The sequence below is a fragment of the Eucalyptus grandis genome, chromosome 1 (assembly GCF_016545825.1).
Source record: "Eucalyptus grandis isolate ANBG69807.140 chromosome 1, ASM1654582v1, whole genome shotgun sequence".
Lineage (NCBI taxonomy): Eukaryota > Viridiplantae > Streptophyta > Magnoliopsida > Myrtales > Myrtaceae > Eucalyptus > Eucalyptus grandis.
Genome location: NC_052612.1, coordinates 19,065,668 through 19,137,756, shown reverse-complemented (window position 1 = coordinate 19,137,756; position 72,089 = coordinate 19,065,668). Strand labels below are relative to the sequence as shown.

Sequence of the window (72,089 nt, the reverse complement as noted above, 5' to 3'; positions counted from 1 at the left end):
GCATTTGTCTCAACAGTTGACAAGTGCCAGATGTGCTCTTCCTGTCGATTCTACAAACGGCTAGATTAGCATCAGAATAACCAAGAAGAGTAAAGTCTCCTTCTTTTGGATACCATAGACTCAGCTTTGGAAAAGTTGCAACATATTTAATGATGCGTTTTACAACACTTAGATGAGATTCCCTTGGATCAGATTGAAATCTTGCACAGATGCACACACTGAATAAGATATCAGGTCTTGAGACAATGAGATAAAGAAGAGAGCCGATCATGCTTCTGTATAGTTCCTGGTCTACTTTCTTTCCTCCTTCATCATTGTCCAGTTTTGATGAACTTGACATAAGAGTTTTTATCCTTTTGCAATTCTCCAATCCAAACTTCTTGATGAGATCTTTGGCATATTTCTCCTAGTGAATGAATATACCTTCCTTTGATTGTCTTACTTGTAATCCCAAAAAGAAGGTTAATTCACTCATCATGCTCATCTTGAATTCATCCTGCATAGATCTTGAAAATTTCTTGCAGAGATTTTCGTTAGGAGAACCAAATATAATATCATCTACATAAATTTGTACTAGCATAATATTTTCCTTCTCTCTTTATAAACAATGTAGTATCAACCTTTCCCTTTTCAAAACCATTATGAGTTAAAAACTTACTCAACATTTCATACTAAGCTCGAGGTGCCTGCTTCAGTCCATATAAGGTTTTTTTCAGTCTGTAGACTGAGTCTGGTTTTCTTGGATCTTCAAATCCTTGTGGTTGTTCCACATAGACTTCTTCTTAAATGAATCCATTGAGGAATGCACTTTTGACATCCATATGGAATAACCTAAAATTTTGGAAACATGCAAAAGTAAGTAATAATCTAATTGTTTCAAACATTGCTACTAGTGCGTAAGTCTCGTTATAGTCTATCCCTTCTTCCTATGTGTATCATTTCGCCACAAGTCCTGCTTTATTTCTAACAAATTTTCCTTTCTCATCCATCTTGTTTCTGAAAACCCACTTCGTTCCAATAACATATTTGCCTTTGGGTTTTGGAATCAGCTCTCATACATCGTTGATACTAAATTGTCTGAGTTCTTCCTGCATAGCTTCTATCCAACTTTCACCAGACAAGGCTTCATCTATTCCTTTTGGTTCAATCTCATAAACAAGTGCTAGAGCATTGGAATCTTCTCTTGCTTTGGATCTGGTGCGAACTCCTTCATCAATGTTGCCAATGATGAGTTCTTTGGAATGACTTGACTTGTGCTTCTACTTGCTATTTGGTCTGAGAGTTTGTTGATCCTCTATTACGTTTGAATCTTCTAGTTTTACTTGATGCTATACTCCAAAAGTTTGAGCTTTGTGGGGAGACAGATTTTGTTAAGTCTAGAACTGGTTCGGACTCTTCAAGTTGAAATTGCTGGTTGAATCGCCCAAAGAAAAATTGTAGTTCAATTTTTCCACCATGAAAACATTGTTGATAGTCGGGCTTCCAATCTTCACGGTTCCACATCCTACAATTTTTCCTTTGCTATTTCCTCCAAAAGAAATTTTTCTTCCATTCAGTCTAACAAGCTTTATGAAACAGCTTGAGTCTCCTGTCATATGCCTAAAACCGCCGCTATCCAAATACCATTTGATCTTTCTTTTAATAGTGACATATGATCAAAAGAAAAACTCAAACTTTCTTTGATACCTAGATTTTCTTAGGTCCAAAAGAGTTAGTATTAAAGACGGTCTTTGCCCAATCCTTCTTTACTGGTCTCCAAACCTTGGGACATTCTTTCTCGAAATGTTCTGAGCTATTACACTTCGAACATTTGAGTGCACTTCGACCAACAGGTTTTACAAAAACCTTTTGAAAGTGATTTTTTATAAAATCCCGTTGTAGGTCATTGTTTAATTCTCTCTTTTACTTTGGGAAAATCAATTAATGGAACAATTTCTAAAATCATATCCAAACAAGATTTGTTAAAATAGGGTATTTGGGCTGAAAGGATTTTCTCCAGCTTTTCGGATCCTTTTGAAAATCTTTTTGTAATATTTGAAATATCTCTTTTCAAAATAGCATTTTCCTTTGTAAGAGAGTCGGAATTTTCTTTCAAATTATCAAAATTTGTATTCAAACTTTTTCTTTCCAAGAAACTTCCTGTTACCTGAGCTTAGAATTCTCCCTTTTTAGTTAGGAAATCCTTTTAAGAGAGGATTTAAGACTGAAGCAAAGTTAATTTATATACTTAAGGACTTTAATAGGAATTTCTTAGTTACTAACCTCAATTTCTTTATCAAAGTTTGAATTAGTGTCTATTTCTGATTCTGAGTCTGATTTTGAGTAAGCCATCAAACATATGTTGGCATATTCTTCTTCACTTTCTTCACATTCGGTGTCACTCCAAGTTTAAGCTTGAGAGTCTTTTTGTACTTCTTAGATTTTCCTTTCTTCTTCTTCAATAGATGATAGTTTGGTTTGATATGCCCATTTTTCTTGCATTCAAAGCATATAACATCCTTGTTGGTTTCATTGTCCTCTGTCGGTTTCTTCTGAAAAATTTGCATGTTCTGCTTCTTCCAATTGAATGTTTTTCCTTTCCTATTCAGCTTTCTGAATTTTTTAATCATAAGCATTAGCTCCTCATCGTCCATATCATCATATGAATTTGTATCATTAGAATCAATGTTAGACTTTAATGCAATTGACTTCTTACCTTTAGGATCTTCTTCATCATTTATCTGTTCCACTTCATATGACTGAAACTAATAGAGGCATGATCCTCTGAGTTTCTCTAATTTAAGTCTTCACATGATTCTGGTCTTTTGAAAGCCCACACAGCAGTCTATTGACTTTCATGGATCCAGAAATTGGCTGACCTTGATAAGCCAGGTCATTTACAATCTCTGTAAAGCGACTAAACATATCAGTAGATTCTCTAGGCTTCATACTATCCAAGCATAATGTTTATTTTAGTTTCCTTCACACAGTCAATCCCTTCATAGGTAACATGTAATCTATCACAAACTTCTTTTGTTATTTCATAATAAAAAAATTCAGTTATACTCAGCGGGATATAAGGTAGAGCATAAAGAATAGATTGTTTTTGCGTCAAGACCCTATCTCTTGGTAATTTTGGCTTGTATTGTTTCGTCAGCATCAATAACTTCTTTCCTTCTGTCAGAAGCTGATGTTGCTTTAGGGTTATCCCTTTTTCAACAACATCTCACTCCAGAGGATCTCTGAATCTGATAAATGCCTTCATCTTGTTCTTCCACACATTGTACTCATTTCCATCGAATAAAGGGGTCTAGTGTTGCTCTGACCTTCAACCAAACCTGGAGCCAAAATACTAGCCATAGAGGATCTTTAGCTAAGAAGTAAAAACACTTCAATAAGTAAGCACACGAGCTTTGATACTAATTGAAAGGGCTAGTAAGAATATCTAGAGGGGAGAGAATAAGTGTGAAAACAGATTTTGCGAAATGCAATGAGAAACTTTACTTTTAACTTGAGTCTAGTTGACTACAGACTTTGCAGAAGGAATCAGACTTAACAGCTATTTTAAAACGTAGAAGTATATCTAACTGGATTCCACTATGAATCAAAAGAGAATTTACAATCTTGTGATCTCGATTTCTCAGTGAAAAGTCTCTACTTCTCTCACGAAGTCACAGTATAAGTCTCACTCTCTTTTGAGTACAAATTTGAGCATAATGTAAGGAATAACAAGTAAATAGAAAACTTTAGACTTTGGAATTCTTCTTTCACACATTCTATCGAACAACTAGAGAGGCCTCCTTAAATACTCTTTCATGTCTTCTCGACCATTGGCACTTTCTAAAGGAATTCTTCCAATCAACCCGTTGGACAGTAATCAATCAATGAGATCTCAAGCCATTTGAAGATTGTGATGAAAACTCATTAATCCTGTTCGCCCATACAATCAGGATCTTAGTTTCCATAAGTAAATTATTTTCAAAATAACTTGCCTTCCAAAATGATTTGATGTATCTAAATTGATTCCAATAAAGATAACCAATCTCGTAGGTGACATTTCCAACCAGTAGACCATAATATATATCCTGTACGAACCGAACCTTTGAAGAAAGAAATAAAATCCTGAGTCTTGTTAAGTCTTTATTCTTCACTTGCGTTCAGTCTGGAATTTGCCAGAGTGGGCAGACTTCTATTGTAAGATAGACTTTGACATAGAAGTTTAGCATTCTTCATAAGAGAACGTAGATAAGTTCTGTCAGCTTCAAAACATTAATGAGTATTTTCACGTTGATTGACTTCTTGGGCAATAGATTGGACGGTCCAATACCAGACACACTTGGGAATCTCCATGCACTTCTTTTTTTCAATTTGTCACGCCTCGAACCCCGAGTACGCAACAATCCCTTCCCTTGATTGATAGAAAGCAACGTCCCAGGACTCGTTGACGGCCATTCATTTTAATCTTTCATTATGCGCATGCGGAAAGCAAACAATCCCCCAATCAAACAGACAATCAAGCAATCAAATTAGGATAGAGGAATGAACAGCAAGAACAATAGCAACCACTCGTATATACACATTTTTCATTGGATTAACCAACGGAGAATCGTTTCCAATTTACAAGCCCACCAGAGGGGCCGATCCATCCTCTAAGCTAGACCAAAAAGAAACTAGGCTAAGCTAATCCAACTACACAAAATGAACCCTCGACTTCGGCACCCCTATCACTCGGACCCATCGGACTCAAGCTTTGTCAGGTCATAGTCGGAGGCATTCGGGTCAATCACTGGTGAAGCGGTGGCATGTCACAACGGTCTCCCAGTCCTTAGGGATCCCGAATCGCACCGCTAGGTTCGCTATACTAAGGACTTGAAAATGGTTATACTAAGATAAAATCTCGGCGAGTTCTCCCCCTAAACTCCAGTTAGTACACCAACTCAACTCAAGGTATCTCTCCAAAACCACCCCACAAACAACCAACAACCAACAACCAACAAATAACAACAGCCAAGGTCAACCAACAATTAAATAGTTGGTTCGCATGCAACCTTACCTAGTATGCTATACTATGCACATTATATCTCAGCACAATACACGTAATGCACATGGCCGTTAAATGATACAATGCATCAAACACATACGAGTCGCGTCACAAACGATCTCACCTGGCCATTGCCACACCCTGCATGTTATCGATTCATGCGTGTTTGCCATAAACAATGTGATTAGCTCATACATAATCGGAACTAATGATGCCATGTTTCTCATACACTCTTACATCCACACGTGTTCTGATTATTATTACTTCTCAAGGCTACAACCGAACCTCTATCGGTGTCTCCAATAAATTGGACTATCATCCCTCGGACTCCTACCGAGGTGGCGAGTAAATCAACTATCACCCCCCGAACTCCTGTCGGGGGACAGGTATTTCAACTATCACCCTCCAAACTCCTGTCGCGGCAACAAGTTCAACTTAGTGATCATGCAAGCATACCACCATAATCCACTTTTTTATCTTTGAGCATTAGCCAATGCACACATGCTTGCATATACAACCTCAAATCATTTTCTCATAAAAGTGGTCCATTTTGGTGTCCCTCGAACAAACCATTTTTCCGTTTTTTGTGGAAACCTTACAATTCAGGCGGATATCCATGCAATGACGCATCCCATTCACCTCATAAGATCAACACACATGAAACAATGCAATTTTTCGCTTCTAGATGAACAGTGCACATAAAAAGTATCTCGTGAACAATGCAATATGAACGGTGTAATTTCTTAATTCAATAATTAATAAATTAAACTCAGAAATTAAGCAAAACCTTAATTAAAATAAAATTCAATTAATTAACGCAAAGCATGCTTAATTAAACACAAACCACAATTAATTAACAAAAAGCAAGATTAGCCTAAACTAATCTTACCCATCTATATAACCACCTATCTTAGGGATAATAGAACTTAATTAAACCCCTTAAACTAGAATTAGCCCTAACTAAATTAATCCTAAGTAAGTTTAGTCACTAAACGAATGATTAGGGGCTAAACTCACCCGTTAAGTGGGCCGGAGACATGGACGCAGCGGTGGCAATGAAGGCGACGCACGGGGACCTCAACCATGACAATCCAAGGTGGTCCCAAGGCTGAAACCGTAGCAACAACCTCTGCCTCTCACTGAAACTCTGGAAAATTGGACTACAAATGTGGAAAATGAGCTGGACGACTGGCCGAAGCTCCGGCAAGCGGTTGGCCGGCGACTAGCAGCACCTGGGGGTCAAAGGGGACTTGCTGGTGGCTAGGTTAGGTGGAGGTAAGGTCGAAACAGAAGGAAAAAAACAGAAAAGGCGAAACAATGCAGGCTAGGCGGGATGGCGGCGGTGGCTTCGGCCAACCGACAAGTCGGCCCGACCGCTCCGGCCGGCAAGCGGCCGCCATGATCCGTACGGTCTGGATGTCCCGAGCATAATGGTGGGTGGCATGGGCTATGATTTGCATGAGAAGACAACAAACAACTAAGCTTTTTGGAGAAAAGTCAGAAGGAGAAAAAGAAGGAAGGAAGGGAAACAAGGGAGAGAGAGGTGCGGTCGAATTGGGGTTGAAGGAGAGAAGAGAGAGTAATGGGAGAGCTGGTTTCAAGGCCTCATTAAGGCCATTCAATGCATAATTCAAGTCCCCATGCAAGTGACATCATCTTCTCTCTCGACTTTTTGACTTTCCTCACAACAACTAGGGACAAAATGGTCATTTCCACCTTGCACATTTTCTAATCTGCCCTTAGGCTGAAAATGAAGGGCGGGCCTAAGAAATAGGCTTGGAAATGAATAGGAACAAGCTCAGGAATTGGTTGGGCTTGAAATGGCTCAAGGTTAGATAATGGGCTCGAAAGGGTAAAATGGTCGGTTGTCTCCAAAGGGCTTGCTTGCTTGCTTCGGGCCTACCATGGTGGTTGTCCCACCTTTGGCCTAAGGCCCACACTGGCCTTACCCGGCCCATGTCCTCATAGGCTTGTTTCTTCAGTCCGTAAGTCCCTTTTTCCAAACACTCGATTTAACCAACACTGTCGATTGTCGAAGTAGCATCTTTCAAAAGTCCATCTTGGACGTTCTCAAAAATTCAAAGTCCAATCTTGGATTCTCATGCCATGACAATTTCGCCCGTATGCCATTTTGGTACAACTCAGACTAACAAGTGGCTTCGAGGATTCACGCGTAACCGACTTATGCCAAATTACATTCAAGACATCTCGACACATGGACGTACTTGACTACATGAGATTGCAGAGGATAGATTCTTATTCCAAAGTACACAATTATCGAGAATCGACATAGGGCGTTCGTGGGCTCAATAACAGTAAATGGAATCACCCTTAGTCCCATTATGTTCTTCCGCGAATCGACTTCTAGTCGTCCCTGAAATCGGCTACCTATCTACAGGATCGTCCTCACGCAAGTCTCATGGTCAAGTCGTTTTCTCAGGTTAAGTTCTTTAGTTGCACGAGTTATGTCCTCATTAGCCTTTCCCCTCAAGGTCAGTATCTCAGGAGCTATCAATTCCAAGTGAGATCAATCAACAATGCATTGACGAAATTAACATTCATTCATCCCTCAAAAGGGCTCGAATTTCAAGACGTCACACAATCTATCACATGATTACATCTTGGGTTCAATTCCTCCTATTTTGGGGAATCTACATCAGCTCAAGTCATTGGACCTATCACAAAACTACCTCAATAGAACCAAACCAACTCAGCTTGCAAATCTTCATTTCCTTTTGTTCCTAAACCTCTCAAACGATCAACTTGTGGGAAGCATCCAACTAGCAGATAGTTTCTCACATTTTCCGAAAGTTCTTTCGAAGGAAATCTTGGACTATGTGGGCTTCAGCTCAACAAAAGTTGCTCAATTACCACGAACAGGACAAAAGAAGCTGGTGATGATGGCGACAATGATGATAGTGAGAAGAAGTGGTTTTACGTAGGCATAACGCTTGGATTCATTATTGGCTTTTGGGTAGTTTGTGGTCTGTTAATGTTTATTTGATCATGGAGGTTTGCTTACTATCAGCTTTGGGATGAAGTGTTGTTCAAACACTCATGTTCATGAAGATTTCCACTGGGATTTAGTTATTAAACTTGAAAAGGAGTATTTGTGTTCTTTCTACTGAAATTCTTTAGTGAAGATTGTTAAGTAATTTTCATTATATATTCGGACATCATATTTTGTAACACGACTTTTAGAAAAATAAGGGTGTTTGTAGTCTTTTCTTCCTATATATCAGTCCTTTGCTCCTTTCTCAACTTTCTACACTCAAAAATTTTGTTTTTTTTCCTATTTTTGGCTGGTCATTTTAATCTTTTTAACATTTTGTAATTGCTTGGTGAACAACTCACACATACCATGGGCCTACTAGATAAGTTTACTATTTTCTTTTTTGGCATAAGTGCACTAGAAGTTCTAAAACTTGTAAAATTAGTACAATTAAATCATAAAAATGTAAAAAGGTATAATTGGATCCTAAAATTTATGCAAAAAAAGTGTTACGAAGTACTTCCATTAATTAGGTTGAGATTGACCTATTTTATAGTTCAAACATTGGTTATATTTTTGCTATAAGATTTAGGACTTGCAATACACTTAGTCCTCAATATTACCTTGTTTTCTAATATGGCGGATAAAGGACTTGTAATACACTTAGTCCTCAATATTACCTAGTTTTCTAACATGGCGGATAAATAATGTTGCAAAGTAATAATTTTCAATCCAAACTGAGGAGTCTTCAACTAGTTTCAAATTTCATTTTGGCTTTAGGTTTAGACCTTACCTATTCAAGCATTCTTGGTTTAAAACAATCTTCACTGAAGAATCTTCTTCATTGCAAATTTTTCATTCCAAAACTCGAGAAAATGGCCATATAGTTCTTTCATATTTTGATTTCTACGGTAGATTCAAATCTACTTTTTCTCCCGATTGGTAAGCAAGAGTTCTAGTGATCAGACACAACTACCTCAGGCCAAAGAGATATCAAGAAACTAGGAAAGCATAACAATGGAAAAAGTGGCGCGACTTACTTTAGATAACTCATCTTCTTCCTGTCTTGCGTAGGAATCCATTGTCTTTTGCAGGCCACAAACCTAGACAATTGTATCATAAAACCCATACACCAGTGAAAAGGTATCCCTTCCATCATGACCATGTGACCGAAGTTCGACGAGCGACAAAAATGAAATTTAGTTCATAAGGATCATCTACCTTAGGACTATTGACAGGAGAACTAGCTGTATCCTCTAGAGCATCATCAATCGGTCCTTTTTTCCTTTTCTTAAAGCTCAATCTCTTACAGCTTCCAGCCTGATTGATCTCAATGGACTTCTTCACGACCGATGTAGTAGCGTCGGAGACTACTGAAGAACTATCATCATGACCCGTAGAAGAGTCGTTTTTTTCTTGGCTATTCATCAAGAAATCCACAAATTATGGTGTCCAACTACTCTCTAGACCAGAGTCGCTGCTCGACCTCTCATTGCACGAAAAGTTCTCACTCTGATACTCGGCACTTGACTGCACATTCAATAAGAAAAAAGTGAAGCCTAAAAAATCTCTTTGAAACCTCTTTTAGCATACCAAATCTCACAATGAAAACCAAGAAAAAAAAGGAGGAAGAAAGCCTTTGAAAATATCAACGTGCAATACTAAAAAAACTCGGGATGACTATTAGGATTTGCCATGCGTCATACATCGATTGCTCCTTCAGTCAACTAACACACATTTATGTTATAATTATATAGTAAAAATGCATAAAGGAATAGAAAGTATGGTAATAGCCCAATGGAGGGGGGTAATGGTACTTTTCAAGTGTGCACGATAGATCAGTTCCATGCGCTTACGGTTCACTATTTCCTTTTTTTCTTTTAGTTTTAAATCTTTTCGGTTTTTCCCCCTTTTTTTATATTCCTTTATACTACTCTGAGTAAATGGACCTAAGCAAGTTCATAAAAGGCTTCATCTTGATCCTTATCCAAAATTTGGGATTTCCAGAATGTAAAACTTATTTGTTTTCAATACATAAAGATTATATTATAATGTGGGAACTATACCAATATATTTTTTCTATTCTCATTATCAATTATTTAAGCACTTTTACTATAGTTGAATTTTTGCGTGGCCCAGCAAACAGGTGTTCCCTTGCTAGTAGAAAAATAATTTTAAAAAATTACACTTTCAGTCCCCCAATCTATGATCTTGTGCAATTGGATCTTTTGGAATCTATCCCATTCTCGATCAGGTCCTTCTTGAATAACTCTTAGTATATCGTTGCGGTATGCTAAGATGATTTTTCTTCTTCTTTTGGCATAATTAAGAAAAGGTAAAAGCCAATAATGTCGAAATTGGAAGAAACTAATTTTTTTTCTAGAAAGCAAGGAAAGTAAAATGCATAAGAGAAGGGTATGAGAGCAAGAGAGGCGAGAATGGGCGGAGGACTGCGTGGCGATAGTGGTGATGGTTGAAACAATTATGCGCTTTACCAGCATTTTCTCACATGCTTCTTCAAAATCAGGTTTTAGTTGCTTCTTCACGTACCAACGAGTCAAGCTACTCAAGCACGCCTAAATTATTTACGTGTTGAAGCGCAAGACTGAGTCAAGTTCGAGCCTCATTGATTCGGATTTTACAACGGTCAACTTTGAGCTCGGGACTGAATTGAGCTTCGGCAAGAACTCATTTATGATAATCAAGTAAGATAAATCGACATTTTCAGCTTGTAAAAACATTTCACATGTCGAACTTGATTTGGAAAATTTTAGCATAATCGAGATCAAGTGTAAATTGAGTATCCAGTCTGGAATTTTCGAGTCTAGTCCCATTAAAACATTAGACTTTATCAATTTGACTAGACTGAATTACATCTCTCTTTTGAGTACTTGCTGACAAATATTCCAAACACCACTTGGAAATCAGTCTTTTTCATCATTAAACATTCATTTAAAGAGGGCAATCTAGCGCATGGTCGTGACTTTCTGCAAGATGACGCTACTTAATGGGGAAAAGAAAGAAAATTCGAATGATGGTTAATTACCTTACATCTACCTTGGAAGTCAGCCCAGCAGTTACATCCCCATTACAGACGCACGATACAATTAAAAAACCATTCACTTGAATTTCTTAACAACAATCATGTCACACTAGTCAAGATTACTAAAATGACAAGAACACCTAAGTAGACCCCAGTATCCATAAGAAGAGAATTAACATCATCAACAGAAAAAATTTCAATTTCAATCAATTATCAAGCTTTAACAAGTGATCAAAACGCACTTTATTTTGGCAGAGATCAGGTGATATTTTCAGCGACCTTTTCATCCATCCATAGAATTCATCTCCAATCTAATATAAAACGAGTTCATTCACGTGAAAATCGAATCCATCTCAAATTCAATCTTGGCTCGGGTGGGTTGTGACGAGTCAAGTATAGACCAAACATAAAACCTGATCGCTTCTTAAAGCACAATATCTCCATCTTTCTAACCCATAACCAGTACCACCCCCCTTGAATTTGGGCACTTATTAACTATCTCTAATTTTGTCATTGACTAGCTTACATTCCAATTCCCGGAGCTAGTCATATCCCCGCCCAGTCGAAGTTTTGATTTTTACTGATTTGGCCAGCGTCTGAAACTAAGACAAATCCGGCACCAAGAGACCGGCAAACGAATATAGAAAAGCCGACAAACACAAGACGCGCTTTTGCTCCTATTCCCTACACGAGTCCACAAAGAAAGTAGCATCATCAGTCCTCCGACGAATGTATACATTTGACAAAATCGTCCTCGTCAGTTCGGATTTTAAGAAAGTCGAATTTGAGCTCACACCTGAATTAAGCTCCCACGAAGCTCATTTATAATGAACAAGTCGAATCAAATCAAGTCATTTCAAACTTATAAAATAATTAAATTAGCCACACTCCATCCAGAAAAGTTGAGCTTCGTTGAGACTGAATTTAAATCTAGTATCCAGTCTTGCATTTTGAATTCAAGTTTGGTTCAAACATTAGACCATATCAACTCGACTAGACTCGATTACACCTCTCCTTGTAAATACCCTCTGAAAAATATTCCAAACACTCCAGTAGAAATCAGTCTTGGTCATTCTTGTTCATTCTTCAAAGAGAATCTTGCACACACCTGACTTTGTACAAGATGACACTACTTAGTGGGTACAAAGAAAGAAAATTGTTGTGCCAAAAATCAACAAATTATCCTAAATCTATTGTACATATGTCAATCAATTTCTAAACTTTTTCAATTTTGTCAATTTAATCCTAAAACTTCATGCGAAATTCTAATGTATTCTTTCAGGCCAATTTTCACCTGCAATCATTGATGCGGCACTCCAGTCATTACCAATGATTCTACAAAACATATCGCCAAGTTAGCAATTTTCAAAAAAAGGATTGCATTGGAATTTCATGCAAAGATTTAGAATTAAATTGACAAAACTGGAATGATTAAGACTTAATTGTCATAATCATAATAAATTCACGATTGATTAGACTATTTCCTATAATATTGATTGATGCGAGTTAATGCACTAGCACGGTCTATGAAATTCTTTTCCATGCTAATGACGAATAGAGTGAATGATTAGTCACCACATCTCGATAATTTGGCATTCTATAGTCAAGTCAACCGGAAACTATTCGCAAACTTGGTGGTCAAGCTCGATTGGAGTAAATTCAATGATTTAATTAAGAATTTCTAGATTTGTTCTGTCTATTGTGGGAAAGCGACTCAATCTGGAACATTCTTCGATTTTGGATAAAATGAACATTCTTCAAGCGTATGATTATCTCTGCCCCCTATGGTAGAAGATGTACCTTGAATTCTGGTTTTTGATTTGTTTTGGACATCTACGGGCTTGCCTTGTTATGGTGACCTCAAAGATTCCCATGAATCTTTTCATGCATCATTTTGGTAATGAATGGAAATTTCGTTTTGTCACGACCTACCCTCGGGGGAGGGAATAGGTTTAGGAGTATTGCCTAAAGGACGAGCTTAAGGCTAGACGCGGGTTCTCCCAAGCCCATACTCACCTAACATTGGGGTATTTTAAGAATTTTGCAAAAAGAAGTCGCCACTCAGCCTATTGAGGTCAACTAGAAACCAAGTAAGACACGAGAGTATGCCACACTTCCTACACAACCAAAGAATCTAGGGTCGGGACCTGATTACACTAATTGATTAATTAGTGCCATTTCGGTACCTAATCTTGTTCATCTTAAAAGAAATAATTTTTGTCAAGCAGTTTTGATTGATTTCATACCTATCCACTAACATATGAGATAATCAAAGATGTGCACAATCATTAAAATAACAATCATAGCTATCAAGATTCTAATTTCAATAAAATTAAACACGTGCAATTAAACATAATTATATATACAAATTAAACATGTGATATAATCAACGCATGAGCAAATAAATGCCTAATTACACTAAGAATACAAAATATTGCAATTCCTAACCAAACCCCATCATTTTTTTTTATTTTCGAATTTTTTAAAAAAAAAATTAAAAATATATATATTCTTTATATTTTTTGAAAAAATAAAATAAAATAAAATAAAAATTAATATTTTTTGGTGAACCGGGTCCGGTCTGGTCCAACCCGACCCGGCTTCGGCCCGGTCAGCGCGGATCAGGTTCGATCCGGTTGGGGACGGATGGGCCCGAATCGTGGGCCCAGCCCAAGAGGTCCCTCCTCTCTTTTAAAAACAAACTAGGCCCAAAATAATTTTTTAAAAGAAATGGGGATAATTCTCGGCCCAAAGCCCATCTTTGATTTTTTACTTCAGCCCATCTGAAGGTCCATTTTCCAATTTCTTTTTTCGGCCCAACCTATTCAGCCCACGAAGCAAGAAACAGCCCAAAGCGAAGCCCACTTCTCATTTTCTATTTTCAGCCCTTTTGTGTTTTCTCTCTTTTTTTTCTTTTGCCCTTTTTCAGGTCGTCCCCTTCGATCTTCTTCTCCTGCAGCCGCAGCACACCGAAGCTCCTGCAACTCCTCCGCCGGACCGACGCCGACTATGCCGCGAGCACTGACCGCCCTAAAGAAGTCGCCGTGCCACCGCCTGGCGTCGATGGTTCTGTCCGACCGACACCGAGCACCGCCGGCCGCCGGTTGACCGGCGTTCTTAGAGTCGCCGGCTAAATTCCGGCGAGATGCGCGCGCCTCATCTCCCCAAACAGCGCGAAGGAACCTACCAACAAGCTAGGAAAACGACGGGAACGGTTAGCAACAATAGCATAATCCCGAGCAACGCAGAGAAACCAAAAGCCAAGCTCCGGTCGAGAGTTGGGTTCGGCGTTTTCAAATAGGCATTTCGTCGAACAGCTACTGGGCACTACCAAATTCAAGGTTTCCGGCTCAACCGAGCCTCGAACATGCCTTAGGGGGTCTTCGAACATGATGTATGAGGAACGCGGGAGCAAAGTGCAGAAGTGGCGAGGGCCAGAGCTTGCGCGAGCTGATCGGCCGCGATCTCCGGCCCGGCGTTTTCCAGAAACGGGACAACGGGTTCCAGGGGACCTACCTTGTCCGGGGAAGAGCTGCGCCGGACGATGGCGCGCGTATGGGCCTCCGGCAATGGCTCGCTGCTCCCTCGAGCTTCCCTCCTCCCTCTGGTTCGCTCCTCTCTGGTCTGGTGCCCGTCTTCTCCCCTGTCCTCGCTCTCTTTATTGCTGCTGGGTTCCGGGGACTTCGGCGGCGGCCAGCAGCTCACCGGCGGTAGCTGGAAGCTCCGGGGCTCCTCGGCTCCTTCTCCGGCCTATTCCCCCTCCTTTCTCCTCGGTTTCTCCCTATGTTTCTCTCTGTGTTTCCCTCTATGTTTCTCTTTCCTCCCCCGTCCCCCCTCCTGCTGGTCTTCGCCTCCTCCCTTTTTCTTCCCGTTTCTTTCCTTTTTTTGCTCTCTTTTTTTTCTGCAGGACCTTGCGCGAAGACCACGGCCATGCCAGTTTCCGGCCAGGCATTCCCGACCCGCGGATCACGCTGCCATCCCGATTTCCCTGCTCCTCCATCGCTGCTCCCTCTGCTCTCTGCTGCTGATCCGCTGCTGCTCTCTTCTGTTTTCTGCAGGTTGCGTGAAGACCAGCTGGGGGACGAGAACGAGGTGCGGGCCGGGCCGACAGGGGAAAAAGAAGCTGGGCCGAAAGAGCTGGCCCGTGCGCGGGAAAAAAAAAGGAAAGGAAAGGGGGTGGGCCGGGCCAAGGCCGGCTCCGGCCCAACCGGACGGGGTTTGTTTTTTTTTTTAATTAATTTTTTTATTTTTTTATTTTTTTATTTTATTTTTTTGATTGATTTTTTTAATACTAATTCCTAACCCTTAATGCTATTAAGTTTTAAGTAAAATAGTAAAATTTAGGTGTCAACACGTTTGACCCAAAAAAAGAAAAATTCTATAATTGTGTACCTATCAACTTGACCAAATGTTGTAGACAGAATTTTTGTTTTTGAAAATTTTAGTTTTTACATTCCAACTCTGCTCATGTGCTTGGTGCGTGAAATTGCATCCGATGGACTTGCTTAATGGTCCAATTAGTGATTGTTGATGGTTTCAAGCCAACAATCATGCTATATATGAAAAACAATCTGCTAAATTCGAATGGCCGTGTTCACATTTAGTAAGTTCTTTGAAAATGTTGATTTTCTAACATTATATGATGCTCTTCATCATATGTTTGTGTCACATACTAGTTTCATGTGATCCCACATGATTTAACTACTATGAAGATTGTAATTTTTAAGCGATCTAAAACAAATTGAGAATAGTAGTGAAGCAATAGCAAGAAATGAAATTGCCACATATTTCATTGGTCTAGTTAGATTTCTCTAAAGATGTTTTTGAAATTGACTTGTTGGTTAATTCTTGGGATGATAATAGGTGTAAGTAGCAAAGAGGGCCTTCATGACGATAAAGAGAATGAAAGGTAGTAGTAGCCGAAATTAGACCTATTAAATAGATGGGTCAGATTGAGTTTGGATGAATTAATTTTGGTGACTCATACCTGTCTTAATCCAAAGCATACCCACATACAATCCAATCTAGGCTTCAATTTTTAGCCATTGTCCCCCTCAAATATAGAAAATAGCATATTAAAAAAAGAACTAACCAATTTAGTAAAACAAATTAAACATCATAAATACTAGCAAATGAGAAAGTACTAAAATTAGTACACCCAAATAACTCGTATCTTGAATGCCATTGCTCAACCACCATGGGCACTACGATTAGCATAGTCACATTACAATTGTCGAAAACTTTTGTAAATGAAAAAAATCAAATCTGAAATTATTGATTTTATTAAGAAAATGTCTAAAATGCTTTTTATAACCAAAAAATAATATACAATTGACATATAGAAGAACCAACTACATAACATTCAAATGATTGGAAAAAAATTATGACACTCAAGTATTATTGACACTGGAATTTTTTGTTTACAAAATCATAATCCATAAATAGGATTAAAAATTGGAAAAATAAAAAGACATAAATGATAAATAATAAAAATAATATTTTAGAGAGAGAGAGAGAGAGAGATCACGTTTGAAGCCCATTCGGCCATTTTCTTCTTTAGCCAGATATCTTGATCCAAACCCATCAACTCAAACCCAAACCTGTTTGCTCGTGAATTTGACCCAGAAGACTTCGATCAACTCGCGGGCTCACTTGACCCGAAAACTTCAGTCCTCGATTTCCAGTAGGAGCCCATTTTGGATTTAAAAGAGGCCCATTTGACTTTAATTGCTTCCATTTCCATGGCCGCTAGTCTTCACCTTCCACCGCTGCAACCTTGTTGCCGATCATCATTCGCATGGCAGAGAGAATTGCGCTCCGCACTGATTGAGTTTGAGGGAGATTTCACCAAAAATTTCCCTCAGGGAGTCGATTTTTAGAGAATTATTTCTCATTTCTAGCTCATCACCAAGCCCAAGGCGACGTAGCCATCGCCCGCCCGCTGCCTCCAGAGACACCTCTGTTCAACTCTGTTTCGCGACCATGAAGATTGAAGTGGCCAAAACTCGCTTAAAGCTCTTTTCACTGGTCTTCATTTTAGCCGGCAACGATCATGAGAGCTCCCAATAGTTAAATTGGATTACCTGCTATGACTTACCTTGGCTTCATCGACAAGATAATCTCCGATTCTCCATCATGCTATGATTCTGTCCAAGGTAAAGTGAATGTAAAGCTTGTTTTGCTTCAATTAGGATTGGTCATCTTAGAGTCATGTATTTGATTCTTAATTTCACATGTTAATTTCATTTGCGTATGGTCACAAATAAGAGTTTGAAATCGCAAAACTCTGCTCCATTAACTGCAATTTTTCACTGAAATGTCTATGAGGTGTCAAGGCAGATTAGTTTCGTCATTTTCTATATCCGAAAGTAAGCTGACGTAGATAAAGCGATATTAATTGATTTTGAAGTCATTTAAGCATGAGTTCTAATGTTTTACAATGGTCAAATACATTTCCGAATCATTATACTTCTTTTCAATGGCAATCGGTGATAAGTATGTAATACGAGTTATTATTATCAACCTTCATTTATGGTGACATTCGAGATTGAGGCTTGAGTCCATGTGTGGGTCACGGTGGTGTTGACACCTATATTTTGGCATCCCGATTATCCATTTATTGCATAGAAAAATTAGGGATTAATTTTAAATCCTTAAAAAATAATAAAGTATTGAATTAAGTAGCAAATAATTTTAGGAGCCATTTATTTATTATTATTGCATCAGTGACAAATGAGTTTGAATTGATGGTTCTGAACTTATGTATATGGTTCTGAACTTAATAAGTTGAACTAAGTCCATAAAGAGAAGGAATTGGCCTAGACTCATTATTTTTTTATGATTAAAAATTAACTTATGAGAAATGGCAATTTGATATATTTGGTAAGTCTTTCACATATTCATGCAATATACACACTGAGTTATATATTTTCGCAGCAGAATGAAAGATTTTGGATGAAATATCAAAAAAATAAAATGGAATATTGCACGTGGAAGTATATACTCGATGTCATGCTTTGGGCAACCTATTTTGAAAGAGGCGGCATACTGGCATGAAGAAAGAAATCTTTTCGTATAAAGGGGATGTGCTTATAGAGAGAAAATAGGAAAAGAAAGAAATTATATGCATCTTCAAGAAAAGGAAAGCGGGTGGTGTATGCATTTTACCAAATCTCTTTAGGCTCCCTCGCCTGGTGCCTCCAGCTGCTCGATCGTGAAGCCGACGCCTGCCTTCACCATCCACGGCTGCCGTTCCTCCGTCAAATCACTGCTGCTACCTGTCCAAATCGGTGCCTGCATCGCCTTCGCCACCACTGGCCAGAACCCATCCTGACATCACGACCAGCCCGAGCGCCGCCACACCCGGGCTCTCCACAATCGCTGTAGGCCCGAGCGCTGCTGTCAGTGATCCATCGCCCGAGCTGCCGACAACCGAGCTTGCCGCTATGATCATCGTTGTGCCCCGCACACCGAGTCTCGTCCGTGACGAGTTACCATTTGCTTATCCGAGTCGAGCTCCCGCCACGTCAACGAGCTATTTCACCAAGCCTCCTGCAGTGCTGGCGAATTACCGTTCTCCCGAAGTCCACCAGCGAAGAGAGAGGGGCACATAAAGAGCAATTAAAGAAAAGGAATAGAAAGATCACTTTCTTTCTCTTCGCAGGCCATTCACGTTGACCAGTGAAGTCCAAGCGAATCAATCCCCATGAGGCCAGCATCTCTCGCTTTTGTGACGCGAGTCCAACAAGCGTGCGAATAGCTAGCAACCGCTGCTATTCGCATCTTGCAGTCGGCGACATCGCGGCTACAGTCCAGAACCGTTCCTTAGTCGAAGCGGTCACCCCAGCGAGTCGTCCTCGTGCCATCACGCCAAGCCCCGATCGCGAATCCTTGGCGCTGGTCCCATTTTGGAAACAAATAATCCAAACAATGTAATTTTCTTGAACCAAATTTCATCTCGATATTATTGCTTAAATTGGAATATTTGATACTAATAGTGCTTTCATTGAGACTTTAGGCATTATCCAAAACGATATTATTGGTTAAAAACTTTATAATTACTAATTTGATCGTAAGATTTTGGATCACTTTTTTATTTATTATTTTTGGCTTTAAAATCATTATAATTATTAATTTGATTTGTGAGTCTTCGAATCAATTTTTAATTATATTGATTTTGTGAGTCTTCGAATCAATTTTTAATTATATTGATTTTTCTTGCATGTTGTGATGTTTAGGGTTACAGTAATTGTTAATTTTATCCGTGAAATGATTATTTTTTCAATTATTTTAATCTTTTATTTGAATTTTCAATGAATATCTTGAGTGGATTGGATATAATGCATATATTTAGTAATATTGCTTCTTTTGAAAGCACTCAAAAGATCAAATTGTGCATGTGCATTAGATAGGATAGTTCTCTAAATTAGGATTATAGATATATATTGGGATTAGATTGCATGATAAAAAATTCATTTGTTCTAAAAAACTTGAAGACTTGGGAGATCGCACTCTAGGTGGTTCACTCCATGTTTGATCGCGACAGATGGATTATAATGGTTATCGTGGTGGTCGAAGATGGTGACCGATTGTAGTCATTTGCTAAGAATGCCAGCTATTGACAGGTAAGTTTTTCTATGTGTAGCTCAAAGTTTGGTTGTCTTGAAGAGGAAAAGGGCAAGAGGGACAAATATCAATGAATAAAAGAGAACAAGAAAAGTTAATGTTAAGAAAAATCTCAAATTATTACACTTATGATAAAATTTCCTCAATTAATTTTTTGACCACTAAAAATTCCAAATTGATACATATGTGATAACTTACCAAAAATTATTTTTTATTATAAAAACCCAAAATCAATTCATTTTTGACAGATTTACTCTCTCACTAATTTATGTTAATATTGAATAATACCACAAAAAATTACAAATTAATACATATATAACAAATGAATGGTAAAACCTCAAAATGGTATACCCATCATCTGCCATATGTGATTTCACTCAATAATTTGACGGTAAAATTTAATAGAAACTAATAAATGATAAATTTGTTGTGGTATTGACCCAAACAAGAATAGAGAGAAAATATGGAATAATAGGAATGGGGTATGGGCCATAGGGTGATTTCATTATAGGTCGGGCTTGGGAGTTTCATATTCGAATTTGGGTTTGTGACAATCTTAAATGAGATGGGGGCTTGGTTAATTTTGGGCTTGACTTAGCTTAGATGGGTTTGGGTTGAATCTCATTTTCAGAAAGATAGGTGTATTTTCTAATTGAAAAGAGGGCTCAATATGAGGGCCCAATTATGAGACCACCGTGCGGCCCTATTCGGGCCTAAGGGGTCCGGTCCGAGTGAAAATTAAAAAATAGAAAAAAAAAAGTTGAAAAAACTGATCGTGCATACTTTAATTGGGTTGGCAAAGTCTCCTTTTAGGTCGAGATGTACTAGAAGCTGATATGAAATGGGAGGTAGGGGATGGCAAATCTATTAATATAAGGGAAGATCGTTGGTTATCGTCAGGAAAGATTGGAGGTCCAGCAAATCAAAATGATCCAAAGCTGGTTGCAGATATTATTGATCCTACTGTGCGTGCATGGAATACTCAGCTTATAAATGATATTTTCGACAGTAATATTTCAAAAGAAATTCAGGCAATCCACCTCAGCATTACCCCCCGACCCGACCATCTAGTCTACACAGGGCATATCTCGGGACGGTATCAAATCAGAAACGGGTATCACAAATTACGAGAAAATCATGCAATCACCACAGCAAATCAGGCATCCTCCTCATACCAAGTTCCAAAACGATTATGGACAGAAATATGGAAGCTACAGACTTATCCCAAAATCAAACATTTTATGTGGAGCTTATGTAATGAAGGCCTTCCTACCAAAACTAACCTACATCGGCGTAATATCATACCTGAGCCAACTTGTTCCTTCTGCCATCAATTTCCAGAATCATCCGAGCACCTCTTTGTGCTGTGCCAGTGGACAAAAGAGGTATGGTTAAATTACTGCAGAAATATGGATGTCTCTCAAATGTCTATTACACGCATAGACAGATGGGTAAGCAATTACCTTTTCTCTGGGATCTCAGCACACCAAAAGACGATCTTTGCGCATCTTCTTTGGCTAATATGGAAGGCCCGCAACACCTTGCTCTTTCAAGGCCGCAAATCATACCCAACAAAACTTATCAGCGAAGCCCTTCTCTCCCAGCAGTTATATGAGAAATGGAATCCACGAAAGGAACCGCTTACCTCTAAACAGGACACATGGGTACCTCCCGATCCGGGTTCGTTGAAGCTCAATGTTGATTGCTCTTGGCAGGGAAGAAATTTCGAGTGCTCTGTCGCTGGTATATGCAGAGGAGCGAACGGGATCTGCATCGATGGCTTTGCGCAAAAAATTTACGCCCAATCGGCTTGTATCGGCGAAATCCTAGCCATCCTTCAAGGGCTTCTGTGGTTGAAGCAGCTCCGAAGTGCTCTGACAGGAACTCAAGACGCACGAACTGAACTGCCCGTAACTCTCTCCAGCGATTGTCTTCAAGCGGTGGATTCAATTATGGGCCGACAAGAACCTTCTTGGGCTTCTCTTCCTTTGGTGCTTGATTGCCGACAGATGCTGGCCCAAATGGAGAATATTCACCTGCAGTTCGAACCGCGACAAACAAACCGGGCGGCTGACTGGATCGCAAAATCCTTTCAAACCGGTTCTCTCCCGTCTAATTGGATCGCTACGCCTCCGCATGATCTTTATCTTATTTTATGTTTAGACTTTCCTACTACATGTAATCCACCGTATTAGTTGAATCAATGAAGTATCTTTGATCAAAAAAAAAAAAATTTGGGTTGCATGATGAAAATAGAAAAGAAGAAACATTTACCTACAAAAATAAATTATTTCAAAAGAAACCGAGACCTTGATTAAGTCGTTTAGTTTTAGAGCTATATTTAGCATAATTTATATGTAAATAGTTTACACTATTAAAAAAAATTGGATTCGATTTAAAGTTAGCTCAGGATTGTTATCCTACTACTTAATAACAATGTTATTTTTTTTTTTTACCGACTCGTATTGGTTTACTTTATCGCATTCAATCTTTTACTCGTTCTTTTATTATTATTCTTGCTGAATTTGTAGTGATATTTTTATGTTACATTTGTGTCAGGACTTACTTTTTCTAGTTCATTTTTTGGTTACATCATACTATCATAATAAAAATAAAAACACTGCCTGGATACTTAATAAATGAGAACGTTGGAATTCATAATTTGGTACAAAAGACCGTGCACAATCAAATTTATGATTTGATTACACTTTTTTTCAAGTTTCACAACTTTTAGTGCACTTATCCAAAAATTGTTGAACTTATGGAGTAGGCCTATGGTATGTGAGTGTTGTTCATCTAAAAATTACAAAATATTAAAAAGATTAAAATGACCAGCCAAAAATATGGGAAAAAAAAAACTAAATCTTTGTTTAAAGAAAGGTGAGAGAGGAGTAAAGGACTTAGGTATAGGGGGAGAAAAAGACTAGAAAACACCCTTATTTTTCAAAGAGGTTATGTCACAAAGTACGATGACAGAAATTTACAACGAAAATTGACATTTATTTGTTTTCAATGTATAAAGATTATATTATAATGCTGGAACTCTACGAACATATTTTCCTATTCTCTTTTTACTGCAGTTAATAAATTTAAGCATACCGGTGCTCCCTTGCTAGTACGAAAATTATCTAGAAAGATTAAGTTCACTTTAAGTCCCTTAATTTATGTTCTTGTGCAACCGGATCTTTTCAAATCGACTCCTTTAACTCTACCCGTTCTCAACCAGGTCCTCCTTAAATAATTTTTGGTACGTTGAGGCGGCATGCTAAGATGATAATTTTTCATTATTAGAAAAAGGTAAAAGTCGATAATGAAAATCAAAAGAAACTGATTTTATTCTAGAAAATAAGGAAAGTAAAATGTAGAAAACAAAATGTGGAAGAGCAAGACACGCGAGAAGGGGCGGACGAATAATTTGCGGCAGCCTCCACCAGCGATGATGGGTGATGGTCGGAAGATGAGAAGAACTCATCTCAGGCTTGACCTTTGGGGGAAGCAGTCGTTATTGAAATGATTATGCGCTTTACCAGCATTTTCACGCATGCTTCTTCCAAATCAGGTTTTAGTTGCTTCTTCAAGTACAAAGATTCAAGATATCCCTCTTGTGAGTAAAAAATCACCTCGCTCAACATGCGAGTTTTCTCTCGCTCAACATGCGAGTTTTCTCTCGCTCAACATGAAGTTTTCCTCAAACTTTTCTCTCGCTTATGTTAGAGTTTCCTCTCGCGATATGCTCGCGCTCTTCCTTCTCGTAATTTCTTCTCTCCTCGGGTGCTCAATCTGCAATCCACTTTCAGCTTCATTCCTTCCGTCTAATCTCCCTCAATCTCCCGCCGATACCTCCTTTTCCTTTAAGTAATCCTCCCTACTCCTCGGCGTGGCTTGCATGTGAAGTTTTTGAGTCCACCGAATCATCGAGGCCTTCTTTCTCCCCGTCCCGAGTTTCCCTCTCCTTCCGGTGATGTTCACCGAATCATCGTTGTCCCCTCAATCATCTTTTTAGGTTGAATTTGCATGTATAGCGCTGTCGATCTTCAATTCTGGACATGCAACACCTGGGTTTTACTTCGGGGTTCTTCTAAGTTGACCTTGCAAGTATAGCGCGGTCGGTCTTCACCTGGGACATGCAACAACCGGGTCTTCGCCCGCATGTGGTTTTAAGTACTTGTAAGATTTATGGCAACGGAAGAGCAAGACAGCTCCTCGCGCATTGCGGCGCTGTGTCAAAGATTGGGACGACTATGCTCAGAACAAGAATTGGAAGTTTGGGATGATTTACCTTCCTCAGACAAGCTGAAAGAGTGTCGCCTTGTCCTGGTGGGTAATATACTTACCAATCCTGCTGTTAATCTTCCTGCTTTACAAATTGCAATGAAGAAAGCATGGCGTTTAGAACAGGTTGATATATCCCTTTGTGACGGTGGCCTGTATATAGTCAAGTTTCGGTTAGAAATTGAAAAACAGAGAGTACTTGCAGGGAGTCCGTGGCTGTTCTCAGGACATTTGTTTCATTTCCAACCATGGCGACCAAATACACCATTACACTGTTATGAGTTCTCTCACTGTGCCTTCTGGATGCATGTAATGGGATTACCTTTGGAGTGGAACACAGAACACATTCTGCGTAAGGCGGTTAAGGTAGGTCGTGTTATCGGGTTAAACCGAGATACTTCGGAAGGGTCCGCATACAACTTGATTTGAAAGAATCTTTAAGGACGGGGAAGCTCATTCGTATTGAAGGAAAGACATTATGGTTAGATTTTCGCTATGAGCGACTCTCACATTTCTGCTATTCGTGCGGGAAGCTAGGACACTATGCGACAGCTTGTAAAGAATATCCTTATGTGGAAGACAAACACGATGCTTTATCGAAACTCGCCTATGGCCACTGGTTACGTGCGGAGGTTCGACAACATAGCCCGTATTGGGACACGTTCTATAATCCTCAGGAATATAAGAAGCAGATGGATGAAGTTGTACCTGAAACTCCCCCTGCCATGCAAATGCCAATCCTAGCTCTGCCTCCAATTGCGTCAGATTCAGAAGCTCAAGCAACGACCCCCATCATCCCCTCAAGACCCTCTTCTATGATGGATATAGTCAATCCCGCTCCAAGGACTACTGACTTGGTACCTGCCATGGCAAAATTGAAGAGTGTTCAGACTCCTTCCCTGGAGATTCCCAAGAAAAAAAAGCCAACACTTCTGAAAACGAATAATGCTACGGGATCAGGCAAGAAACAAAAGAGATACTCTCCATATGATACTAGAGTTGGCTATTCATCGATCCTGGATGAGACTCAACTTATGGACACCCCCGTTTATGATGTAAATGAGACAACACAGTGGGCATTGGCGGCTGGCCCCAAACAGCCACCGCATCTCAAATGAAGCTCCTATGTTGGAACTGTCAGGGGTTGGGCAACCCACTGACAGTTCAAGCCCTAAAGGCCGTTTTGGCCAAAGAAAAGCCCGATCTAGTTTTCTTAATGGAAACTAAGAATGTAGCTTCAGTTTTAAGTAGATTACAGCATCGGTTTCATTTTCCCCACTCCTTGATAAGGGATCCAGTGGGCCTGGCTGGTGGTCTAGCTATTTTTTGGACTGAGCTTTATGCTCTAACTATTTTGAAGTCAGCGGAGAATTATTTTGATCTGCTTTGTTATGATATTTCTGCAGCAACGTCTATGCATATCACATGTTTGCATGCTCCCTCTACTTATAGGGCTAGACAAGAGCTTTGGGATAGACTCAGGGAGATTAGTGCTGTACATATCTTTCCTTGGGTGTGCGTGGGGGACTTTAATGAAATTCTCTACCCCTGGGAAAAAGTGGGTAAGAGACCAGCTATATACTCTCGCCTATCATCATTTAGATCAGTGATTAGTGCTTGCTCTTTACTAGAGTTGGAAAGCAAAGGGTGTGAATTTACTCCGGTCTAATAACGGAACAAGTGGGCTGACCGGTAAAGGAGAGATTGGATCGAGTCTTTTGCTCTTTGGAATGGCGATTGTTGTATCCTACCGTTAAGTGTTAGCCCTTCCGCGTTAGGTTCGGATCACCGCCCTCTCTTGATTACCACATCTACTAGTCCCGCTCAGCGAAAGAAGACTTTTACTTATGAAGCTTTCTGGAACCAAGATCAACAGTGCAAAGAAATAATTCAACATTCGTGGAATATGTCCAGAGCAGACAAACTCTCTCTGGCGGCAAAATTGCAGATTGTTTCTAATGAATTAGCAAGGTGGAGTAAATCAAAGTTCAGTAATGGTCATCTTCGTATAGCTCATTTACAACATCAGCTACAGACTATCATGAACAGAAAATATTATCGAGTGATGATAAAGAGCTGGCCCATTCAATTCGAGACGAAATTCAACAAATGGGCAAAGCAAGAGGAACAGGTTAAGGCTATGCGCTCTCGCATCAATTGGCTGAGGTGGGGGATAAAAATTCCAAATTTTTCCACGCCAAGATTGTACAACGAAGACAAAGAAACAGAATGCCTCGTTAAAAGATGATCTTAACTGGATAAGAGAACCAAAGACAATTAAAGGAGCTAACGTTGGGTTTCTTTTCTAATTTATATAAGTCGGTCGGCTCTCGCGACTTTGGCCCCTTTTAAATCAATACCTGCAAGTGCTAACTAACGACATAAATGATCATTTGCTGAGAACAAGAACGGAAGATGAGGTGTACTGTGCAACTTTTCAGCCGGGTGCTTCAAAGGCTCCGGTGGCCCGATGGTCTTAATGGCCTCTTCTTTCACAAAGACTGGGCAATTATCAAAGAAGATGTCATTAAAACAGTTCGAGATTTCTTCACTTCAGTGTATCATGCCTCGCTCTCTAAAAACGTAACGATACTTGTGTTGGTTCCTAAGGTTCATCATCCTGAAAGCATTGATCAATACAGACCAATAAGTCTTTGTAATTTCGCTTACAAAATCATTTCCAAAGTTATGGCCAATAGACTTAAACCTTGGCTTCCTAATTTGATATCCAAAGAACAGGCAGCATTTGTTAAGGACAGGCAGATACAGGATAACATAATGGTGGTTCAAGAAGTGCTTCATCGTTTAAAGTGCGTAAGAGCAAGAAAAGTTCAACCTTCTTTTAAAAACAGATATGCAAAAAGCGTATGATAGGGTGGAATGGGATTTTCTCCAAGCCTACATGCTGCAGCTGGGTTTCAATGATAGATGGGTTCGGTTGGTAATGGCTTGCATCACAACGACTTCCCTAAGTGTTCGGTTCAATGGGGAACAGCTTGCTTCTTTCCAACCATCTCGAGGACTTAGACAAGGTGACCCCTATCCCCATATATTTTTATTTTACTCGCAAATGCGCTATCAACTCTTATTACTCAAGTGTGGAAATGGGTCGGTTACAAGGAATTAAGTTCAATAGAGCATGCCCCACTTTATCCCATCTATTCTTCAACTGATGACTCTCGTTTTCTTCCTAAAAGCAACAATCTCTCGAAGCCCAAAACCTAGCCAATATCCTAAATCAATATTGTCAAGCTACGGGCCAAATTATAAATAGGAATAAGTCTGGTTTGTATTTCAGCAAAAACTGCCCGTTATCTCTACAACAAAATATAGCAAGTGAATTCAGAATGCCCGTGATGAATCGTTATGGGAAGTACGGGTATCCCTTCGATTGGGGGCGATCGAAACGGGAGATGTTTTCCTGGATTTTGCCGAGTAAACGCCAAATTAGATGGCTGGAAGGAACGATTATCGAAGAGTGGAAAGGAAATACTTTTGAAATCTGTTATACTGTGCATTACCTCGTATGCAATGTCGATCTTCAAGCTCCCCCGTCTTTATGCAGATTAATAGAAAAAGATATCGAGTTTTGGTGGAGCAATAATAATGGCAAAACAGGAATTCATTGGCGAAATTGGACTTCTTTAAAACTCTCCAAAGACTCTGGAGGAATGGGATTTAGAGACCTTGTCGGATTTTAACAAAGCAATGCTTGGTAAGCAAGCTTGGCGTCCGTATCAACAACCAAATGCTCTATGGAGTCAGTTGTTCAAGGGATTATATTTCAGGAATTCATCATTTCAATGTGCACAAGTGGGAAATCGTACTTCATGGGGTTGGCAGAGTATTTTAAAAGGCAGAGAAGCCATTCTTCCTAGACTTCGATGGTTAGTTGGGGATGGCTCCAGAATTAACATAAGAGAAGACAATTGGCTACCTACGGGTACATTGGGAGGTACAGTTGCTCAAGGCGAACCGGTTTTAGTGGCTGATCTCATTGATAACTCACAGTACACGTGGAATTCAACTCTTATATCCAATCTATTTGACTCTCGGTGTCGGTGAAGAGATTTTAAAAATTCCTATTAATCCTTTACTTCTTACCGACCAACCGATATGGACTGCGACCTCCTCTCGGTGTTTATTCAGTAAAAAGCAGTTACCATCTTTTGTCTTCACACCTAAATACCCAACTCAATGTGCCTTCAACTTCTTATCAGAACCCCATTAAGTTATGGCGAACAATATGGCATATGAAAACCGCTCCTAAAATTCGAGTGTTTATGTGGTTAGCCTGTCAGAATGCCCTTGCTACTAAAGCAAACCTTTTTCACAGACACATCTCACCCACTCCTGTCTGCAACCTATGCTCTCAAAAAATGCCCGAGACTCCGCCGAACATCTATTCTTCTTTTGCACGTGGACTAGCAAGATATGGACTCATCCTCATATCGTGGTTCGAGATCTTACCTACTTCAAGGTGCAGCGTTTTGATGCTTGGGTCGCAGGCGAGAGCCACCGATTCGAAGGAGTCCCATGACTTTGAGGTAATCGCAAATTTGTTGTGGCAGATCAGGCGCCGCAACAATTTCATCTTTAGAAACCATAGTCCGACCCCATCCGAGCAAAGTGGAGGATGCCCTTGCACTGAGCAGATAGATAAGGTTGTCGACCCAACTCCTCACAGCCTTCCAATCTCGTCCCTCAGCCCCGATCAGCGATGGAAACCTCCTGACAAAGGCAGTTTAAAATGCAATATTGATGGTGCTTTTCAATCAGAGGGTTTGCAAGGCTCAATGGCTTGTATCTCGCAGAAATTACAAAGGAATTCTCACCGATGTTTTTACCCGAAGCTTCTCGGCTCAATCGGCTTTCCAGCGGAGCTTTATGCTCTGAAATTCTCGATTCAACATCTCGATCCAGCATGAGCGTCACCAGGATCGACTAATAGTGGAATCGGACTGCCTACGCTTGGTGGAGATGGTTGCGGAGAAGAAGAAACCGCCATGGATGGAACGCCTCCTCTACGCTGAAGTCGAAGATCTGCTATCCCAGTGCCCTAATCTCTCTCTCAAGCACTGCCGTAGACAAGCGAATGCAGCCGCAGATTGGGCCGCAAAAGCACACAGGAACCACGGCCCGGTCCGCAATTGGATCCTTGACCCTCCTTTTATGTTGCAAGATATAGTGTATGCTGATGCTTTAGCATCTGGATGTCTATCTTCTCTTATATAATATTTCAGTAGTTTCGACCAAAAAAAAAAAAAAAGTACAAAGATTCAAGCTAGTCAAGCACGCCTAAATCATTTACGAGTTGAAGGGCGACACTGAGTCAAGGTCGAGCCTCATTGGTTCAAACTTTACGACAATCGACTTTGAGCTCACGACTGGATCAAGCTTCAACAAAAACTCATTTATGGTAATTAGGTCGAATCAACCGAGTCAATTTCAGCTTGTAAAAACATTTCACAAGTCGAACCCGGTCCGGAAAAATTGAGCATCGTCGAGATCGGGTTTGGATCGAGTATCAATTCTTGAATTTTCAAGTCTAGCCTCATTCAAACATTACATTATATCGACTCGGTTACAATCAATTACACTTCTCTTTTAAGCACTTGCCGACAAATATTCCAAACAACACTTGGAAAACGGTCTTGGTCATCACCTTCAATTGCTTCCTTCTCCGTGGCCACTAGTCTTCACCTTCAACCGCTGCAACCTTGTTGCCGATCGTCGTCCGCACGGTAGAGAATCGCGCTCCGCATGGATTGAGTTTGAGGGAGTCAAGGAATCGATTTTCAGAGACTTCTTTCTCATTCCTTAGCTCATCACCAGGCCCAAGGCAAAGTAGCCATTGCCCGAGCGCCGCCTCCGGAGAAGCCCCTGTTCAACTCTATTTCGCGACCGTGAAGATTGAAGTGACCAAGACTCACTTGAAGCTCTTCCAACGGTCTTCATTTTGGCTGACAACGATCGTGAGAGCTCCCAATAAATTGGACTGCCTACTATGACTTACCTTGACTTCATTGACAAGATAATCTCCGATTTCCATCATGCTATGATTCTGACCAAGGTGAAGTGAATGTAAAGCTTGTTTTGCTTCAATTAGGATCGGTCATGTTAGAGTCACGTATTTGATTCTAAACTCTGCATGTTAATTTCATTTACGTATGGACACAAATATGAGTTTGAAATCGCAAAAATCTGTTCCATTGACTGCAATTTGTTCACCGAAATGTCAAGGAGGTTTCAATGCGAATTAGTTTCGTCATTTTCTGAATCCGAAAGTATGATGACATAGATTAAGTGATATTAATTGATTTTCAAGTCATTTAAGCGTGAGTTCTAAAGTTTTCACGATGGCCAAATATATTTCCGAATCATTATACTTCTTTTTGATGGCGATAATGAGTACGTGATATGAGTTATTGTTCTCAACCTTCATTTATGGTGATATTTGTGATCGAGGCCTCTACCTTGTTAGTCTTCCACAAACAGTTTCCTTGTGAGTCCATATATGGGTCACAATGGAATATAATGGTTATGGAAGGTGGCCGGAGATGGTGACCAATTGCAGTTGTTTGCTAAGAATGCCAGTTATTGATGGGTAAGTTTGTGTGTGTAGCTCAAAGTTTGGTTGTCTTGAAGAGGAAAACGACCAAAGGGACAAATATCAATGAATAAAAGAAAATAATAAGAGTTAATATCACGAAAAATCTTAAATTAGTACACCTATGACAACTTATTTTAAATTAATTTTTTTAACTACCAAAAACTCTAAATTAATACACATGTGACAATTTACCAAAAACTATTTTTTTTACTCTAGAAAACTCAAAACCAATTCACTTGTAACATATTTACTCTCTCATTAGTTTCTATTAAATTGAATTAATATCACAAAAAATTATAAACAAATACACATGTGACAAACGAATGGTAAAACCTTAAACCAGTACGTTTGTCAACTACCACGTGTGATTCAACTCAACAATTTGACGATAAAATTTCACGGAAATTTACAAAGGATAAATCCGTCACGAATGTAGCAAATTAGGATTTTTTTTTTTTTTTTTGGTTAAAATATAGTTTATGGTAAATTTTTCATGCAAATCGATTTGAGATTTTTTATGATATTAATCCAAATAATAATAAAGAGAGAGAAATATGGAATAATAGGAATTGGGTATGGACTATAGGGTGATTTCATTAGAGACAGGGCTTGGGAGTTTCCATATTCGAATTTGGGTTTGTGACAGTCTTAAATGAGTTGGGGGCTTGGTTAATTTTGGGCTTGACTTAGCTTAGATGGGTTTGGGTTGAATCTCATTTTCAGAAAGATAGGCTTATTTTCTAATCGAAAAGAATGCTCAATATGAGGGCCCAATTGTGAGACCACCGTGCGGCCCTATTCGGGCCTAAGGGGTGCGGTCAGAGTGAAAAATATAAAATATAAAAAAAAAAATTGAAAAAACTGATCGTGCATACTTTAATTGGGTGCATGATGAAAATAGAAAAGAAGAAACATTTACCTACAAAAATAATAATTTCGAAAGAAATAGAAAAAAAAAATTGAAAGATTGGGTGCGTATGACAAAATTTCTAAAACAGAAATTGATTTCTGATTAGAAATTGAGAAGTTAAAAATTTTAGCTTCTAATTTCTTCTTCAAATCAATTTTTGGAATAGAAATCTGTTCCAGAAATAGAAAAATCAAATTGCGTTACCAAACGGATTTATGTTCCAAACATGTTCTAACAGAAAAACAAATAAATAAAGAAGTGTAAATTTTATCATGCGTAGCCTTAGAAACCGAGACCTTGATTAAGTTGTTTAGTTTTAGTTCTCTTATTTAGCATAATTTAGATTTAAATAGTTTATACTATTAGAAAAATTAGATTCAATTTGAATTTAACTCACAATATCCTACAACTTAATAATGTCATTTTTTTTTTTACTAACTTGTATTGGTTTACTTTATCGCATTCAATCTTTTACTCGTTCTTTTATTATTATTCTTGTCAAATTTGTAGTGATATTTTTATGTTACGTTTGTGTCATGACTTACTTGTTCTAGTTCAATGGTTTGGTTACATCATACTATCATAATAAAAATAAAAACATTGCCTGGACACTTAATAAACAAGAGCTTTAGAATTAATCATTTGGGACAATTTGATTACACTTTTTTTCAAGTTTCATGACTTTTAGTGCACTTATCCAAAAAATATAATATTGAACTTATGGAGTAGGCCTATGGTATGTGAGAGTTGTTCATCTAGAGATTACAAAATATTAATAAGATTAAAATGACCAACCAAAAATATGGAAAAAAAAAAAAAAAAAACCAAATCTTTGTTTAAAGAAAGGTGAGAGAGGAGTAAAGCAATTAGGTAGAATGGAGAGAGAGAGAGAGGAGAGAGAGAGAGAGAGAGAGAGAGAGAGAGAGAGAGAGAGAGAGAGAGAGAGAGAGAGAGAGAGAGAGAGAGAGAGAGAGAGAGAGTGAGAGATTGATTTACAACGAAAATTGACATTTATTTGTTTTCCCGTTCTGCTGTTCTAGCATCGAAACCACAGAGCACTTTCTGTTCTTATGCAAATGGACAAAGAAAGTTTGGGATGACTCGTTATTTGAAACGATCAGACCAAACAATAGTATTAAACACACAGATCAGTGGATCTTCAATGCTTTCAAAAGAGATCAGTTCTCACCTGCTCGAGAGTTCACTGGTATGGTTCTGTGGAACATCTGGAAGGCGAGAAATAACTGGATTTTTCGAGCGAAAGAACCCAGACCAGCAGACCTATTGATTACAGAACAGGAACAATAGATCTCATTTAGTAAAGCAAAATCAAACAAAAACGAACGACCACTCAAACGAGACAAACTGATCAGTAGCGGCCTCCGGAATGGTAGGATTTGAAGCTAAACGTCGATGCGGCATGGTGTTCAGGCGAATTTCTATGCTCTGTGGCTGGAGTCGTGCACGATTCTGCTAGAAGAGCTCTCGAAGGATTCGCAACCACGACTAGGGTTTCTTCGTCGAGCGAAGCGGAAGCTAAGGCGATTTTACACGGCATATTATATACCCACGAACTCCAGTTGTCTCACGTGAGGGACTTTGGAAGTCGAACGGGGAAGTGGTTGATAGAAAGCAACTGTTCCACAGTGGTAGAAATGGTAATGGGCTGGGCCGAACCTTCATGGAATCTAAAAGAAATCGTGCACCGTTGTAGGAGTGGGCTAAATCAAAACAACAATATTACGGTGACCCATTGTCCACGCCAAGCAAATGCCGCAGCATATTGGATTGTACGGAATCATCGGCTTAAAACTCTCCCACGTAATTGGTTGATTTCTCCCCCTTTTCCTCTATGGAATATTTTATGCGCAGATCTGGCTCCATCTGCGTTATGTAAGACTCCTCCTTAATCAAGTAATAGTCAGTTCTATTTTGACCAAAAAAAAAATTGTATAAAGATTATATTATAATGCTGGAACTCTACGAACATATTTTCCTATTCTCCTTTTTATTGTAGTTGCTAAATTTAAGCAAACCAGTGCTCCCTTGCTAGTAGAAAAATTATTTAGAAAGATTAAGTTCACTTTTTGGTCCCTTAATTTATGTTCTTGTGCAACCGGATCTTTTCGAATCTACTCCTCTAACGCTACCCATTCTCATCCAGTTCCTTCTTAAATAATTTTTGGTATGTTGAGGCGACATGCTAAGACGATAAATTTTCATTATTAGAAAAAGGTAAAAGTCAATAATGAAAATCAAAAGAAACTGATTTTATTCTAGAAGATAAGGAAAGTAAAATGTAGAAAACAAAATGTGGAAGAGCAAGACACGCGAGAAAGGGGCGGACGAATTATTTGGGGCAGCCTCCACCAGCGATGATGGGTGATGGTCGGAAGATGAGAAGAACTCATCTCAGGCTTGACCTTTGGGAGAAGAAGTCGTGACTGAAATGATCACGCGCTTTACCCTCATTTTCACGCATGCTTCTTCCAAATCAGGTTTTAGTTGCTTCTTCAAGTACCAAAGATTCAAGCTGCTCAAGCACGACTAAATCATTTACGAGTTGAAGGGCGACACTGAGTCAAGGTCGAGCCTCATTGGTTCGAACTTTACGACAATCGACTTTGAGCTCACGACTGGATCAAGCTTCAACAAAAACTCATTTCTAGTAATCAGGTCGAATCAACCGAGTCAATTTCAGCTTGTCAAAACATTTCACAAGTCGAACCCAGTCCGGAAAAATTGAGCATCGTAGAGATTGGGTTCGGATCGAGTATCCATTCTTGAATTTTCGAGTCTAGCCCCATTCAAACATTACACTATATTCTAAACATTACACTCAATTACAATCAATTACTTCTCTTCTAAGCACTTGCCGACAAATATTCTAAACAACACTTGGAAAACGGTCTTGGTCATCAATTGGACATTGGTTCAAAGAAGGCAATCTAGCACATGATCGTGACTTTCTACAAGATGACGGTACCTAGTGGTGAAAAAGAAAGAAAATCAGCACAACGGTTTATTACCTCACATCTGCCATGGAAGTCAATCCAGCAGTTACATTCCCATTACGGACCCACAATACAATTGAAATATCTTCCACTTGAATTTCTTAATCACACTAGTCCAAGGTTACTAAAATAATGAGAACACTAAAGTAGACCCAGGCACAAGTAAGAAAGACCAACCGTCATCGATAGAAAATTTTCCGCTTTCAAGTGATTTTTTCAACGACATTTTCATCCATCTCCAATTCAATCTTGGCTCCGGCGGGCTATGACAAGCATGGACCAAACATAAAACCTCGCAGCTTTTTGAAGCGCAAGATCTCCGTCTTTCCACCCTTCAACCACCCCCTTGAATTTGGGCACTTTATTAACCATCCCTATTTTCGTCATTGACTATATAGCTCACATTCCAATTCCCAAAGCTGGTCATTATCCCCCACCCGATCGAGGTTTGATTTTTCCGGGTTTGGCCAGCGTCTGGAATTGAGACGGATCTCTGGCACCAAAGAAATCGGCCAAAGGAATAAAGAAAAGCCGACATACGCAAAAAAAAACGCGCTTTTGCACCTATTCCCTACACTCGAGTCCATAAAGAAAGCGGCATCATCCGTCCTCCATCCAACGTGTACATTTGACAAATTCGTCCCCTACGGCAGGCGCTTACTTTGACTGTTCCTCGTGTCCCCACTCTGAACCGTCCCCTGTTCTCCTCCTCCTCCTACTCCCTACCTGCAACTCTCCGTTCTTCAGCTGCCCGTTTCGCAGCAGATCCCTCTCTCGAAGGTCGTCATGTTCATGGGCTTTCGAATTCTTGAACTCAGAGCAGCTGGGTCTCTCATTTACAGGAGTGTCTTCTGATCTGCTCGAAACAAATGAGGATTTGGCTCCTCCTATGGCTGGTCTTCATACTCGCGCAAACCAACCCCTTCAGCATAGGCAGGAATTTGGTTTCGGGGCAGTGTCTCGCCGAAGATCAGAAATCGCTGCTGCTGGAATTGAAGAATAGCCTCAACTTCAATACTTCTTTGTCCTCGAAATTGGTCAGATGGAATCAGAGCAATGATTCTTGGGATGGCGTGAAATGCGAAGGGGGCCAAGTGACGGGGCTTGATCTGACCAACGAGAGTATCGCTGGTGGACTTAACGACTCATCGAGTCTTTTCAGACTCAAGGATCTTCAGAGGCTGAATTTGGCCTTCAACCGCTTCCAGTTTTCGGAGATCCCATCTGGGTTCGGTAATCTTACCAATTTGGTGTACCTGAATCTTTCAAATGCGGGCTTCACAGGACAGATTCCCATTGGAATATCACGTTTGACAAGGTTGGTTACTCTTGATGTATCCATGCTTTATTTTCCTGGGCTCACTTCACTGAAACTCGAGAATCCGAATCTAAAGATGCTTATTGGGAATCTTATCGAGCTGAGAGAGTTGTACCTTGATGGAGTGAACGTGTCAACCACAGGCAATGAATTGTGCAATGTGTTGTCTTCTTCGCTGCTGAAGCTTCAAGTGTTGAGCATGACGAATTGTTATTTATCAGGTCCCATTGAGTCTTGCTCTTCCCTTGTGAAACTTCGTTCTCTGTCGGTGATTAAACTGGGCAACAATAATCTGTCTACCACTGTCCCGGAGTTCTTTGCCTTCTTCGGCAATTTAACAACTCTGCATCTCAGTTCCTGTGGCCTGCAGGGAGTATTCCCTCAAAAAATCTTCCAGGTACAAACACTTCAGACCCTTGACCTATCAGTCAACCAGCTTCTTCAGGTTTCTTTGCCAGAATTTCCGGAAAATGGTTCTCTTCAGACACTGGTTCTTAGTTTCACAAGTATTTCCGGGAAGCTCCCATATTCAATCGGTAAACTCAGAAATCTGTCAACAATAGCATTGGTGAATTGCAGCTTGGGTGGAAATATCCCAAGCTCTTTCACCAATCTTTTGCGACTGACTTATTTGGACTTCTCATTCAACAATTTTAGTGGTTCAATTCCATCACTAAGCAAGTCCAAGAATCTGACACAAATCACTTTGTCCCACAATAAGCTAACTGGTCCGATTAATTCAACACAGTGGGAATCCCTGTTGACTCTTCTTAATATCGACCTGGGATACAATTCACTTGAAGGAAATATTCCTTTGTCTCTGTTTGCACTTCCATCGGTTCAGAAGCTTCAACTTTCCAACAACCAATTTTCTGGTCAACTGATGGGATCTTTTAACGCTACATTGCACATGCTGGATACAGTTGATTTGAGCAACAACAATATAGGAGGAGAACTACCGATGTTTATATGGAAACTCCAAGGGCTCAAGTACCTCTCACTTTCTTCCAATAATTTCAGTGGCTCATTACATATTAATTTGGTTTGCCAGCTGAAAAATCTTTCTTATTTGGACCTTTCCTACAATCGTTTTTCCATTAATGCCATAAATACTGCTTCCCAGGTGTGTCCATTCCCTGAACTTAGAACTTTAAGGTTGGCTTCTTGCCAGTTGAGGACTTTACCTGATTTCCTGGCTGAGCAACCCAGATTGGTATATCTAGATCTCTCTAACAATCATATTCAGGGCAAGATACCAAAATGGATATGGGGGCTTCAAAATCTTCAGTATCTTAATCTTTCGTCTAATTTACTAGACGATATTGAAACACTGTCACTTAATCTTACTTCTAGTCTGTCTGTTCTTGACCTCCATAAGAACCGCCTCCGTGGACAAATGTTGCCTCTGCCGCCATCTGCCATATACATGGACTTCTCAAGTAACAACTTCACTTTAGTCATTCCACCTGCTATTGGTATGAGTCTTTCTGGAGCAATATTCCTCTCCCTGTCTAATAACAAGTTCCAAGGGTCTATCCCAAAATCAATTTGCAAAGCTGAATATCTTGAGGTACTTGACCTTTCTCATAATAATTTGATAGGAAATATTCCTGATTGCTTAGTGATGGAGTCTCTCAAGGTGTTAAACCTGAGAAATAATTTCTTGGATGGGAGCATTTTCAATATCACCGAAACATGTGGTTTGAAGACTTTGGATCTGAGCTATAATCTATTACAGGGGGAGCTCCCAAAGTCATTGGCAAATTGCACAAATCTGGAGGTTTTAGACATTGGAAACAACCAGATTGATGATGTGTTTCCATGTCAACTGAAGAGCATTGCAAGTATACGTGTCCTTGTTTTACGATTCAACAAGTTCCATGGAAAGGTTGGATGTCCAAAGCCTCACGGCACTTGGAAGATGCTTCAAATTGTAGACATATCTTCCAACAATTTCAGTGGCACTCTGCCTGCTAAATGCCTCACAACTTGGGAGGCTATGAAGTTTAATGTAGACATCAATCATATCCAATATCCATTCCTTCCATTTTCTGGACTTTATTATCAGGACACAGTAAGCGTTACCATCAAAGGTCTGCAAGTGGAGCTGGTGAAGATCTTGACTATTTTCACTTCAATCGACTTCTCACGCAACAATCTAGACGGTCCAATACCTGATGCTCTGGGGGATCTCAAAGCGCTTCATCTCCTCAACTTATCAAAAAATGCGTTCTCAGGGCCAATTCCTTCATCCCTAGGAAAATTGCAACAGCTTGAGTCCTTGGACCTTTCATGGAATGACCTCAATGGGATGATTCCCCCACAGCTTTTAGATCTGAATTTTCTTTCCTTCCTGAACCTCTCATACAATAAGCTTGAAGGAAGCATCCCAGCAGCCAAACAATTTCTCACCTTTTCAATAGATTCCTTCGAAGGCAATGGCAGATTGTGTGGATCACCGCTGCCCACAAAATGCTCAGATCCCGATAGCAAGGGAACAGATTCCTCAGATACCATCAGCACTAAGGATGGGAAGAATGATTCTGATGGTTGGGGAAGCATTAATTTCCAGTTCATTCTTGTCGGTTTGGGGTTCGGGGCAGGCGCTGCGGTGGTTGTTGCACCTCTTACCTTTTGGAAGACAGGCCAAGAATGGTATGATGATCTAGTGGATAAGCTCCTCGAGGTGGTTCTTCCTAAGATGGGATTTACGTACACAAGGCATCACGATGACAACTTTGAGGGAGACGAGGATTTCGAAACCAGCAGCACAGCTATCTTAGGCGGCTATGGTAGCAATGAATTTGATGAAGAAGAAGAGGACGAGGAAGAATCTTGGGGACGGTATTGTGTGTTCTGTACCAAGCTAGACCTCAGTGTGAAGAAAGTCATACATGACCCAAAGTGCACATGCTACGACTCGACACCTATGTCTTCTTCTTCCTCCTATTCATCCTCGTCTTCTTCATAGGCACTTTCTCGGTCTCTACTCTGAGCTTTTTTTGCTTGCCTTACTGTTCTTTGCATACTGTATATAACACAAATACCATTGTCAATGGTGTTGAGGACAGAACGTGGGATTTTCTCAGTACATACATTAATGAACAGCAGGGATCATCAACCTCCCGCGTGGCACATTTGCTGGCAATCCGATGCGGGGTAGGTTGATGGAGAATCTTCTTTCAGGCATTTTGCCGAACAGGTGGAGACCCAATATACTTCTCAAAACAACTGTACAAATTTTCTACCCATTGGATGGCAATTCATGCTTTCGCTATCAATAACAACTGCACGCCGAACTTGATTTGCAATTGCATAGCCCAGTGTCTGTTCTTTAGAGAAGCAGATAAGATGCGGTGAGGTGAGGGCTTACCCAGGTTTTTGGCTGCTCCACCTTCCCCGAATCATGCATGACTGGCCTCTCATCTCGTGCAAATTTCAGAGAGAACTTCTCAGATTCTTCCGCATGTGATCAGCAACCTTCGACCGTTCGTTTCTTCCACCGTTATCCTCGTGTCTGTAGCTTTCGGAGTAAACATCGGTCGACTTTTCTTTTTCGTAATATTTGAACTTTCGACTCAACGAGAGGCACGAAAATTGCTTGGTTCATATTCACTCATGGTTTTGTCTTAAACCAATCTACTTGGACGAATTGTGAGTAGATTTATAAATGATTAGAAAAATAAGTCCGATCCGAATTGATTTATTTATTTCATATTAACTCATCTTTACATGATACAATTTTAACCATTTATTTGGACCCGAACTCAACACATATTCCATATTAACATATATAACTTGAAAAAGCTCATATATTCTCATGACCATTGGAAGTTTTAAAAGTTACACATACATGGCTCCTTACAAATTATACATTAAATTGCATCTCCTTAACCTCTACAAACCAGCATATGGATAACAATACATATAAAGAAGAAATCATTCGATTTTTCTATCTTCTTTTCTAGTCATACGAGACACTGGCCGAGGGTTCTAGAATTGAATAAAGAAGAAAGTCAATTGTAACCTTTCGGTTCACTAGCATTAGGAGCAATCTGAGAGAGAAGAGCATGAATGCTTGTCGCAAGTGCTTCAACTTGCTACAAAACTGAAAATAAGTCCGGCGATTCCAAACGTGTAATCAAGCCACTGTAGGCAAAAGATCAGCGAAAATGGGAGAAGATAGAATAGCACAATCTTAATTTGACATTTCTTTGAGTTAAGTATGTAGACTTGTTTCAATCCTAGAATGCTAAATGAGCTGAAATGCGGATTGTCTAAGCAACCTATCATGACCTTTTTTTTTTATGGATTGTTTTTTCATTAATTCATTTTGTCTTACTTTGCCAAGGATACTTTGCCAACGATTACATTATTTGTTTGGCAATTTTTGCATGATATTTTTTTTTTTTGTTTTTAGGTCGACTCTTGCAATGATAGTTTGCCCAATAGGGATACACTTGTTTTTAGAGGCACATATATCATTTTTTTATTTTCAATTTCATTACCAGTCAATGTAGTGAATCAAATCATTTAAATTCGATAGGACAAGCGTACGGGAAGAAACACTCATGATTTTGTCAACCTTTCCCAATTGACAAAAAAGTCAAACGGCGACAGGCCAATAAAATTTGACCAATATCATCTGTGAACGAACACGTACTTCGATTTTTCTTCTCTGTAAACTTCCTCACGTTTTTCTTCTTCTTTTTGGGCCCAGTCGGTCCTTCGGGAAGGCAGCATTTTTTTTATTTAGAAAAAATATTAAAATGAAAAAATATTCTCAAATTTGAGCAATAGTATAATTGTGAAAGTGTAGAAATTAAATTAAATATTTGACAAATATTCTTAGACTACAATAAACAAAATAAAAATCTAATAGCCACGATACCATCTTAGAAAGATCGTATCAAAGAGTACCACAACTGATAAACGCCTACCACCAACGGCTCATTGTATAGGCTGATCTCCACAGTAACTTTCCACTTATTCTGCCATCGCCCCTGATCTGCACCTTCCTTTACCGATTTCATCCCCATACTAATACAAAATTGACATCACGAACCCTCAATTAATTATCACGCGCCCCCCTCGAAACTTCTTTCTTTTTTTTTTTTCACTTTTGGTCACCCCCATCTCCTCAAAATCGAAAAGGAAATTCCAAAAAAGAGAAGAAGACTACCCACACAATGCGATATACATATGACAGTTACGCGAGCCAATGGAGATGGACATTATACTACACCAGAGATTGCCCCACGCCCGGCTCATCGCACGACATGGTCTCTTCACCGGCTTGAAACCACCAGAGATCCACTAAGTTCGACGGCGGCGGCATCAGCATATGATGATTTACGTCCACGAAGCTCGAAGAGGCGCTGTCGGGGGGCTGGCTCTGAGCCATCTGAGCCCATTGATGAGCCACCGGGGGAAGGGGTGGCTGGGCTGGCCGGGACGAGGTCAGGCCTTCAAGAACTTGACGTAATGGATGGCCTCTTCAAGCATCGACACAGTGTCCATCTTGGCTCCGCCGGGGACGAGGCTCTGTAGAACGCAAATCGCGCAATCCCATGATCTCCATAACCAGAACAAGAATACACATAATTTAGTAAAAAAAGTAACGCCCTTGTTTTGGGTTCCATCACTCTTGAAGCATAAGTGGAATTCCATGTGCAAGTCATTCTCTTTTATTATCTTATATATCACTAGCTTAATGAAACGGCCCATCACCCTTTAGCGATAGGTTAACGCTCATTATATGAACATACTTGTGAGAAAATTAGAATTAGAGGAAAGACTTGAATACTATAAATTCCAACCTGACCCTCTCATTACGAGCTGGTTCACCTCGGCCCACACTAGCCAGTCTCATATTAGACTAATTAAGAAATCTTCTGTCTCAGCTTAGACCAACCTCGTAAAATGGTAAATTATAATATCGATTAATATAGTTCACATTAGGAAAACTTTTACAGGCTCTGCAGGATCTTGAACCAATCACTGATGTGGTGACACCGGCGCCGAGCAGCCACGCTCTGCGGGTTGGTCGAGAGCCTGAGCGGCCCGGATCTTCCACCTTGGGACTTGACGTTCCAAGTCGACAGCGATCTCTTCCCGTCGCTGAGCTTGTTCGGGGATGGCGAAGAAGGAGGCGCAATTGCTGATGAAGTCGGGGCTGCTTTGAAGGCGGTGATGTTCCATGAACAAGTATTGGACCTTGAGAATTGGAGGCGAGTCTTTGATGAGTGCTGAGGGGGGTGGAGCATTAATAGAAAGGCTACTGCAAGAAGCAACATAACAGACTGTTTACAAAGTGAATTTGTTAAGGATATTTGAACATGATATTCATTTGTCACATCATTTTTTATAAATAGGTAAGGATGCTCAAAGTTTAAAAATTAGTAGACAAGATAGAATCAAGTCATCAAATCTTCGCAACCCGAATGAGAGAATGTACTAACGCGACATTTTAAATATTTTTCATGATCAAGTAGAGCTGATGTTATATAAATTTTGAAAAAAAAAAAAAAAAAAGAACCAAGAAAATAGAATCGCCGAAGGGAAGGGGGAGCAGGGACATTACAAGGGTTATAGAGGAGAGAGACACGAGCCGCCCCACCACAGCTCCACGGCAAAGAAGGGGCCTTGGTGTGGTTTCTCTCTAAAGCACGTTTGGTAACTATTCTATTCCTAATAATTTTTTATCATAAATAATTCTTTTTTATTCTGTTCCCAAAAACAATTTCTAAACATTTTAAGCCGTTTGGTAGGTCCAAAAGTTCTAATTCGGGAATAAAATTACGTTTGGTATCGTGCTCAAAATTTATACTCCAAATCATTTTCTTTTTAATTTTTAAATAATTTTATTTTTCTTTTCTTTTCTTTTTTTCCTTTCATTCTCTCTTATTCTTCTTCTTTAAGTGGCCTGGCCGTCAACGAGGGCTGGCAACATCACCAAAACATCGTCGGCACTTGGCAAGGCCGACCCTCGTCAGCCCGAGCCTCGCCGAGGCTGGGCAAGGCTCACCGGCCATCGACGGGGGCTAGGTGAGCATCGCAGTGGTCGGGCTTGCCTCCCGGCGGGCAGCGGACGGCAGATGGCGACCACGGCGATGGTGATAGATGAAAAGAAGAAAATAGCTTGATTCTTAGATTTGTTCCCGAGAACAAGAATCAACTTTTTATTATTATTATTCTTGATTCCAAACCTACTTCCGAGAACAAAAAAAATAGAAATTTATTCCCGAGAACAAAATTTTTACCAAATACGACTCTGTTCCAAAACTACTATTGGGAACAAAAAATCAGAATCTTGCACTATTGGGATAGTTACTAAATAGGCCCTAAAATTAATTATTCATCTTTTCTATTTTTCCGATTCTTTTGTCTTTGCTTTTATGTTTTATTAGTACAGCACCATGTGCCTTCAAAAAAAAATTCAAAAATGACATGCCCATAATTCTGTTGACGAAATTAGACAGAGTTAATTGAATTACTTAATGACCTAAGGAGAGTTTGAAGATCCACTAATATATTCTAGCTACACATAATAACACCCAAGAAGGCACATCTCTAATAACTTTAACAAAATTCTCAAATGATAAGTGGTTCCACACCTTCAAATTCTCCGGGGCCACTCTAAAGAACATCCAAGAACGATGTATTTTCAATAATTATGAAAGGGAGAGATTTTGGAGGATAGCACAATTCGAAGGGGGAGATGTCACCATGAGAGACATCGTGGCTAAATCTTTGGTGTAAAAAATGCATGGGGCAACTTGAATCGTGCGGAAATTCTCTAGGCAAGTACGAGCAGGTAGGACCAAAATGCGTAGTGTGTATTAATAACTTTTAAGGATGTGTTTGATAACATTTATTTTGAAAAATAATTTTTTTTAGAAATAATTTTATTCACTAAAATAATTTCTAAGTAAAATAATAAATTTGATAATTACACAAACTTCATATTCCAAAAATAGAAAAAAAGAAAAGGAATGTATCTGGTATAACCAACAAATTTTTTTGTGTTATAGAATTTTTATAATATTTTAGAATTTTTTTTTTTCTTTTTCATTTCTTTTTCCTCCTCCTCTAGCCACCAGCAGTGGCGACCAGTGGCAAGTAGTGAGTTTCCACTAGGCAATTAGAAGAGGAAGAAGAAAAAAAGAAAAAGATAAATGAAAGAAAAGACTAATTTCTAAAAATTTTTCAAAAAACAAAAAGTACTTTTTGTTTCTATTCTAAATCTATTCCTTAACAATTTTTCTATTTGGGAGAATATAAAAAGTAATTGACTTTACCAAACAAATTCCCATTCTTTCTCTATTTCAAGGAACAAAAAAATAAAAAACCAAAGAATAGAAATGTTACCATGCAGGCCCTAAGTAACAAGACTAGCAAGATGGCTTGAAAATTTTTAACTTTTTGAATTCATGAACTATTCTGAGACTACAACAAAATTCGATTCAGCAATTGAAAAATATTTCGTATTTAAATCTTTCCTACAATCGTTTCTCCACTAATGCCACAAATACTGCTTCCCAGTCGTCTTCATTCCCTGACCTAGCAACTTTAAAGTTGGCTTCTTGCAACTTGAGGACTTTACTTTACCTGAGTTCCTGGCTGGACAACACAGATTGATATTTCTAGACCTCAGTGGCAATCAAATTTTGGGCAAGATACCGAAATGGATGTGAGAGTTTCGAAATCTTGTGTATCTCAATCTTTCGTCTAATTTCCTAGACGATATTGAAACACCATTAACCTAAGTTCTTAGGCTTGGACAAACGTTACCGCTGCCCCCATTTAGTTCTTCGAGCAACAGCTTCCATAAGTACAAAATTGCAATGTTCTTCTTCCTGTCCCATAACATTTTCGAGGGCTTTATCCCAAAATTAATTTGCAGGTGCTCGACCTATCTCACAATAATTTGAGTAGAAATAGTCCCGATTGCTTAGTGATAAAGTCTCTCAAGGTATTAAATCTGCAAAACAATTCCTTGGATGGTAGCATTTTCATTTTCCCCGAAACATGTGGTTTGAAGACTTTGGATCCCAGCAGTAATTTATTACCAGGGAAGTTCCCAAAGTCATTGGCAAATTGCACAACTCTGGATGTTTTAGATGTCGGAAACAACCAGATTGATGATGTGTTTCCATGTAAAATGAAGAGCATTGCAAGTCTACGTGTCCCTTGTTTTACGATTCAACAAATTCCATGGAGGGGTTGGATGTCCAGGGATTAACGGCACCTGGAAGATGCTTCAAATTTTAGACATATCTTCCAACAATTTCAGCGGCATTCTGCCTGCTCAATGCCTCGCAACTTGGGAGGCTATGAAGGTTAACGTAGACATCAGTCATATCCAATATCCATTTCTTCGCTTGAGTGGACTCTACTATCAGGACACAGTAAGCATCACTGTCAAAGGTCTGCAAGTGGAGCTAGTGAAGATCTTGACTCTTTTCACTTCAATCAACTTCTCATGCAACAATTTAGAAGGTCCAATACTGATACTCTGGGGGATCTCAAAGCGCTTTATCTCCTCAACTTATCAAGGAATGCATTCTCTGGGCTAATTCCTCCATCCCTAGGACACTTGCAACAGCTTGAGTCCTTGGACCTTTCACGGAACCATCTCAATGGGACCATTCCCACACAGCTTTCAGACCTGAATTTTGTCTCCATCCTGAACCTCTCATTCAATGATCTAGTGGGAAGCATCCCAGCAGCCAAACAATTTCTCACTTTTTCAGCAAGTTCCTTGAAGGCAATAGCAGATTGTGTGGACAGCAGCTGGGAACAAGATGCCCAAATAACAACAGCGAATTGTGCATGCCACTGCTGGGAACAAATTGCACAAATACCAACAGTTCTAAGCATGGGACGAATGGTTCTGATGGTTGGGGAAGCTTTAATTTTCAGTTCATTCTTGTCGGTTCAGGGTTCGGGGCAGGTGCTACGGTGGTCATTGCACCTCTTACCTTTTGGAAGACAGGCCAAGAAGGAATGATGATCGAGTGGATAAGTTCCTCGAGGTGGTTCTTCCGAAGATGGGACCTACATACACAAAGGCATCATGATGAGAACTTTGAGGGAGACGAAGCTTTCAAAACCAGCAGCACAGCTATCTTAGGTGGTTACAATGGCTATGAATTTGATGAAGAAGAAGAGTACCACCAACCTAGACCTCAGTTTGAAGAAAATCATACACGATCCAAAGTGCACATGCTATGACTCGCCACCTATGTCTTCTTCTTCTTCCTCCTACTCGTCCTCGTCTTCTTCATAGGCACTTTCTTGGTCTCTACTCTGAGCTTTTTTTGCTTGCCTTCCCGTTCTTTGCATACTGTATATAACACATACCATTGTCAATGCTGTTGAGGACAGAACACGGGATTTTCTCAGTACATATATCAATAAACAGCAGGGACCATCAGCCTCCCGCGTGCCGCATTTGCTAGCAATCCAATGCGGGGTATGTCGACAGAGAATCTTTCTCTCAGGCAATTTGTCGAACAGGTGGAGATCCATCACATTTCTCAAACAACTGTACAAAAATGCCGACCCATTGGATGGCAATTCACGCTTTCGCTATCTATAACAATCGCACGCCGAACTTGATTTGCAATTGCACAGCCCACTCTGTTCTTTAGAGGAGCAGCTAAAATATGGTGAGGTGAGGGCTTACCCAGGTTTTTGGTTGCTCCACCTTCACCGAATCATGCATGACCGGCGTCTCATCTCGTGCAAATTTTATAGGGAACTTCTCAGATTCTTCCGCATGTGATCGGCAACCTCCGACTGTCCTTTTCCTCCACTGTTTTTGTCGTGTCCGTAGCTTTGTCAACTTTTCTTTCTCGTATATTTGAACTTTCGACTCAACGAGTCATGTAATGCTCGGTTCATAATCACTCGTGGTTTTGTCTCAAGCCTATCTACGTGGACAAATTCTGAGTAGATTTATAAATGATTCGAAAAATAAGTCCGATTCAAATTGATTTATTTATTTCATATTAATTCATTTTTTCATGATACAAGTTTAATCATTTATTTTGGACCCGTAATCAACCCATATTCTATATTACTACAAAATTTGAAAAAAAATTATATATTCTCATAACCATCAGATATTTTAAAAGTTAACGTACATGACTCATTACAAATTATACTTTAAAGTACATCTCCTTAACCTTTACAAACTAGCATATGGATAATGATAAATATAAAGAAGAAATCATCCAAGTTTTCTATCTTCTTTTCTAGTCATACAAGACATTGTCTGAGGGTTCTAGCATTGGATAAAGAAGAGAGTCAATTTTTTGTAACATTTGGAATGATGATGAGAGAGAAGAGCATGAATGCTTGTTGCGAACACTTTGACTTGCTACAAAATTGAAAATTACTCACGCGATTCCAAACGTGAAATCAAGCCACTATAGGCAAAAGATCAGCAAAAATAGGAGGAGAGAGAAGAGTTTGATCTCAGTTTGACATTTCCTTGAGTTGAGTATGTAGACTTGTTTCAATCCTAGAATGCTAAAATGAGCTGAAATGTGGATTGTCTAATCAATCAATCTTACCTTTTTTTTATGCATTGTTTTTTCATTAATCCATTTTGTCTTACTTTGCCAAGGATACTTTGCCAAAGATTAGATTATTTGTTTGGCAATTTTTGCATGCTGGTGTTTTTGTTTTTTGGTTGAATTTTGCATGATAGTTTTGCCCACCAGGGATATACTTGTTTTTAGAGGCATATATATCATTTTTTATTTTCAATTTCATTACCGGTTAATGTGTGTGTATATATATATGAGTTCAAATCATTTAAATTTGATTGGACAAGCGTACGGGAAGAAACACTCAGGATTTGACAACCTCTCCCAAGGGACAAAAAAGTCAAACGGCCACAGACCAATATACTTTGACCAATATCATGTGCGAACGAACACGTACTTCGATTTTTCTTCTTTGTAAAACTTCCCCACGTTTTCTTTGTTCAAAAAAAAAAAACAAAAAACAAAAAAAACTTCCTCGCGTTTTCTTTTTTTTGGGTCCAATCGGTCTTTAGGGAAGGCAGCATTTTTTTATTTAGAGAAAAGATTGAACTGAAAAAATATTTCAAAATTTGAGCAATAGTATGATCGTGAAAGTGTAGAACTAAATTAAATATTTACAAAATATTCTTAGACTACGTTATCGAACGAACTAAAAATCTAACGGCCACAATACCGTCTTAGAAAGATCGTATCAAAGAGTGTTAAAGCTTACCACCAACGGCTCATCGCATAGGTTCATCTGGGTAGTAACTTCCCACTAATTCTGCCATTGCCCCTGATCTGCACTTCTCTTTACCGATTTCATCCCCATACTAATACAAAATTGACATCACGAAGCCTCAATTAATTATCACAAGCCCCCTCAAAACTTCTTTTTTCCACTTTTGGTCACACCCATCTCCTCAAAATCGTAAAAGAAATTCCAAAAAAAGAAGAAGACTACCCACACAATGCGATATACATATGATAGTCACGCGAGCCAATGGAGACGGACATTACACTAAGCCAAAGACTGCCTCATGCCCGGTCATCGCACGACACGGTCTCTTCGCCGCCTTGAAACCACCAGAGATCCGCTAAGCTCGGCGGCGGCGGCGTCGCATGATGATCGACGTCCACGAAGCTCGAAGAGGCGCTGTCGGGCTGCTGGCTCTGAGCCATCTGAGCCCACTGGTGAGCCGCCGGGGGAGGGGAGCCGAGCAGGCCGGGACGAGGTCGGACCAACCGGCTCGGCCCTCGAACACGGCGTGGTGGAGCCAAATCTGAGCCTTCAGGAACTTGACGTAGTGGATGGCCTCCTCGAGCATCGACACCGTGTCCATCTTGGACCCGCCGGGGACGAGGCTCTGCAGGATCTTGAACCGGTCGCTGATGCGGTGGCGCCGCCGCCGGGCGGCCACGCTCTGCGGGTCGGTCGAGAGCCTGAGCGGCCCCGATCTCCCGCCTCGGGTCTTGACGTTCCGGGCCGACGGCGATCTCCTCCTGTCGCCGAGCTTGTCCGGGGATGATGAAGAAGGAGGAGCATTTGCGGATGGATCGGGGTTGGGGTTGTTCTGAAGGCAGTGATGTTCCATGAACATGTATGTGCTGATTGCCGAGGATGGTGGCCACTGGCTTGGACCTTGAGAATTGGAGGTGGGTTTTTGATGAGTTTTGAGGGGGGGTAGGACATAAATAGATAGGCTGCTGCAAGAGGCAACAAAACGGACTGTTTACATAGTGATATTTTTATAGGATATTTGAACATGATGATATTCATTTGTCACATTATTTTTATAAATAGGGAAGTGTGCTTGAAGTTTTAAAATCAGTACACAAAATACAATCAATTCATAAAGCTTTGTGGTCCAAGCAAGGAAATATATTGACGTGATATTTTTAAATGTTTTTCATAATCAAATAGAATTTTTTAAATAGATGTTAGAATAAAAAAAAAGGTAAAATTTTGAGAATAAAAAAAAAAAAAAAAAATAGAATCGGGTGGGGGATAGCAAGGGTTGAGAGGGAGACACGAGCTGCCCCGCCACAGCTCCACGGCAAAGTAGGGGGCGAGGCATGGTCTCTCTCTAAAATCGACGATCCATCTTCTTTTTTATCCAATTCTTTTGTCTTTGCTTTTATGTTTTATCAGTACAACACCACGTGCCTTTGAAAAAAATAGACAAAGTTAACCGAGTTACTGAATGGCCTGAATTAGACGAGTTTGAAGATCCACTAAGATAAGTGATTCTAGTTGTATGTACAGAATTGTACATTTTTTTGGGAGCAACACCCGATAAGGTACATCTCTAATGACTTTAATGGGATTGCTCAAGTAATAAGTGATTCCGTACCTACGAATTCTTTAGGACCACTCTCGAGAAGATCAAAAAGCTGTGCATTTTCAATAATTATAAAAGAGAGATTTTTTTAAGGTTACCGCAATTTAGAGGGGAAGTGCCTTTAGAAGAGACATTGTAGCTAAATATTTGGTGCAGAAAATGAATGAGGCGATTTGAATCGTGCATAAATTCAAGTAGTAATAGCTTCTAAATAACAAGATTGGAGAGTTGCCAACATATAGTTTACAACAATTGCCTCAAATTTTGAATTTTTTGAAGCCATGAATTGTGCTGAGACTGCAACAAAAGGTGGATGATTCAATGGCTCGTTCTATCAATCAAATGATGTAGGGGCTGTGAATGATTAGTAGATGCTCTTTTCAGACAAAAGGGCTTCTAGTAATCCTTTTGAAGGTACAAGAACTAATCATCTCAGCTCGATAAGTATGCCGAAAGTTTGGGTGTCTTTCTACAATGTAACAAATGCCTAAGGTTCAAGATGATCATAGATTCGCTCATGGCAAATCTCAAACTTGTAATCTCATGAAAAAGAAGTTATTTTGTGTGAGGCATGCAACACGTGTTTGTGACATGTGATGTGTGGTATATTGAGCCAAAGAGAATCGATTATAGATCATTATCATGTGTTATATTTGTCACATTGAATACTTTCTTCTCATCTATAATAGCATGATATATTTATCATCCACCTACCATGTTATGGTAGCATGGAGTACTAGATATGCAGAATGACAAGAAATCGGTACCATAAATCAAGGGGGTAAAGCGTTGTGTTCCAATGCATGTCATTGATCAATGAGCTCCAACTTCACTGAGTTCAAGTAGATACCACGACAAGGTCTCAAGACCTCCTGCTCATGATCAATGTCCGGAGAGCAAATCTCCGATTCTCACCATAATGACATCCCTCACCAAACCCGTTGATCTCACCTTGTTATATGAGGGAAGAGAATGGCCTTTGTGACGCATCGATAATAAGGGATAAATGCATAAAGTAGTCCCGAAATTGGTTAAGATAGAATAATTAAGTCATTAAACTTTAAAAAAAATGTAATTAAGTCAAAATTTATTATGAATAAAATTTACAATTAAAGTGATAAAATTGAAATGTTTAAGATAGAATCGACATTCGTACAATCAAATGAAAATTAATTGTGGTTTTTTTTTTTTTTGAGCACGGAAAAGGTTTTGTTCGTAATAAAGAGAAGGAAGAAAGGGAAACGGATGGCCACGTGGGGGACCCCCTACCCATGACCCATCGTTCACCGTAAGGAGTCGACAAGGGAAGCGGCAGGACGGGTCAAGCGGACCGCTTGTGCTGTGGTGGGGGGGTCCCGTGGGTGGTCGTATCCCCGGAAATCGAAGTGGATTTGCCAGCCTCGTTTCCCGACGTTCCCAAATCCAAAGCAAAGGTGATCTCCTTGCCTGGCTTTTCCGGACGATTTCCGCTCTTTTCCTTTTCTTTTTCTTTTCTTTCCTTCCTTTGCTTCTCTCTTTCTCATCATTACCACCTCGTCATAATGGTTACGATTCCTCTTAAAATTCGAACTCATTTATATTTTGGTAATAACTTTCTCTTGCGCACATGTCGGTCCTCGTGCGTGGAGCCCATGATTCATATGGCTCGGACGAAATTCCACTTTTGATCTTCAAAGCCTATGCGTTCCTAAACTCAATTCTTTGATTTTTTTTTTAAATTAATATCACGAAAAAAAAATCTCAAACAGGTACACATATAATAAATTTTTCCAAAGCTAAAAAACCAAAAATTAGTATACTTATGACAAATTTACTATCTATTAGTTTATGTTAGATTTTATAATTAAATTACTGAATTTGATAATATGTAATAGTTGACGAATATATTAATTTGGAATTTTACTCTTCATTAGTTTCCGTTAAATTTTATTGTTAAATTGCTAAAATTGATGACACGTCGCAATTGATAGGTGTATTAGTTTGAAGTTTTACTTTTGTGTTAGTTTGCAATTTTCAGCAATACTAACGTACAACAAGTTAGACTAATAAAAAGAAAAGAAAGCATTAAACGAGTTGATTCGATCACCGGCTTCTCCAATAATAAATATATCAAAAAGACTTTCCAAGATACAAATCAAGTTAACCTTTTCTTTTTAAAGATCTTTATCAATTTGTGTATGGATGTTCCTTAGTGATAAATGTACAAATTTGAAGTATTAGTTTTGTGTAAATTTATTACAAATGTACAAATTTGGAGTTTTTATAGTAAAAAAAATAATTTTGGATAAATTTATCACGAATGTATTAGTTTTATATTTTTTGTGATTAAAAATTATTTTGAGACAAATTTATTACAAATATATCAATTTAAGATTTTTTTGTAATATTAATTAATTCTTTTTATTTCTTTGATCAAATCCTTGAAGTTACCTAGCTTTTCTATTGGAGTCTAGAATTCTGATACAATTAACTGATGACATGTCTGCAAAAGTTTGATGGTGGGAATATATGTAGGCATCCTGAGCAATTTAGTTAATGTACGGGACTTAAAACTTTGGAAAGGATGACGACAAATTGAATTATGAATAGGAATAGTGTACCAGAGCTTTCCACGCTAGATGTCATTGGCTCTTAGGAGCACGTCGGAGCCAATTAACTAGTTTTGGAGCGGAGAGTGATTGATTAAGTAAATTAAGAATTCGAGGACTTGATTGTAAAAGATGCATGATCTTAAGGAATTAAAGTAGACCCATAAACACCTAGATCATTGATGATGAAATTGAAAATAGAGAATAGGAAAGAACATCGAGACGAGGGAATATTAAGATCGAATTAAAGTTCTCAATCTTCTCCCTAATATCACGTTAAGCAATCATTTTTCTTTTGAAAACTTAGGTTGAAAATCAAACCCTTTATTTCCAAAAACTTGATTTTGGTGTCATCTCTCCAAGAAGAAAAGGAAAAGCAGTCGAGGTCACATCCTAGCACTTCTTTTCAAGTCATTTTGACAAAAAGGAAAAAAAGGGAGTGGTTGGCTGGTGCTGAGATTCACAATCTTTTGATCTATTCCCAAGAATCAAATAGGAATCAATCTAGATACTGGACGCAATTAAACGGCATATTTTAAAGAGGAAAATCAATCAGTGAATCCTGAATTTTATGTACAAAAATGAAATTGGCTCTAATCTTTTGATCGGTTCAGTCAAGTTTTCATTTGATTGGTTCAATTAAATTCTAAACCTTCTTCTAATAAAATCAAGCGAATCCCACAAATTATGTTACTTTTGAATTATACCAATTGTTTACTGAAAGGACTTGATTGTACAGTTCATAATTTAGTTTGAATCAATTAATGGAACAATTATAGATTATTTCTCGTACATAAAATTTAATACCTAACTTTTCCCATTTAAACATGTTTAAAGGAGAATCACGGTAATATTAGATAAACTAAATTAAAATGCCCACCATCAAATCAATTTCCCATCCTTTTGGGCAAGGACCGTCATACGGGTTCTGAATTTTTCTCCTAAATAATAAATAAAAGAATATCACACTGTACCTTCAGAATTCACGTGTAATGAAGAGGAGTTGGTAAAATCATTGATTATATCTACTTGCTGGCTGCTGCTGTCATGAAATAACCTGATTTGCCTGTCTTCTCAAACGTTGCACCCTCCACTCCTCGACCTAATCGTTGCAGTACATATTATGTGGATAAACTTTAATTTTCTTTTTAATTTTTTTACTTTTTATTCATTTAAATCTCGCAGCTTCACACTTTGATTTTCTTTTTCCAACCTGAAAATATATGAAATTTTCATTATATAGATATTTGAACACGTAAAGTCGCATATGAAATTTTTGTAAGTTTTGAAAAATAAATAATTTTGAATATTGTAATTTATTTTGAAAAGGTTAAAAATATTATACTTTCTAATTTTAATGTCCAGAGTTATGATAACAAATTTATCAGTCTCGAACATTTGAAAACCAAATCCATAAACTAGCTTGTAGCTATGATGTTAATGAGATATTCCATTGTGAGTTACAGTAGTCTTATAATAATGCCCAAAAAGAGGTCATTGCATGTTAATTGTTCATTTCATCACTTTTTTTTGAAAACCAAAGAGCATAAAATTGCGAAAATCAAGATTTATATCACTTTATTCACAAAAAATGAAAACCGGGGAAAGGGACATAACAAATTTTCGTCCATGGGCAATAATCACAATATCTATGCACCACGAGCTCATAACAGAGGTATCAGCAACTATCCGGTTCTTTCTCACTTTCGTCGTTTCGCCATTAGTGTCGAAGCAACGGGCTGTTTCGCAAGTCCATCCTTTAAAGGCGAAACCCCAGCACTGATGATTACTCGCTGCGGCTCTTTTTCAGTGAGACACAAGATATTTGCAGGGTTTTGAGAGGGCGGAAACGTCACGAAAAGGTCTGCAAGTCGCAACTGATTTCTCCTGCAGACGTTCGTCCGCTCTTGGATCTACTGCTCATTGGGGTTGGTGACTCGGCGCAGAGCCTTGTGTCGAGCGAAGGAAGGGATGAATGTATATGTCTAGTCCAAGTCCAAAGGGTGGTCCATAAACTTCCCTCAGGATTGCTTCTGAGTCGGATGTTCAGTGGAGACTTTGTCATGACAGGGACTGTCAAAAGCTTTCGCAGCCCGTCGATGAAGATCAGCTGGAGGCCAGTCAGTAGCCTGCGCTGGGGAGCTAGCCTTTATCCGCACCGTCCGCCTTTCTCGCCATGTGTAGCCATTATTTGAAAATCTTTAATATTATTTTTCCATTGATTCAAATTCAACAATAATATTGAATATTTTTGTATAGTTCACCAAAAAAAAAAAAACAATAATATTAAATTTGATATTTTATGGGCTAAAAAATTAGAAAACAATCACATTGTATATCCGGTTAAAGTACATTAAACCAAATTACACATAGAGTTAAAATTCATGACTATTTATTTATGCCATTTCCCCACAATTAGCTTGTCTATGCCTAAATACCAAAGTGCATTTAGAGAGTGCAGATTCATCATATGTGATTAGTTTGATAAAGTGAATCCCATGTGAGATTAACATGACCTAGCGATTACATGCACTAAGCATATTAAACCATATGCGAAAATGATGTCTCCTTTAGGTGGGGAGAAGGGTACATGTGCCGGAAGAGTTGTAGCGCACATTAAAAATATGTATGCCATTCAATAATTTGAGGGACTTAACTTATAGTTAGGTCTATTGAATTAATGGTACAAATAAATTATGCATTCATTTATATGATTTAAGAAATTATTTTCATTTTCATGAACTACCTGTTTTTTTTCCTTGCTTAGGTTGAGCACTAATAGAAAAGTGCTACTTAATGTGGCTTTAACACAATTGATTTAAACTTATCAAAAGGGATATAAATGGATAATTAGTTTATTATTGTTTTGGTTTTTCATGTGACCTAAATGATAATAAAACTATCTAATAATTTGATTAACTGATTATCGTAAAATCACCTTGTATATGTATTATCATTTGTATTTATGTCTTTGTATAATTCCATTGTGATAAAATTCTAGTCATGGATAATACTTCAAGAACTTATATTTTCTTTTAACTAAACTAATTGACAACTGAGTATTTAAAAGCATTCAATATAAATTCATATTACTTTGTTTATTAACAATTATTTTAAAATATTCTAAATCAAAATTCACTATAATTATAGTTAATTGATTCTTTGAACTTTTTCATCTAAAAATTATGTTTTAATCATCCTAACTTGTTTTGGAATTTACTGAATTAATAGAAATGGAAGGTTTATTGTGGAATATGAAAAGTGAAATTATTCCTGGCTGCGTGAACAGCTACTCGTCGATTCATTTCATGAAGGAAAATAGCATTTTAATGCTGTGAATCAATGTCCAAGCACGAGAGAGAGAGAGAGAGAGAGAGAGAAGGCGCCTAGTTCACTGCCTCCTCCACTTCCTCTGCCGCTATCATCCATTGCTTCCATGTTCCATGCTACCAGTCTGATAATCCCCTTCAAGATTTGTAGTTTAGAAGTAAACATTAGGCTTGAGACAAGCCTGAAGATCGAGCTCATCGCGCATCGTCCAAGCCTGGTTACCACATCAAAATCGACTCAGATGTTTGGGCTACGCTTGGGCCAAATTGGGCTGGTCGGGATTTCTCAGGTAAGCGTGTCGCCCGAGTTGACTAGACTTTGGAATGAGTGTGCAATTGTCCTATTTGGATCTCAGACAGTGGCTGACAGCAAGCAAGAAGATGGGACCACTTGCAAATTAAATGAGAAAGTTTTGTTCCTTCCACTTTAACTTCATAGAGCAAGTTGCTATATGTCCTTTTCGAATATTAGAGAGCGGGTAAGCAATTCTCTTGTCCTTTGTGCTCATGTATCTTTCCATCTATTGACTCAGTTCATTGCTAGTTGTTCCTGCTTACATTAGAATCAAACGTTATCTTTAGCTCGTATCAAAATTAAAACATAATTAAAATATCCATGTGATAAGCAATCCGAGATTGATAACGTTATCTCCAGTTTGCACTAGAATAAAAGTACAATGAAAATAACATATAAGTAGTCCTTGATTAATTCAAGTGTTATCTCCACTAGTGATTTCCAATTTTATTGTCAATATTTATTTCTAGGGAATCTTTCTAATTGTATATATACCGTAGTCATCATTGATTGTAATAGGCAATTCAAAAACCAAAACATCCCAATTATACAATTCTTGCATCTTCTATATTCTCTATTTTCTTTCCGCATCTTTATTTTTATCTCTGTCTCTCAATTTGCTTTAACCACTCTTCAAAATCTTTTAAGAACTATTGTCTGAGGACCAATGAGTACTTTTCTTGCGAGTGAGGAAGTATTTTAATAAATGAAGATTAATGTAGGTTGTTGCCAATGTCACAAACTACCACTGAGGATCATCTCTACGTAAAAAGCAGATTTAGTAGGATCATGTTAATTGCGTATGGCGTGCAATGGTTAACCTAGCCATGACATAAATGATGAAGGTGAATACACATAATTTAGTGCAGTTGCACTCACATTTTGTCATTCGCTCCTTCTCACTCTCACTCACACTCTCAAATTGAGCAGCCTGCGGGTTGATCACCTCGCTAGACTTCATAGAGTCGACCTCCATACCATCGGCACTTGACCTCGATGCTCACATGGCAACTGAGCTTTCCGGTATCATTTGCGCCACCCCTCAGTCAGCCCGAAACCAGAAGAAGCTCTAGCATTCATCCTACTTTGGTTTTATTTATAGACAAATAAACAAACTTTGTCTCTTAAGCCCCTACCGTTGCCGTCCATCGCTTCCATGTTCTACGCTGCCAATCTGATAATCTCCTCCACCTTCTCATCAGTCAGTTTGAAGACAAGATGGGTAGTTTACAGGTGATCGCTGGGCCTATTGCATTGTATTGGCTCGGCAATAACATGGTTGGGTTGTGCTCGGGCTAAAGTTGGACTGGCCGAGCTTTCTCAATTAGAACGTTGCACAAGCCCATCCATTTGTCTTTCAAACCAAACTGAAACCAAATTGAAATTTCGTGTGTTTTCGGTTTGGTTTGGATAATGGAAAAATATCTGTTCTTTCTTCTGATTTGGATTATTTCAATTTGGTTAACCAAGCTAGACCGAAATTTTCAACAAAAACTGAATGTCCAACTTAAAATCTCTCTTCTTTCTCATCCTATTATAGTGTTGAGCAAACTGCCAATCAACTGATCAACTCAACAAGTCTTCATTGCCTCGACGCTTTATCTCGATGCTTGCACCGACGGCTGAGTTTTCCGCTATCATTTGTAACCATCAAGTGCTACACTCCATTCACTGGACAAAGCAGCACCCGGCTCAATCAGCCCAATACCGAAATCTGTAGGATTCATGCAATTTTTGTTTGGTCGATCATGTGATCTTTGGTGGACTTGGACTTTTCAATACCACAATGCTGTAAGCCTGTCATATGTTTGGGCCGCTGGTCCGCCATTTGTGTGTGACAAAATTTCGAGACATTCTATGTTGTGGAATTAAATTGAGAACGTTACTCTAGCAATTACACTACAATAGCTGCCAATAAGAATAACTGCATTTTTCTTTCAAATCTGGAGAAATCCACTCGTTGGCAAATCACAGTATGTAGACCGCCCACGTGCAATTGAATCAAGAACGAAAATGAGTAACATTAACCCACAAAAAATCAGCATGCTATTTCAAAGAATAACGAGAAAGAAATACCAAGAGCGACTAAGTGGCACCCTCGATGGTACCTTATAAGCTCTACAACCACTCGATCAGGGTGTTCTGATCTAGTCATAATTGCTGCTTATCTCAAGATTGAGGAGCGATCAAGATCATTTGAACTTGCAATCAAGGGCCTTTAAACCAAATAACAGTACTAAGCGTGGAAATTTAAATATTCTAACACTCCTCCTCACACTTAGTCTGGTCTTTTGCCTAATACTAAGTGTGAAAATTTAATTGGGAATGCAAATAAAGCTCTCAAGATTCGAACTCGAACCTCCTAACTCGATATCATGTGAAGATTTTATGGGGATCACCGTCAACTATTTTAAAACTTAAAGTATTAGATGAAAACGTGATTTATTATTTAAATATTATAACCATCTCTTTTCTACTATTGCCTTTAAGTTGATATTTCAGATTTAGGGATGTGAGATCGGACTGACCTTTCTGTTTTCTTCTCATCTGTACCCGAATAAATTTTTGGTTTGGAAACGTTCTTACTCCCTCTAGAGCCCTCCGAATGGCAGGCCACGCGTCCTTTCCGTCCAGCTGCTTGCACCTTCTCAACGCTGCACGTAGCTTCTTCGCCGACTTTTCGGCCAAACAAGACTCCCCCCTATATAACCCAGATCGCCCTATTGTCATCGTCATCACCATCGCCAATTTCCAAATCGAATCTCCATCAAACACTCATCAGATTCAAGCGAAAGCATAAGGGTCATCGAAGGTTGACATCCGATGGCGAGCGACGAGTTCAGGCTGGTGTCTCCGCCGATCGACCGCGAGGGGAAGCTGCCGAGGAAGTACACCGACAACGGCCAGGGCGCTCTCAAGAGCGTGTCTCCGCCGCTCGAGTGGTAAAAACGTTACCCGGCAAGAGCCGGGAATTCAAGCGGATGCGTTCATTCAGTCAAATCTGCAGATCATTCTTACGTTATTCGATCTTGAACGCGTTGGATTAGGTACAACGTGCCGGAGGGGACGCAGAGCCTCGCCCTCGTGGTGCAGGACATCGACGCGCTCGACCCTAGCAGCCCCATCGTCCCGTGGACGTGCTGGGTGGTGGCAAACATCCCGCCGCAGCTGAAGGGCCTCCCCGAGGGCTTCTCGGGCAAAGGGCACGAGCATGGCGGGGACTACGCCGAGATCCAAGAGGGGAACAACGACCACAAGGTGCCGGGCTGGCGCGGGCCGAAGCTCCCGTCCCACGGGCACCGCTTCGAGTTCAAGCTCTACGCCCTGGACGAGAAGCTGAACTGAGGCCACAAGGTGCGTATGGCACGACACGATACCTGTTCAAACGGAGCTCGGTATCTCGAAGCGATGGAATCGCGCGTGAATGCATGTTTATGTCCTGAGTTTTCATTTTCAGGTGACCAAAGAGAAGCTGCTGGAGGCGATCGAAGGGCATGTTGTCGAAGAGGCCGAGCTGATCGCTACGTTCTGAGGTCGAATGTGGTGATAGATTCTTGTTATGTATACTCGCAGCAAGATTTTGAATAATTTAAGGTGATCCGATGTCGAAAAAGCGATGTGAAGGTGTTTCCATAGTGAAATTCGTCACTGATCAGAGGTGATCGAGAGTACTTTGTATGCCGACGACCTGTTGGCTCTTTTTGTTTTGGGCATTTCGACTCGATAAGTCGCGGGGCTTGCCAGATGATACGAGCACGAAACTGGCCCATGGATAAAGCCCATGATAGATATATAGGTACTGGAATTTAGGCTCCGAAAATGATTCGAAATAATTAGTTAACAATTATGTTTAAATATTTTTGTGAACGGTGACTATACTTTTATTGTGAAATAAATGCAGTTTTGCCTGCTCACTAAAGTCTATAAATGAATATGGAGACGAGAGAGAGAGAGAGAGGCGAAAAGTGTGGAAGGCTTCGGGGGGTTTGTCAAGCTTGGAAAAGTCTCCCTTTTGGGTCTGCTCTCCTTCGGACCTACATAATTTAATGCCCACAAAATAGAATATTCTGGGAACGGGCCCACTTTATATTAGGTTGGGGAAAGGGACACGAACAAAGCTTAGAACTTTCAAATAGGGCAACTATCCCAAAAAAATCTTAAATTATATTTAATTTTTTTTATCAATTTGTTTTTAAATCTTTTAATTTTATCAGTAGAGTTCTAAATCTTTTAATGTTTTGTTGATTATTGAATCAATAGATCAATTTTAATTGAAAATCATTCACATAAATGTTAACTAACATTGACATGGATAATTTTTAATAATATCATTATATATTTTTATATTTTATTAATTTTTATGATTTTATTTTTATTTTTATTCTTTGCTCTTATAACCCTAAGTTGGCGAGGTCGCCAACTGACTCTCATCGGCCACAAACTAGGGTCATTGGCCATGAGAGATCATCATGGGTCAAGTAAAGGTATTGGCCTTTGCCCATGGCCATGAGTAAGAATCATCATGTCCTCACCGGTCACAAGTAAAGGTATTGGCCTTTGCCCAAATTTAGATGAGGATCGTGACTTGCACCCTTTGGCTGGCGAGGGCATTGCGATTGCCCTTGCTAGCCACAAGTGAGTTAATTGAGCCCTCACTGGCTACAAGTGAGAGGTCATCGGCTTTGCCAGAACCTAGCAAGGATCACGATGCCCTTGCCACATTCAAGAGAGGGTTTGGGTTTTGGGTGAGGGCCCAACAGCCCTTGTCTGTCATAGGCGACTTCGCCGGTTTAGAGTTAAAAAGGAAAAAACAAAAGTAAATAAGTAAAGATAAAAATTTTAAAATATAATCAGTACTCGTTTTCCATGTCTTGACGAGTCATCCCAAAGACTTGCCGGGATAGAATTTACGGAAATTGGGCGTTGATGAATCGAGGCACTGCTACGGGAAACTTCCTGGAGAAAAAAACACAAAAAAGATTTGAGAAATTCACGTGCGAATGGACGACCGTTGATTTTTTGTTGCGAAATTCAGTGCGACAAGGCGAGATTCCTATACGGTGTTGCACTTGGTCAATTGAATTCGATGCTTTCGTTACCTCGAGAGCGGGATTTCATTATTTCCGTCGATCCACGTTTTGCTTTGGCGAATATGCAGATGGTATATAGATGATATCTTTCCGCTTATATTCCCCCGTCATATTTCTGAACGAAAACCATGCGCCAATCTTTGACAAAATCGTATCAGGTTATCTCCAGGAAGGCATCGGGCAATTTTGTTAGGTATCCGAGATGATTTAGTGTAGTCAATAGAAAAATTATCAATAACTTCTTGGTATAGGATTTCATTTAGGTTGCATTTAGAATCTTGATAGGATAATAAAATATCATATTCGGTGTTAGGTGACGTACCACAGGATTTCTATTGTGTTGTTGTGTAGCAAGAAGCCCCGAATCCTTGATTTGGTCAGGAAAGACTGCACTGCTCTGTCGCCTCAACAAACAAATAAACCCAGATATATCAAGAAAAATGGTGGGCGAAAAATGTGGAATTCAAGTCGTTCCTTCATCGACGAGCAAAACGCTCCCGACGGTCATCTTTCTTCTTATCTAATCATGGCCTAACGTTTCCAAGAATTATAGGTCAATAAATGCGCCCGAGAGAGAGAGAGAGATTTGGCGAAGCTTGGATGTTTCGTTGTTTTGATGGACTCGAGGGAGAGAAACTTCTTTGATGTTGCTTCGAGGGATCGCAAAGCGACGTCGCTATCCCTCCTCGTGAATCACCCTGCTTCTTCGTCCCATTCCGTATGAAAAGTCTTGAACCATGTTCAAAGTCAATATATCTCTTACCTTCATCCGGAAGCATCTACCTCCCAAAAAGGGTCACGATCACGCACGAATTCCCCAACTTAGAATTTGACCATGGCATGTTCTCTTCGCGGCCTTCCCAGAGCTCCAATCCCCTCGTCATGCGCGTCAAAGCCTTTCCGTTCTCGATGGGTTCATCGTGTCACTTCACCGCGTATCTCTCTCTCCCTCCTTTTGTCCGTAACTTTATGTTCTTCTCGTCCGATCCCACTTAGGAATTGTGAATCCAATTGGTAAATTCACATATATTGACCACCGAAAGTTTTGGATTAATTAAATTGTCAATCCAGATTACAATTCCAAATTGAGATTTCGTCCAAAATTTACGAAGAAGACGAGAGATGGTGGGGACCGTGATTGTAGGGGCACACGTGAAAAAAAGGAGGAGGAGTCGGTGGATTCCTTTTCCATAAACATCGGACTCATGAATTTAAGGAAGGAGTCGGTAGATTCCTTTTCCATAAACATCGGACTCATGAATTTAAGGAAGGTACGAATAAGCGAAAGAGGTTAAATTAGCGAGTCTTTGTTGGAAAATAAAATAAAAAAGAAATAAGAGATAAAAGGAGCAAGTTGGATGAATCAAAACAGCAATATGAAAAAAACAAAGATTTGCTTCGTCATGAAATAAACGAGACATGAAAGGATATTAGGGTTTATGTTTACACTTTACTTATTTAAGAAATAAAAAAAATAAAAAAAAATAAAATAAACAAAATATTTAAGAAATAAAAAAAATAAAAAAAATATACTAATGGGTCTCCTTACCTTAGAGCCAGGAATCGGATTGAAAATCACCGGTTACAAATTGACATCGCCCAAAACTGGTCGGTTGGGTTGGATCCGACCCTCGGTTGAGGCAGCTGTAAATCCTCGCCGACTCGGGTCTTCGTCGCCTCTAATAAAACTCGCCTTCATTGACAAATCGGCCACCGTTTCACACTCCCCATCCGTCCTTCATTCGTACAGAGAACCTTCGATGCGCTTTGAAAAACCGAGCTTTGGACCAGCATCGTGCGTCTTATTCTAATCCAAAATGCGTTGATATTCACCACCTATAAAGAGGAATTAGATAGCACCGGCTAGACCATTTTCTCTGAACATTCTCTCCTCTCCGATCCTTTCGCTTCCAATTTCCGGCAAGTCGAAGCTCGGCGCCGCCCAGCCATGGCCATCCCGCAGGCCTACGCGTCCCACCTCCCGGGGGTGCCGGACTGGCTCAACAAGGGCGACAACGCGTGGCAGATGACGGCGTCGACCCTGGTCGGGATCCAGAGCATGCCGGGCCTCGTGATCCTCTACGCCAGCATCGTCAAGAAGAAGTGGGCCGTGAACTCGGCCTTCATGGCCCTCTACGCCTTCGCGGCGGTCCTCATCATCTGGGTCCTCGTCGGCTACCGCCTGGCCTTCGGGGACCGCCTCGTCCCCATGTGGGGCGAGGGCGCCCCCGCCCTCAGCCAGACGTACCTCATCGGCCGGGCCAAGTTGCCCGCCACCGCGCACCACGACAGGCCCGCCGTCGAGCCGTTCTACCCCATGGCCACCCTCGTCTACTTCCACTTCCAGTTCGCGGCGATCACCATGATCTTGCTCGCCGGCTCGGTCCTCGGCCGGATGAACATCAAGGCGTGGATGGCCTTCGTCCCGCTCTGGCTGATCTGCTCCTACACCGTCGGTGCATTCAGCCTGTGGGGCGGCGGTTTTCTCTACCAATGGGGCGCCATCGACTACTCCGGCGGCTACGTCATCCATCTCTCGTCCGGCATCTCCGGGTTCACCGCCGCTTACTGGGTAAGTACCGAATTGAAAAGGGCCAAGTAAGTTTAGTTTATGTTCAATTAATTTCAAGAAAAATCGAGGCCTCGATCTGTCATGAAACCTCGTGTCTCTGAACATATGTCCATGCACGTCGTCGCGCCCGCCCAAGCTTTCCATTCCGGGACCATCATGTGGAAAATCGATGGCACCTCGAGCTCAGAACAATATAAAAACCAAAGATAGAATAAGAAAATAAACGTCGCAAAATCTTGGGATTCGATTCGATGCTCTAATTCGATTTCTAATGATTTGAACTGCCGGTGACGGTGTTCCAGGTCGGGCCGAGGCTGAAGAGCGACCGGGAGCGGTTCTCGCCGAACAACGTCCTGCTCATGATGGCCGGGGCCGGCCTGCTGTGGATGGGCTGGTCCGGGTTCAACGGCGGGGCACCGTACGCGGCGAACATCACCGCCCCCGTCGCCGTCCTCAACACCAACATATGCGCCGCCACGAGCCTCCTGATCTGGACGTCGCTCGACGTCGTGTTCTTCGGGAAGCCGTCGGTGATCGGGGCGGTCCAAGGGATGGTGACGGGCCTGGCTTGCATCACGCCTGGAGCAGGTAGCAAAGATATTTCGTCAATTTATTTTCTCAAAATATTTTTTTTTGGGAAATTAATTAAATGGGAGGCACGATTATGATTTGGAGTTGACTAAGAATGGCAATAAATTTCCAGGTGTTGTGCCATCGTGGGCGGCTATAGTAATGGGGATACTTTCTGGCAGCATTCCATGGGTCTCCATGATGATTCTTCACAAGAAATCCAGTCTTTTTCAAAAGGTAAATATAAATAATTTTAATTCCTGCTTATTTACAAAAGTGATTTGTCACGGTCAAATACATATCAAGCGTATATAATTGCTCTAGAGTTTAATAATGAGAAAAATACCAAAAAGTACAATTCACTTTTGACCTCGATAATTGTCATTTTGCATCTTGTGCTTTATATTGGATGCCAAATTGCATGCCCTCCCATGAGTTAGCAACTTAGATTTATTTGCATAATCGCCACTTCCCAAATTACCCCCGCTCTCCTTTCAAGTCCCCCAAACTTCCAATGCAAACCCTACGTTCCCAGCCACGCTGACCGACTTCAGCCACTTCCATCCGCGGCCGTCACCTCCGGCCGCCATCCGCGCCTCCTGTGCTGTGGCCCATACTTCATCCTGCGCCATATCTAGCATTGTTGCCGGCCCCTCTTCCTTAAGTCGAGGCCGCCAATCTCCTCTAGGCCATGGACGAAAGAGAGGGACGACACACTTAAAAGAGAAAGAGATGGGCGCTGGCGATGATAGTAGGATGAGGTTGCCAACAACAGCGGTGGCGGCGGTGGCGGCGGCGGCGATTTGATGACGGCCGGTCATGAGGCATGGGTGGGCTGGATTGTTGGAAATGGAGGTTAGCATTTGTGTTGAGTTAGTCAAGTTGATGAGAAATGGCATTTTGGTCATTTCGTTCAGGAGAATTATTTCACATTGGAAAGTAAGGTTTTTATATAGTAGAGGGTATAAAGTTGCATTGCGGTAACACGTGAAGAGGGAATTTGATATTTTTTCCCACTAGCACTTTCTATATTAGTGATTATGGGTGGGGGAGAAGATGAAAGTGACGCTTGTTCAATTTTGTCAACTGTGCTGTTTTCCTCGTCCTGCTCAATTATTGATGGTGGCTTGGCAATGCCCAAGTGGCTGTATGCGTTCCCATTACATTCCTAATTTTTGAACGGTCCGCTCTTAATAATAGTAATCTCTTGAAAGTTGAAAAATTATCGAAAGCGTTTTAAACTTTATCATATTTATATCAATCTAATCTTGATCTTTTTAGTTTGATTAATTTAATCCTTAATATTTGACAATTTATTAACCAAGTCTTAAACCTTTAAATTGTGCCAATCTAGTTTTAAAATTTTAAAGTTTTACCAATTTAATCATTTCAGTCAATTTTGACTAAAAACAGCTAATGTGACAATTTAATTAGTATCGATCGTCTTATGTGGTATAATCAATGTTAACTAGGATATTTTTGCATTTTTTTATCTTTAATTTTTCTGAATTTTATTAATTTTTTTTCTTTGTTCTTTTCTTTTTTCTTCCATCCTTGGGACGATGAGATCGTTGGCCACGGGTTAGGGCCTCTATGCCCTCTTGGCCATTGACCTAGGCCCTCACTTGGGGCCTATGAAGGCCACGATGCCCTCACCCATACTAGGCAAGGGTTAGCTAGCCTAAGGTTGGAAAAAAGAAAAAGAAAAGAAAAAATAATTTAGAAAATTAAGAAAATTTTAAATTTTAAAGATTGCAAAAGTTATCTACGTTAGTGTTGCTCATGTCATATAGGACAATCAGTGCTAACTAAATCATTATATTAACTATTTTTGTTTAATATTGGCTTGAATGACTACATTGTCAAATTATTGAATAGTTTGTAACTAAATTGACATAATTAAAAAGTTAAGGTGAAATTTGCAAATTGTCATATCATTTATTATTAAAAATTGACTAAATTAAAAAGGTTTAAGACATAATGAGTTCAAGTGCAATAAATTTAGGACTTTTTTCTTCTTTGTAATTTTTCCCTTGAAAGTAGGTTGAGGGATCAAGATTTGAATCAAATACATTGAATATTTCATTTATTTAAGGCAAATGATTATTGTCATTTGTCGGGAGTCGGATACAATAAGGTCTGATCATAGTTTCTTTGTTAACAAACAAATAGCAATTTAGGAAGATGTAAAAGTTATGAGAACTTGTCTGGTCAGAATAAAGCTTCTTGATCCAAAACAAGCCATAGATGGTAGAACAAGAACCATAATCTGACTCATGTTTTGCGGCGACTCGTGATCAGGTCTGGAGGATTAGAGAGATCTGGAGAACGTAAGAGAGAGAGAGCTTTTTCTCAACGCTTGTCTGGTCAAAATAAACGACACGCTCAGGCGACTCGTGATCAGGTCGACGACACGCTAGGCGTGTTCCACACGCACGCCGTTGCCGGATTGCTGGGAGGGCTTCTCACCGGGCTTTTGCCGAGCCGCATCTCTGCAATCTTGTATTGCCGATCCCGAACACAAGGGGCGCATTCTATGGCGGCTCGGGCGGGGTCCAGTTCTTGAAGCAGGTCGTCGCAGCCTTGTTCGTGATCGGGTGGAACATATTCTCTACGACAGTCATTTGTCTCGGCATTAGGCTGTTCATGCCGTTGAGAATGCCCGACGAGATGCTCATCATAGGTGACGACGCCGTCCACGGGGAGGAGGCTTACGCGCTTTGGGGCGACGGAGAGAAGTACGACCCCACGAGACACGGCTGGAACAACCCATCGTCTCATGGAGAGGAGATGATGGCGCGTTCGCCCTATATAAATGGCGCTAGAGGCGTGACCATTAATCTGTGAGCTGATCGCTTGTTCTCGCTTGATCGTGCAATGCGCGGACGTGCTCTTCGAGGATAGATGGAGTGTATATAAACGTATCGGCAGTGCTAGAATTCCGGGCTTCTCAGGAAAGTTGCTGTAATCAAACCTTACATGACACTCTTACTGTTCTTGTACGTCTGTGTGTTTTGGTGAATAGAGAATCTGAAACAAACCAGTTGTCCCCCTCAACCTCTCTCACTCGAGCATTAATCATACCTTAATACTACTCGGTTCGACACAGCGAGTTATGATTGAGAACATCAGATGATCCGAGAGAGTAAATGGATTACAATGATCATTCATGTTCGCTATGATAATCTTAAAAATTCATTACTTGAATTTGCAACCGAGAAAATGGCATTATGCGGTGCAAATAAGAGTACCATGATCTGCGCCTGGTCGTCGTTGTCTTTGGTGTTTACCTCAATAGATGTAAGGACCACGATGTAAGGACCATGGCCCCAGTGCTTAGCTTGTCGTAGTGCCAAACTTCAAGTTTTCCGTCTGATATCTTCGAGTACTTGCTGCAATTGTCGGAAGTTGGGAGTGTGCAGGTCGAACGAAGGAGGCTGCTGGAAAACGATGGACGCCACCCGGATCAGAATTCTCGCTGTCAATCCGCATATACGGAAAGTCTCTTGCTCTGGTCGGAAATCAAAAACGTGAAGAACGTACTTCCATCCTAGCCATTCTTTCTCCTCACATCTGTGATTCTCCTCCTGTGTTGCTCGAGACATAACGTGGAAATTATCTCATGGCCATCTTAATGGTACAGACTGGTTACTGAATATTGATACGGTTCATATGTCACGAGCAGATAGTACATAAAGAGGGGAAGAATAATTCGTAGAGGAAGAAACCTTCAGAAACATTTCCAATGGGACATCGAAAACCAGATCCACTTCATCCGCATTCAGCGAGGGCGTGAAATCTTCTATCTTGGCGAGTAGGCCGATGACTGGTATGACCTCGAAGAGATGCTGTTTTAAGTGCAACAGTGAGGACACAAGTGAATAATTGAGCACAGATACTGCAGACAGCAAGGGAAGAACTTATCATAGTACACCTGAGAAAAGAAGGGTTCCAAATTAGCAACGACTTGAACCAATTCCGGGTCCAAGCCGATCTCTTCTGTGGCTTCTCTTAATGCGGTCGCAGCGTCGTCCTTATCACGTTCTTCCATCTTTCCACCCGGCAATGCAACATCTCCTGTTTCTCGTGACACAGAATCATATATTGTCAGAACTGAACTCTAGAGGTACTGCTAATCAAGGCGATTAATCTTGTTCTTGCAGAGGATGAAACTGAGGTATTCTCAGAAATAAGCAAGTCGACAATGTTAGTATCTGTTTTCACCTTACAAATGAATTGATTCATAATAAATTAATTGACCAATTGATATGCTGCTTTACGGATTTTTTACTTCAGAAATGTAGAGATCATTGATTGGAACATGAAATCTAGCACGGCCATATCATTGAGGGGTCAACTGGATACTTTGTCCATTCTCTATATTCATAATTCGAATCCGAAACAAAACTAGCAAATATCTTCGAAGGGTACGTGACATCGACACAAAGATATCTTCGTTTATATCACATTTCAAAACATAACCCGTCGAATGACAGAATTGTATTAGCGCATAAGCAAATGATTATGCAACGATCTGTACGAGGCGCAGAGTTCATATATACCAGGATAAGAAGACAGTTTCATCGATCTTTTAGTAAGAATGACTCGAAGCTCTCCTCCGTGGCCTTCAAAGAGGCACACCAGGACGGCAGCTCTTCTCTTCCTCCTCGGCTCGATGGGACAGCAACAAATGCCATCTCGAGCACATTGGGATTGATCATTTGCCCCATCTTTGGATTTTGTAAATAGATCGCCACTCTTCTCTTCTTTGTGGTCGATTTCTAGTCCTAGCGGCAGCTCGTACTGTCGGAGCCGGTTCGCGAGTTCTTGAAGCGTTTCGCTAGCCACTCCTGAAAGGTTCCCCATGCGTGAGTTCCGAGGTCATCTAGCATCCCGAATGGCTTCAATTATATTGCAGATATTCCACCTTTTACGTGCAACTTGTCTGGGAATATCTGTTATCTGTGGTAGCCATGGCTAGAATCTAAATGGTGAAATTCTCATGGAATTTTAAGAGTAGAATCTCACTTTGGTTTGTTACTTGGCATGAGTTCGAAAGTGTTCCGCTAAACATTACGGTGGATAGACTCAGCATGACTCATCATCTTGCAGCAGAAAAAAGAAAAATCTTCTGCCGATTAGCATCTGTAAATAGGCATCTCGCATTAAGTTCTCGCACATGCAGGTCGCAAGACAAGCGTCACGACTGATCGTGTAACCACTCCTAATTTAGCCCAGTGGAAGGGGGAATATCAATTTCGAGCACTGGACATTAATGCTAACCAAATAGGCATCGCGACTCGTCCTTCCTTACTCGAACTCGAATGGAATGCAAGGCTCGGTTTTTGATCAATGGGAGGGCAAATCGAGAAAGATCGTGGAGAAACCAACGACGGCAGGCCCACAAACAGAATCTCTATGAGGAAAACTTAGGCTCTGTTCGGTAACCATCGAAACAGGGCTAAATTCTGATGTTTTGTTCCCAAAATTAATTTGGGCCCAAAATCGCGTTTGGTAAAATTTTTGTTCTCTGGAACAAATTTGTTCCCGAGAATAGATTGGGAGTAGAATCAAGAATAAAAAAAAAAAAAAAAAAAACGTGATTCTTGTTCAGAGAATTAGAAAAAGAATCAAAACCAACTATTTTCTTCTTTTTCTTCTTCTTCAATTGCGCGCGGTTGTTGTCCGCCACCACCCACCACCGTTTGCTGCCGTTGCTGTAGGTCGCCGGCAACCGGTCCGGTGAGCTCGCCGGAGGCAAGCTCAACCTACCGGCGAGGCTCGACCTCACTAGATTTGGCAAGGCCAAGCCTCGTCGGGGCTAGGCAAGCCTCGCGACGCCCGGCCCCACCGGTGGCAGGTGGGCCTCACCCGGCCTCGCCCGGTGGCCGGTGGGCAAGCCTCGCCCGGCCCGGCAAGTCGGCTGGCCATCGGCGAGGCTTGGTGACGAGGGCCAACGACGCTCCGGTGAGGTCACCGGTCCTCATCTGGCCGGCCGCTAGTCCGGTGACTGGCCTAAAGAAGAAGAATAAGAATAGGAGAAAAAAGAAAAAAAAAAAAAAAAAGTATAAAAAGTATAAAAATTATTTAAAAATTAAAGAAATTAATTTGGAAGAATCAATGAGTATGATATCAAACACAGTTTTATTTCGAGGAATCGAAATTTTGGACAGTTATTAAACGAGCTTAAAATCTTTATAATTTGTTTAGGAAACGAATAAAAAAAAAATTCATATCAATCGAATCTACTCCACGAGAAAAAAAGTCGTTATCAAACGCGCCCTTATAGAATCGATCAAGTAATTGAGCACAATTCTAGCTGCTGCTATGGGAGATTGAACAGGATGTACATCGGAGATGGGCTAGGCTGTCATGTCGGACCCTGTTCCATGTTCAATTCTCACGATCTTGTACCTGAAGATATCATCCATTTTGGAGGTAACTATTCCTCTCTTTTTCGCGCCGATATGGCGCCAAGTAGGCTCGGCGAAAATTCATTGGAAGATGGCCGAAGCACATCATTTGGAAATCTTGGAAATAGATATGTACTCCAATGAATTATTGGGTGACATGGACACGTTCAATCAAACGGACACCACGAAACTTTACCCAATTCTACGGTGATGCAATGCCCAACAATGGCCACATGGATGAAAGGCACTAGCATCTTGACTAACCGAAAGTTACAATTGCTTTTTCGGATGAGAATTTGGAATACTTTTTTGCGAGTTGTCGGGAAGGAGAACGGTAGCGAATTCGCACCGGCATTCGATTGCGATGGAACCAAGGCATAAAGAGACCCCTCAAAGGGGAAAAAAGGGGAAATCGAAAGGTGAGAGGTGTAGTTGAGTTATCTGAAGAGGTACTTTCGATCTCGGGTTTGGAATAGTGTCCGATATCATGTCCAAAATTCCGTACAAGAATATCCTAAATGCCACATCTTGGCGTGAGGAGATACATAAATGCTAAAACTTTCAAAATGTGCATTTAAGTACCAAATTTGGAGAAGAAAGGAACATTTAAATGCCAATGGTAAGAATTTCCGATCAAATAACTGACATAATTTTTTTCAACGAGAATTTTAAATGATGTGGCATTTCCTCTTTAAAAAAATTATCCATATAAACAGGATGAACGACATCACACCATCCACGTAGATTATGCAAGACGAAACAAGAGGATGTCGTTTTAGCGAACCACGCCAAAATGACGTCGTTTTGCGTCCTGACTTGATTGTGCTACACTAATGATGTCATATAGTTAAGGCAGGGTCCACAACTTGCCGTTCCTTCTCATGCTTGCCCTTCACGCTCAATCGCCATTCTAGCTAAGGCTATGTCGCTGCTTGTTGTTTACTCATAGTCGCTCGTTGCTTACCATTGTTGCTCACTCAATCAAGTCCATGATGTTTTTTTTTTTTGACTTGGTAATCCACAATAATATAAACGCGTGCCTTCTCCTTTGCTTCGTTGAGAGGAATTTGAGCCTTTGCTGAAGATCCTACTCTCCATTTCCAAGATTTGGCGGTGAAATGTGAGGGCAAATTGAAATTAGGGCTTAGGGGCCTTCAATTGGAGATTTTGGCCGATTTAGGATTTCTAATTCAAGGAACATGGAGGACGATGTCATTTTAGATAAAGATTGCTGAGTGGACATTTCAGTGAGCCATGTGAACCAATTTTATTAATAAAATAACACCACGTCGGATTTCTAGCAAACCTCGTTGAAGTTGGCACATAATTGTCCATTTTTTTTTTTAAATTAAAGTGACAATTAAATGTATTTTTTGGAAGTTTTGGCACTTATGTGTGTGCCAAGTTGTGGCACTTGGGATGTTATTTGCCTTTGGAAATTCAAGTTGGCATGAACATTTTGAGCTAGATTGTGAGGAGGTAATTAATTGTCCATCTTTCGTTCTCAATGTGTGGAATGCTATTTGTTGGGACCATAGCATAAGTC

At 40.0% G+C, this 72,089-nt stretch overlaps 5 protein-coding genes and 1 pseudogene across 6 annotated transcripts; 4 read left to right on the top strand and 2 right to left on the bottom strand.

Moving 5' to 3' along the window:
* Nucleotides 1-34,725: 34,725 nt before the first annotated feature.
* LOC104424858 (receptor-like protein 54) lies at nucleotides 34,726-38,992 on the top strand. The gene has a single exon (XM_010037411.3). It carries the CDS (start codon nucleotides 35,359-35,361, stop codon nucleotides 38,776-38,778), a length of 3,420 nt encoding a protein of 1,139 aa, XP_010035713.2. The 5' UTR covers nucleotides 34,726-35,358; the 3' UTR covers nucleotides 38,779-38,992.
* Nucleotides 38,993-41,009: 2,017 nt separating this feature from the next.
* LOC120295964 lies at nucleotides 41,010-45,889 on the top strand (annotated as a pseudogene).
* Nucleotides 45,890-48,208: 2,319 nt separating this feature from the next.
* Nucleotides 48,209-49,044, bottom strand: LOC104424940 (transcription factor bHLH140). The gene has a single exon (XM_010037521.3). It carries the CDS (start codon nucleotides 48,943-48,945, stop codon nucleotides 48,442-48,444), a length of 504 nt encoding a protein of 167 aa, XP_010035823.2. The 5' UTR covers nucleotides 48,946-49,044; the 3' UTR covers nucleotides 48,209-48,441.
* A 9,573-nt stretch (nucleotides 49,045-58,617) lies between these two features.
* LOC104425032 (UPF0098 protein aq_1250) lies at nucleotides 58,618-59,598 on the top strand. Its single transcript, XM_010037631.3, has 3 exons — nucleotides 58,618-58,840; nucleotides 58,946-59,252; nucleotides 59,356-59,598. The coding sequence occupies exons 1-2, from the start codon at nucleotides 58,722-58,724 to the stop codon at nucleotides 59,241-59,243; spliced, it is 417 nt and encodes a 138-aa protein (XP_010035933.2). The 5' UTR covers nucleotides 58,618-58,721; the 3' UTR covers nucleotides 59,244-59,252; nucleotides 59,356-59,598.
* A 3,038-nt stretch (nucleotides 59,599-62,636) lies between these two features.
* LOC104425115 (ammonium transporter 2 member 1) lies at nucleotides 62,637-67,187 on the top strand. The gene is given in 5 exon segments (XM_010037740.3): nucleotides 62,637-63,560; nucleotides 63,863-64,148; nucleotides 64,264-64,367; nucleotides 66,535-66,601; nucleotides 66,604-67,187. Coding segments are annotated over 5 exon segments (1,455 nt in total). The 5' UTR covers nucleotides 62,637-62,936; the 3' UTR covers nucleotides 66,978-67,187.
* Nucleotides 67,125-69,072, bottom strand: LOC104453161 (nudix hydrolase 15, mitochondrial). 2 transcript variants are annotated; one of them, XM_010067688.3, is made up of 4 exons: nucleotides 68,693-69,067; nucleotides 68,065-68,207; nucleotides 67,859-67,978; nucleotides 67,125-67,717 (listed from the first exon to the last, which is right to left on the bottom strand). In XM_010067688.3, exons 1-4 carry the CDS (start codon nucleotides 68,994-68,996, stop codon nucleotides 67,490-67,492), a joined length of 795 nt encoding a protein of 264 aa, XP_010065990.2. In that variant the 5' UTR covers nucleotides 68,997-69,067; the 3' UTR covers nucleotides 67,125-67,489. The 2 variants fall into 2 exon arrangements, with proteins under 2 accessions (XP_010065990.2, XP_039166551.1); XM_039310617.1 differs by having other exon boundaries at nucleotides 67,576-67,781; nucleotides 68,693-69,072.
* Nucleotides 69,073-72,089: the final 3,017 nt, after the last annotated feature.

Bases quoted from the DNA above. Each gene is read 5' to 3' on its own strand.
- LOC104424858 (XM_010037411.3), top strand. From the start codon at position 35,359: ATGAGGATTTGGCTCCTCCTATGGCTGGTCTTCATACTCGCGCAAACC.
- LOC104453161 (XM_010067688.3), bottom strand. From the start codon at position 68,996: ATGGGGAACCTTTCAGGAGTGGCTAGCGAAACGCTTCAAGAACTCGCG. The intron at 68,208-68,692 runs GTATATATGAAC...CACGAGAAACAG, and splicing joins GAAACTGTCTTCTTATCCTG to GAGATGTTGCATTGCCGGGT. The intron at 67,979-68,064 runs GTGTACTATGAT...CACTTAAAACAG, and splicing joins TGGAACCCTTCTTTTCTCAG to CATCTCTTCGAGGTCATACC.
- LOC104424940 (XM_010037521.3), bottom strand. From the start codon at position 48,945: ATGTTCATGGAACATCACTGCCTTCAGAACAACCCCAACCCCGATCCA.
- LOC104425032 (XM_010037631.3), top strand. From the start codon at position 58,722: ATGGCGAGCGACGAGTTCAGGCTGGTGTCTCCGCCGATCGACCGCGAG. The intron at 58,841-58,945 runs GTAAAAACGTTA...GCGTTGGATTAG, and splicing joins GTGTCTCCGCCGCTCGAGTG to GTACAACGTGCCGGAGGGGA.